Below are 65,268 nucleotides of genomic sequence, written 5' to 3'. Positions count from 1 at the left end.
TGTTGATTGTGGAGCCAAGCAAACTAATGCTGTTAACAATCTCAATCTCTTCACCATCCATCATGATGCTGCCAATCAGCCCAGTGGTGAGAATCTTTGTTTTCTTGATGTTGAGCTTCAATCCATATTGAAGGCTGCAGTCCTTGATCTTCTGCAGCAGTGCTCCAGGTCCTCCTCAGTTTCAGAAAACAGGATTGTGTTAAAACGCAGGTGTCGACTCTTCCTCCACTTCTGATGCCACATTCCTCCTCATACAGCCTAGCGTCCCAGACAATCTGTTCTAAACAATTATACATTTTGTTTTGTGAAATTGTTTGCAATCTCCTCAATGTAACAGCAGTCTTCCTCTTTCTATCCTGGGTGTTTTGTTTCCATTCATCCATCTTCCTTGACCCTTTCTGCTCTCTGAAACTTATTTTTGAGCAAAATGCTGCTGTTTTGATCTTGCATGGTTTATTGTTCCAAGGTGCACCTACAACCACCACCAATGGCACCTAACAAAAGAATATTTTCCACAGTTTACAATCTCACTAGTTGTGTAAGAAAGTTTCAGTCTCTCTAAACTTTGCCAGCATCTGCTCCTTCCACCACCCCCATCATTTCCACTGCCAAGGTGAACTGATCTCTCATTGCTTTGATTTTCAGCTCTCTAATGGTTAAAAGTGGTTATAGGTAGCCTAGTGATAAGAAGCTGCATGGCAATACTGAAGGTATGTGGTTCGAGGCCACCAGCTGCTCTGCAGAAGGATGGACAATTAACTGCCTCTGAAAACCTGCTGGAGGGTCAGCTATTGGTCATTTCCAACTCAACGGTACACAACAACAATGGTTAAAGAGAGAACTCTGGTAGCCTAGTGGTAAGGCATGTGGTTCAAAAACACCAGCAGCTCTGTGGGAAAAGATGGGCAATTTTCTTAAGACTTACTTTGAAAACTTGCTGGAGGTTCAGCTGTGAGTTGGTTCTGACTCAATAGTACCTAACAATGGTTAAAGAAGGAGCTCTAGTGGAAGTCTGTAGAGTTGCCTTGTTAACCCAAAGGCCATGCCCTTTTGGTGGTTCAGATCCACCAGAGGTTCTAAGAGAGAAACATGGGCAATCACCTATGGAATTCAAAGCTTCAGAAATCCAACGGAGGGCAGTTAGAGAGCCCACTCAAAGGCAAGGAGTGAGTGAATAGCTAACGATAGCAAATTCCTCTCATGTATTTGTTTGACTGCATGAATATTTTCTTTGGTATTGTCTGTTCATACCCTTTGCCTATTTTAAAGTGTGACTTTTAGGATGTTATCAGTCATCTGATTTCTCTTTTGTGGTTTGTGGAGTTTTAAATGTTGTTTCTGAGGTAGTAAGGTGTCATTATATTAATGTTTGCTGTATATTGATCTTTCATTTCATTTAGTTTTAATGTGTCTGGGGAGGAGAGGTGTACGTGCTACCCTGGCTACACTAGAGCACTCACCATCTCTCCAGGTGGCTGGGGTGGCGCCGGCTCTGAGTGAGAGTTTCCATTTGTTGGTCATGGAGGGAAGTTAAGTGTGTTGGCTGCTGGCTGATGTAGGCCCTGAGGCACAGCAGCAGGCGGCTGCACTGAGGGTAGCTGTGACCAGTGGCCATCTCTGGCTCCCACCAGATGAATGCAGTTAGGTGTGAGCAGGTGCACTGCTGTGGTCTCTTGCACTGTTGTTGCGTGTGTGTGTGGCAAGCCAGGGTGTGTGCAGTTATGTTCGCTGTCCCAGACTGGCAGGAGAGGGGAGGGGCAAGGACAGAGTGGCAGGTAGGTGTGTATGGGGTCATGCTGTGCCAACTCCAATGGGGGTATGTGAGAGGGAGTGGGAGGTGAGCTGGGTCAGGGGGCAGGGGTGGGGTGCGTGGCCAGCATTGCACCAAAGTGGCCAACTTTGAAAGAGTGATACAGGTCAGGGCAAGGCCAGAGGGAAAAGAGGTCTGTACCTTGTTTCCTGGAAGTCAGAGCAAAGGTGAAGGTTTACGCTGGTAATCACCAGCGGGGATGCGGCATGCCTGGTCATTAGGTGGGGGTATATAAGCTTCAGGAAGCCAGTAGAGCCTGCTTTCACTCCGAGTATGTCTACACAGTCACTGTATGTCCTGCTGGGAATTCTGGGACGCTATCTTCTCACTTCTGGGGAGCGCTGCTGTCTCTGTCTCTAGATGGCCCTGTGACAGCGTCCCTCTTTTCTCCATGTCTCATTTGTGGTTTCAAGGCTGCTTATTTTTCTTCTTTTTTTTTTCTCTATATTTTATTAATTTTCATAAACATTTACAGAGATTTTGGGCTTCCACTCATTCATTGTTGCACTATTCTCTCTACCCTCCTCCCAGTTTGTTCTTGTCCAAATGCCACAGTGCTTGTCAAAGCCAGTTCTGATTAATCTTCTTTGTCAGTGTATCCTTTGCCATTCCCTATCACTCCTCCCTGAGAGAGACTTCACCCTGAGTCATAAGGAAAAGGGGACGGCGTATTCTCTTAGCTACTTCCTGCTGAAAAGGGACGCTGTGGGTTTCAGGGTGAAGATCTTCTCTCACTACTCTGAAGTGCCCCTTTGGCAGTAGGAAACACATAGACTGTTATGGAGATTGATTTTGGAATTCAGATGCACTCTTATTGATTGTGCTTGGCTGTACATGTACATATCCTTCAAGATGTATCATGGGGGTGTTGCAACCTAGAAGACACAAATTTGACTAACAAGTTATAAGTACATGAGTCCAAAAATTATGGAAAAGTAAAAGAAAAGATTCTTTCATTGTTTTACAAACCCTCCCCCAGGTCCCCTCCACCATGCAGCCCTCGCTCTAGTCTCCTGTGATGACAGAAATACCCAGTTACATCTCTCTTTTAGACGGTTCTCTCCCTCCTCTGCTTCAGTGCAGTATACATTATTGAACCCATCTTACTCAGTGTCTCCCTAACCCCAAGGACAATCCCATTCTACAACAGTGGCATCATGTAATATTTGTCCTTTTGTGACTGGGATATTTCACTCAGCATAATGTTCTCCAGAGTCAACCATTTTGAATAATATTGCATGAGTTCCTTGTTTTTTAATGCAGCATAGTATTCCATTGTGCGAATATACCACAGCTTCTCTAGCCATTCGTTTGTTGATGGGCACTTAGGTTGTTTCCAACTCCTTGCTATTGTGAACAAAGCTGCAATGAACATGGGTATGCATTGCTTATTTTTCTAATCAATATTTAATCTAATTCTTTCCCCATTCATTAGATAACCAGGGCTCGATGGATGCCTTCTATATCTATTTCACTTAGTTTCTCAGGTCTTTGCTGTAGTGTTAGCATGACATGTCTGACTAGAGTGTCCATGACGGCTGTGTGTCCTGCAGACGCCTGTCCTTCACAGGGCTTTGGCTGATCTTTACAAGTCCTTAGTAGGTCTTTCCCCCTCATCCCACAAGGGAGGGACCCACCCTCCTCTCGGACAATGTCTTTCTCTTTCACACCTTTAACTGTCTTTCTGCCATAATCACTGCTAACCAGGCATGGGAACCTCTTAGACGGGCGCTCTTTGCTTAAATGTCTTTCCCCTGCTGACTTAAAAAAAAGTTTATAATAAACACGATCGTCATATCAAGTTAGGTTAAAATAAATTTTTATTCATGTTAGAAGATATTTATACACAATTAGCAAATTATTTATAAAACAACTGCCAATCTTTGTTCAATTTCATATTTTTATATAAGCTTGAAATTTATTGTGAAAGGATTTATGAAATACTCGTTTTTATAAAGTATCATAATTTAGGCAAAATAATGCTTAAAACAGAAGTCTGCATGCAAATGAGTGAACTCACACTCTCACCCTACACTTGGTTGAGAAAAATTGACTTAATGAGGAACTTAAACATATATTTCAGAAAGTTCTCAAACTCACTTAAAATGTATGCTTTCCAGAAGTTGTGCTCAATAACCATGCAATGTACTCAAATAAATGGTAACCAAGCTAATACACGCTGGCAATGGGTCACTTTGCTGTAGGATATAAAGAAAGTCTTACTACACTGAAGGCTTATGATGTTGTTGTTGTTATGTGCCATCAAGTTGCTTGTGACTCATCGCCACCTTATGTACAACAGCCTGAAACCTGCTCTATCCTGTGCCAACTTTACTGACAGGTCATAAACCTGATGGCAGAGTCTCTTCACACAGAAAAATAATTTCATAATTGAGTAACATTCCTGTAATAGACTTGTTGGTATTAAAACATGCAAACAAAAAACCCCAACAGGTTGGAAGTCTGATGGTAATACACAAAAGTCGTCATTATTTTTGGTCTCTATCAAAGAGCACATCCTACAATTTAATAAAGACTAGTTTTGTCTCTTCAGCTCAAAGGTAAACTTGTTTTCCCAAAGGCTGACTGACAGCTGGTGCCTTCTCTTGTGAGCAGAGCCCCACTCATCAACTTGAAAGGGCGGTGGCTAAATGAAGAACACAGTATGATTTGCCTTGGAGATAAGGAAGGAAAATCAATGAGAAAGTACTTTAAATTAAAAGGAATTTTAAAATTCAATGTTTTGGAATTTTGCCCCTGAGCTATGGATGCTTTTAATATAGTCTCTAGTAAAATAGTGCATTTCATCATTCCAGGTTGTACTTATAAATGCAATGGTTATTGGTGCTGAAAATAGATAAATTATAACTCCAAATAGCATTAAGTGGTAGCAATTACATGGTTTGTAGAAATCTTTGGTGAGATGCAGTCCTACAGAAGCCTCTTCACTTTGTTTTCCACCACCAACACTGCTAGAATCTTCATGTTATTTTAAGAGGAGAAACCACAAGACCATAATGGAGGACAAGCAGACCATCCTGAAGAGAAAAGAGAAGGGGGTGGGGAAAGGCATTTTGTAGCTACTTGAAAACCAGTTATATAAATAATAAAGTATGCTTATTTTTTCATAACCCAATACTGAAGCAAAATTTCACTTAAAGAGAATGAAGAATCTGAGATAAATATAGTTTATTTACTTACCTCATCACCAAACATTTTCCTTGTCAAAGTTATCTTTTTAATGATTTTCAAAAACCAATGAAGAAGCTACCAGTTAGGATTGTTTTGCAATTCTCCAAAAAGAACGAAAGAGATACATCTTCCTTTTTTTCACACACTTCTGAATAGATACAAATGGAGATGCAAAACCAGTCTTTGTTAAATTCTAGGATGTTCTCTTGACTACCAACACACCGGACTCCTCTAAACAAGATTCAAAAATCATAAATCAAAAATCTATTTGTCAAGAAATGTTCATCTCCAGGTTAAGGTAACTCACTACCTGAAGTTAATCCCTTCAGTGCAGTTTGGACTTCTTCCTTCATTACTATTGGTTCTCATTTATATGCTACTATTTGCTGAAATAGTTCTCTGTCAGCAAATTCTTTCTGGTACAGTGACTGTGTATTCCTTCCATCTTCCTTTGATGCTTCCAGCACCATTCAAGATTTTGCTACAGAATTCTTCAGTGTTGCAATTCAAAGTTTAAATTTGTACTTCAGTTCTTTCACCTTGACAAATGCTGAGCATTCTCTTCCTTTTTTGTTTTCTAACTCCAGCTTCTTGAACATTTCATTCTTATACTCTGCTTTATCTTCTCAAGTTACCCTTTGAAATCTTCTGTTCAGCTCTCTAACCTCAACATTTCTTCCTCTTGTTTTAGCTCCTTTTTGCTCCAGTGCAAGTTTTAGAGTCTCTTCTGACATACATTTTGGTCTTTATTTCTTCTTCCCCGTTTTTTGTAATGACCTTTTGCTTTCTTCATGGATGATGTCCTTATCTGGTCTTCAGCCATTAATGTTCAATGTGCCAAATCTATTCTTAAGATGGTTTAGAAACTCAATTGGGATACACTCAAGGTGAGGTGATATTTTGGCTCTCATGGATTTGTTTTAATTTTCTTCATCTTCAATTTGAACTGGTTTTGAATGTTGATATTGAGCTTCTCCAACATCTCTTTCCACAGTGTAAAATGTAGTCAATCTGATTCCTATGTAGTCTATCAGGTGAAGTTCACGTATATAATCACCACTTATGGGTTTGTGTTGTGTGCGTGTGTTTTAAAAAGTACTTGCAAAGGGAGCTCTTGTGGCCTAGTGGCAAGAAACTGTGCTGCAATCCCAAAGGCACATGGTTCGAATTCACCAGATGCTCCGCTGGAGAAGGGGGGCAATCTCCTCTTGTGCCAGTCAGATTCAATTTTATGGTACACAACAAGAAAAAAAAAAGTACTTGCAATGAACATATTATTCATTGTACAAAATCCTATCATTTTATCTCCAGCTTCATTTCTTTCACCAAGGTCATATTTCCCAACTACATGTCCTTGTTGGTTTCCAACTTCCGCATTCTAGTCCTCAATTATTATTAAGGCATCTTGATTGCATGTTCAATCCATTTCAGATTTTAAAAGTTGGTAGAAATTCTCAACTTCTTCATCTGTGACCTTCATAGTTTGTGCGTGTATTTGAATACCATTTGTATTAACAGGATTTCCTAATATCCGTATGAATAGTATTCATATTCTATCACTCACAGAATTGTACTTAGGATAACCTTGGTTATTTTCAATGCAGCTTAAAATTGGGCAACTAATAAGGAAGACCAAATAAGAAGTGATGTCACTGACTGTGGGGTTGGTGAAGAGCACTGAATGTCCCATGGACTGCCAAAAGAACAAACAACACTTCCTTGAAGGAGGTGCAGCCACAATGCTCCTTGGGAGATGCAAGCATGATGAAACTTGGCTTCACTTACTTCGGGCATTATTTTCAGAAGGAAAATCAATCCTTAGAGAGACACTGAGAAAGACAGAGTGTTGGTGAAAGAGAGGGAGACTCTTAACAAGATAGACTGACATGGTGATGACCACAATAGATTTGAGCATAACAGAGATCATGAGGATGGTCAAGGTTCACATGGGTCACTCATGAAATTGTTATGAGTCGTGGCCGACTTGATAAGTACCTAACAACAGTAATACAATTATAAGTGATGAGATGTGAAGCCCCGACTTAATAATCAATGTCTAAAATATATCACAGTACATATTATTGCTGTTAGACACCATTGAGTGAGAAATGACTCATAGATGATCCTCAAGTGGGTTTTCAGAGTCAATAACTGCATAGGAGACAGTCCATCTTGATGGGTTCAAACCATTTGCCTTTGGGTTGGTAGCACAGCTCTATGTAGATCATAATAAATTATGATGACTTTATGTATAGATCATAATAAACTATGGATAATATTGAGAAGATTGGGAATCTCAGACCACCTGTGTGCATGTGAAACCTTTACATTGACCATGTATTTCCAACTGACTTCCACAAGAACAAACAAGGCTGTCTTGGAGGAAATGCAAGTGGGGTGATCTTCAAGGCAGACACGGCAACTTCGTCCCCCACACTTTGTGTGTGTTGTCATGAAGGGACAGTCTTTGGAAAAAGAGATCATGCTGGGAAAGGTAGATGGTCAGAGGCCTAGAGGAAGACCCTCCACAAGATGGGCTGACACGGTGAGCGGAGCAATGGGCTGGAGCCAGGTGGAGCTTGAGCAGTCAGTGCCGGACAGGACAAGGCTCAGAGCCGCTGCTCTTAGGGTCACTATGACCATAGCCGACTAAGCAGCACCTAACAGCAGCACAACAAATGAAAGAAGCTCAGGTGGTGGAGTTTGGACCATGTTATGCTGCTAACCAAAAGGCCAAGCATCTTCAGTAGTTCGAATCCACCAGCGGGAAAAAGATGGGCAGACTCCTCCCATTAAGATTTATAGCCTCAGAAATCCAATAAACAATCGCTGTGAGTCAGAACTGACTCAATGGCAGTGTCCTCCTGTGCAATTTACAGCTGAGGCAAACCTGCTAAAGAGTCAGCCACAAGGCAGTTCTAACATGATGGCAGTTCAGATCAAGGAGGCCATCCACAAGTTATCAAAACTTCTCTTATCAATACAGTATCTTTTCAAAAGCACTATCCTGTCTCCTTTTTCTTGCTACAAGTGAAAAATAAATGCTGCTCATTCACACACCTCTTCTAAGGATTTTTTAGTAGACAGAAGGCAAGAACCCTTAGAGGCCAATTGGGACAATGGGAATATTGTTATACCCTCTTAATAGCAGGTCTTGAATCTCTGTGCTTTTTGCCAATGTTGTATCTAGCAAGAAGTCTACCTTTTTAAAGTGTGGTTTTTAATTTCTGATGGAAAGGAAAACCTTGGTAAGAGTCATTGGGCAAGTGTAAAAACAAGCAATGGTCTTGCCGTGGGAATTTGACATTTCTAATCTAGCTCTATCTATTCCCTATCTTTTTCTTTTTTGTTAAGCTTTTGGTGGTTCCATTTCTTCATTTCTCATTCTCTACATAACTCAATGAACTTTAGCTTCTGTTGCTTATTCCTGACAACTCCAATGAAAACACGCCAAGATTCTAGAAAACAGTTCACAAATTTTAAATGCTTACAGATGCCAAAAAAGTAATATAAATGAATACATGAGTTAAATTTATAAGCCAACAGGAAATGTTAGTGTCTAGTGAGAAATGAAAAGCAAAAGCTGCCTTTCTAAATTAAAATGTATTTTAGAAATATTTGAAACACAGAATAAGCCAAGAAGAACACAATTCTATGGCACATTTGACTTACAGACCATGAGATCTGTTTCTAGATTAACTGGACTAATCAAAGCAAATTTTTATAACCAAATAGGAAAAAAATGCCATTAACTGTTTACAAGCACAGAGACTCTATTTTGCATGTTAATTTTCACATATGTTCCAGAAATTAAAAATACCATTTCCAAAATAGTATGTTGTTATGCAGATATAGAGTAGAAAGTACATCTCACAAGCTGTTTCACGAACTCAAAACTACCTTAATGGAAAATCATTATTTTATGAAATGAGATGATTATTTATAAATTTATACTTAAATGCCTACTATATTTACTCATATAAACAATACGTATTATTATATATACACACACAGACCCATGTGCATATTCCCTTTGCCTCCTTCATTCATCATGTCCTTTATTTGAAATATCTAGCCTAAGTGAGATCACATCACTCAGTCCTTTAGTTCCCTACCTTACTCAATTAAAATCAACACTTTTTGCCCCAGCCGGCATTGTGTGTCTAGATCTCAGCTCTCACCATTCATTCTTTCCCTCTCTCACTATTGCCTAGTTTTCTCAGGGAGAAAGTCAAATACTCATCGAGTATGATTTCGGGAGATGTCACGAAACTTGGGTTATCAACCAGGACTTTGCTTATATGACAGGCTTTTTAGGTTCCAGAACTTACTCATCTCTGAAACTGTGTAGTAGTTGTCAGATGTCATCAAGTCAGTTCTGACTCAGGGACTCTACCTAAAGTCTCTCCCCCATTGCCATCAAGTTGGCCAGAGAGTAGATCTCCCTCAGAACCACTAGCGGCTATGGTATTGCCAAATACCTTTGCTACTATGACAAACTAATTATTACTAAGTAACACAGGTGTAGCTATAAGAAAAAGAGAATATAAGGGGAGCTCTGGTGACCTAGTGGCAAGGAACTGCAACTACAATCCCAGAGGCGCATGGTTCAAATCCACCAGATGCTCTGCCGGGGAAGGAGGGACAATCTCCTCCTGTACCAGTCAGATCTGATTTGACAGTACACTCACACAAAAATAATAATTTAAAAAAAAAGAAAAAGAGAATACAATTTAATAATCTCACAGTGCAGAATAAAAATTAAGCCTGGAGCAATGTATAGCCTTCCAGTGTTCGATTAGATATGATTTACAAAAAAGTTATAGAAATTTGTGATCTTTAACAAATCTGTTTCATACTATTAGAAAAAAGTTATGAAACCTTATTTTTACAGTAATTTATTAATCTCTTCCTGTGTGACTTACAGCCTCTAAAAATCCACCGGAGGGTCATATATGAGTCAATTCAGACTGTGTGGCAAGGAGAGTGGAACTACAGTGGTGGTGGCAATATTCCGAGCCTTACAAGTCCGTTACATTGAAAACGAGCTAAAACCAAATCAAACACACAGCCACTGAGTCCATCCCAACCCATCCATTGGGTTTCTGAGGTTATAAATCTTTACAAGAGGAGATGGCCCATGTTTCTCCCTGAGAGCAGCTGGTGGATTCAAATTGCTAACCTTTCAGTTAACAGACCTGGTATATTACACACTATGTCACCAAGGATCCTTGAGCTACTTAAAGAGATGAAGAATTATCAGTATACAATTTTAGAAAAGCATTTTTCACTGACATACAACAAAACGTATGAATTTTGACAAATGGATATATCTGCTTAACTTCAACCTCTTACCAAGATTGAATATTCCCAGTAACTAGTAATAACTACCAGTAAGCAGTCCCCCTGTAAATTCCCTCATTCCCATCCCCAAGTTAATCTCTGTTCCCAACACCAAAGCAACCACTGATTTTCCTCCCAAAACAGATTTGTACCCATTTTTTTAAAATTTTTTTCTTGTACCCATTTTAAAGTATAAAATTCAATCTAGCCCTTCAGTCGTTGGAACTGCAGCCCCCCCATCTTTTACATTCTGTTTTACCTCATTCCTGGTTGTCTGTCTCATTATTAATAATTATAAAAATACTTTACTCTCGGTCTGAAAAAAAAAAAACTCAGTTCAGAGTTGCAGAACCACCACCATAATCAATTTAAGAACATTTTCATCACCTCAAAGAGAAAAGCCATTTCCATTAGCAGTGCTCTGCCATTTATCCCCTAGCTCCAGCCCTATTCAAGTAACCCATAAAAACTTAGACCTACCTGCATTGCTGCATCACCTATTGCACGTCGGATTTCCCTTAGAGTCTGATACTGCTCAAGCAGGTGATCACCACAGATGATATCTACCTATGGGCAAATACAAAAGTCAGATTGCTTCCCTGCCTCAAAATTCATCTGGAAAAAAACAACGTAAGTATTCACAGACCAGACAGTGCTGTGTCGAGACTGATTAAATAATCAAGAGAGGTTTCTAAAAACTTTTTTTTTAATTATACTAGTTTATTTACAAAAATCCAAATACATTGTCTTCCAAAAGAGATTCTTCCAATTTCCCTCACTAGCACCACCCCTGCAATAAGGTAAAGTGGAAAAAGCACTAAGGACGTAGCACTGTAAGAACACATAGTGTGACTGATGTTTTTTTAAAGTCTCATGATAAAATGAATTTTAAAAAGCTTTTAAGTCACACTTTAAAAGGACAATACAATAATTTAAAACAATTCTCATCCTTGTCCCATCATGCTATGTAAATCAGTCTTAAGTAGAACATTGCCTTAAAGCTGTCACTGAGGGAAGTGTTTTATAGATGACACAATTTCAAAAGCTTTTTGAAGCCTTTATAAATGTCAAAGCACTAAGATACAGCTATTTTTATGTAAAATTATCTAGAAAGAAGAAAACTGCTGTGTAGCTGCTTATTATAAGATTCTAGTGTACTTATTTGCTAAGATAGAAATGCAACTCTCTCTCACTATGTGGTCTTCTCCTAACGCCTTACAATGGGGCCAGGTTCATAACATCTTATTAATAACATTTTATTTACTCCATCTCCTAGTGTCCCTATTTAGCATAGCAAATCAATTGTCATCAAATTGATTCAAACTCCAGTGACCCTGTAAGGACAAAGCAGAGTTACCCCACAGTGTTCCCAAGGCTCTAAGTCTTTATAAAAGCAGACTGCCACATCTTTCTCATGGACAGTGGCTGATGGGATTGAACTTTAACCCCTACACCATCAGTGTTCCTTCTGTTTATATGGTATGAAATGACTCCACCTTCTTAACTAGACTGTAACATTTTTCTTTCTTCTCACATGGAATCAGTATGCAAAGTCCTATTGTTTCTTCCTTTATAATATTTGAGTCTGCATCCCCCTTTTAATCGCTGCCTTAGGCACAAACACTGAAATCATCTAACCAGACTTCTTGTCTTCAAATTCTGCTTGCTTTTACCAGGTTTAAAATAAGCAGAATAACATTTGTTTGCAAAATGGTTCTACTATAAGGCTATAACATAATGTATGTATCCATTCCTCTGATGTTAAGCTCTTTTCAATTATACATGTCCATTTTTAAAAACGATCTGATTATAAATATCTCCTAAACAAATTACATCATTCACAGCAAGGTTCCATCTGCTGTGGAGGTTTCCAAGGTGAAAGGGAGCAGAGGACATAATAGCTAAGCTTTTACAGTGACATATAGGCAGAGTCTGGAGAGATCCATGCATAGGTTTACTACACTCTCCTTTTTTACCCCAGAGGAGACACACACAGCATATTCAATATGATAGTTATTTATGGATCTCAGAACAGAAATAAGATGATAAAAGCAGTCTTATGAAAGATGGAAAACTTTTCTTTATAAAAAGCAAGATCACACTACAGTTTCAAGATAAAAGATTTCACTGAATGTGCTGTACAAAACAGACTGGTTCGTTCCACTCTTGTAAAAAATATATGTAATTTGGGGGTTTTTTTAGATTTTAATGAACGTTTATAAGGAACTTGGATTTCTATTCATTCATTGTTGTCCATTTTCCTCCCTGTCCCCTCTCCCCCCGAGTTTACTTTTTTCTTTGGAAAAAAAGTTCTTTCATTGTTCTATAGCTCCCCCCCACCACCACCACCACTTTAAAAACTCTTATTCTGGACTCTTGTCATGCCAATAATACCTAATAATATGTTCCTTTTATACAGTTCTCTCCCTCATCTGTTTCAATGCCGTGTACATTATTTATTGTCTTCTCTTAGTTTCCTCCCAACCCCCTTAACAGTCCTGTTCTATAACAGTGTCATTATACAGTATTTGTCTTTTTGTGACTGAAATATTTCACTCAGCACGTCCTCCAGGGTCACCTATTTTGTATATTTCATGAGTTCTTTGTTTTTCAGTGCTGCTTAAGATTCAATTGTGTAAATATACCACAGCTTCTCTAGCCATTCATTTGTTGATGGGCACTTAGGCTGTTTCCAACTCTTTGCTATTGTGAACAAAGCAGCAACAAAAATGTATATTCTCAAGGGGAGCTCTGGTGGCCTAGTGGCAAGAAGCTGCACTGCAATCCCAGAGGCGCACGGTTCAAATCCACCAGATGCTCTGCCGGGAAAAGGAGGGACAATCTCCTCCTGTACCAGTCAGATCCGATTTGATGGTATACACACACACACACACACTAATAAAATAATAATAAAAAAATGTATATTCTCAGTAGTGCAACTGATGGGTCAAATGGTATTTCCATTTCAAACTCACACACACACACACACACTAATAAAATAATAATAAAAAAATGTATATTCTCAGTAGTGCAACTGATGGGTCAAATGGTATTTCCATTTCAAACTTTTTGAGAAAGCAGCATACTGCCTTCCACAGTGGATGCACCATTTTATTTATTTATTTATTTTCTTTTTTGTGTGTGTGGAGATCTGACTGGTACAGGAGGAGATTTTCCCTCCTTCTCCAGCAGAGCAACTGGTGGATTTGAATCACATACGTCTGGTATTGCAGTACAGCATCTTGCCACTAGGCCACCAGAGCTCCCTTTGGTTGCACCATTTTACATATCCACCAACAGTGAATAAGGGTTCCAGTTTCTCCCCAACCTCGCCAGCATTTGTGGCTTGCTGTTCTGTTAAATTTTGCTCTTTTTACGGGGGTGAGATGATACCTCATAGTAGTTTTGATTTGCATCTCTCTTAGAGCTAGGGATTTTGAACATTTCTTCATATGCTTGTTGGCCATCTGAATGTCTTTGGTGAAGTGTCTGTTCATATCCTGTGTCCATTTTTCAATTGGACTATTTACCTTTATCTTGTAGTGGTTAAAGTATCTTTTGTAAACCATGCAACTCCCTTGCATATTAGCTTCCTGTATGTGCTATAAGTGTTTTTTCTTTGGCTATATTGTTACATGTGGAAAATGCAGAACAGTATGCCTATAATGTGATAGATTAAATAATTTCCAGTTTTCAATTACCATGAAATATAACATTCTATGCAATACAACCAAGAGAAGTCATATTTTATTGATTTACTATATATCTATTTAGGGAGCTCTGATGGCCTATTGGTAAGAAGCTGTTCTGCAATGCTAAAGGAAGCAGTTCGAATCCACAATCTGTTCCACAGAAGGATGTGCAGTCTCCTTCTGTGTGATTTACCATCTCTGAAAATCTGCTGGAGGGTCAGCTATAGGTTGGTTCCGACTCGACGGCACAAATAATAGCCTAGTGAGGAGATCTCCTGGCCTAGAAATCTCACACACACACACACACACCCCTAAAACTATGCATATAATTATACTTTATGTTCATTAACACATGAAGTAAAGTATGCCTTAGAACAAGAAGAAAACATTATATATCTGGAATGCTGTGGTTGCTATTATGTCCCGTTGAGCAACAACTTTGAATCTTGCCTTTCCTGAGCCAACTTCATCATCTCTGACACATCTGACCTCATTACCACAGGGTTTTTCCCTCTTGCTGGGACCATCTATCCTCCCAAACATGATGTTCTTCTCCAAGTATGTAAGACGAAGCTTCATAATCCTTGTCTCCAAGGAGCAACCTAGGTTTATCCTCCTCAAGACAGACTTGTTTGTTCTCTCGGCAGTCCTTGGTATGTTCTAATCTCTTTGGCAGTGCCATAGTTCAAAGTTATCAATTCTTCTGTCATCCTTAGTAATTATGCAGCTATTCAGCTATTATCCATCTCTCTGATGCATAGCAAGCAATGGAGACCATGGCTTAGGGTAGATACACCTTAGTCTCTAGACTGACATCACTGCTCTTTAGCACTCTTGAAAGGTGCTTGAAAGCAGATTTTCCCAGTGCAACTCATCTTCTGATTTCCTGACTGCTGGTGGCAAGAGGGCTGATTGTGGATCCAAGCAAGATGAAATTTTTAACAACTTTAATCTTTTCTCCATCTATCATGATGCTATCTATTGGCCTGGTGGTGAGGATTTTTATTTTCTTGATGTTGAAATGCAATCCATATTGAAGGCTACAATCCTTGATCTTCTGCAGCAAGCATGTCAAGTTTCCACAGTTTCAGCGAGCAAGGTTATGTCATTTGAATAATGCAGGTTGTTGATAAATCTTCCTCTTACCCTGATTCCTGAGTCAAAGTCCAGACTCTTGAATGATATGCTCAATATAGATTGAAAAAGGTATGGAGAAAGGATAACATCCCTGATGCACTCCTTTTTTTGGATTCAAACCATGTAGTTTTCCTTTGCTCTGTTTAGACAGTAGCTTCTTAGGTACAGGTTTCGCATGAGCACAAACAAGTGTTCTGGGACTCAGGAAGATATCTACACTAGGAGCTCTTTTTTCTTGCTTAAAAATCAAATCATGATCATCTCATTGGCACCAAGGCAGAACCAACTCACAGCCAGCCTTCCAGTGAGTTTTCAGAAGCTATGGATCCCAGAGGAGGAGACTGCTTATCTTTTCCCATAAAGTCACTGATAGACTGGAATCAACAGAGTGACACCTGTTTTTGGGTCAGCAGTGCAACTCCCTATGGACTTTGCACCAGAGGTCCCTTAAAACGAACTTTACAAAAACTACCAAAACCCAATCAAACAATCTAATACTGTATAGATTGGATAGGTAAAGAAGAACATTTATAGGGATGATCTTTTACTCTCAACTTTTATCATCAAAATGGAAATATAAAAAGATGAGCATTTTGATCCTTGAAACTATTCTCACATCCTTATCTTTTCTGACTTTAATGAAATTAAATGGTCATCAGTGGTAGTGAGAAATATCCAACAGGACAAATGTGGGTAAGTTGGGATTTAGGATCACTGTATGCCCTATTCAATTCCTAACAGCAATCTTACAACTCTATCCTGCCTTTTATACATACACACTATACCTGACAAGCTGGATCGAGACCCATTTTCCTTCTGAGAAATTTTTCTACATGTCCTATAGTTGCTTCTCCTGAAACTCGAACAAACTTCTTTTCCAATGGCTATAAAAATAAATAGAAAAGTTATTTTCAGATTAAGTATATATTTAAAATTTACAAAAGATAAGGCACATTTTATAGCAAAGATGATCCATTAAGAAAAGTTACTATAAAATCCTAATTCATTTATTTAGCAAAGAAAAATGAAATTCTGCTTAGCGTCCACAGTTCGAAAAGTATACTGACAGTGGGGTTTGTTGTTTTTTTAAAATATTTTTATTCTGTGTGTGTGTGTGTATCATCAAATTGGATCTGACAGGTACAAGAGGAGATTGTCCCTCCTTCTTCAGCAGAGCATCTGGTGGATTCGAATGGCTCATCTCTGGGATTGTAGTGCAGCTTCTTGCCACTAGGCCACCAGAGCTCCCTATGACATTATGTTGTTTTTTTAAAAAGGATGGGATTGCTGATATTTTTTTAATACTTCATTAAAAACAAAATAAAACTTGGAGTTAAATTTATTCTTCATCCTAAAAAGTGAATTTACATTTGTAAAAAAGAGAAAACATCCAAGATTAAATGTCAAAACCAACCTGTTTTCTTTAACAAATTGGATTTAAAAACAGATACTAGTGCTCATCTAATTTCTGTCCCAAGGCAACTCATGACACTACCATATGATGCTAATAAAAAGCTGAAGTAATCTGGATATCTTTTAGGAAAATGATTTGGGGTTTTTTTCCCTAGCACTAGCAGTCAGAATTGACTTGACAGCAACTAACAACAGAGCACCCGTAATGGCTACCAATTTTTAATTCATAAAGCACTCAGCTTTTCTATTTGTAGTTTGGTTAAAATCTTTCCTATTTATACAGATCTATCCCATTTTTCCTATAATGTAGTAGATAGCATAGGTATTATGTACAGGTACTCTGAAGACAAACTGCCTGGATTCAAATGTTGATTCTGCCCTTTTCAAGCTCCCACGTCTTTGGGCAAGTTGTTAAGCCTTTGTTTTTCAATTTGTAAAATATATATAATATTTTCATATTATGATAATTTAGATAATACATAGCACCTATCCCATAGAATTACCAAGAGCATAAATGACTAGACATATGTAAATAACTAAGACCTACGCCTGGCACATAAAAACTTTGGATAGTTATTGCTGTTGTATTGTAAGCCAGTTTACCTAAGATGATTTGCATCATTTAGCTTTTTATGTGACAAATATCAACTTTTATAGGGAACCCAACTGCCACTATGGGACAGTGATAGGATTCCAGACAAAAATGTCACAAAGTTCTCACGTTTCACCCCCAAATATGGAAGCAGTCCGAGGAACAGAGTAGTATTCCAAGTGGAATGTCCTCACTGAAGGTGACACTATCTGACTAGTATGAGAAGCCTATCAAATGCCTTGAGAAGCTCCAGTTTATTGATAATCTAGCTAAATGCCTGCTGGTCAACCAGTCAATATCCAGAACTTGTCATCTCAATAGGAGGCTCCTAAGAGGAGGGGCAATCCAATTTCTAAATTCTTGATGGGCATCTCAACCTTGTATCAAGTGTTTGTTAAAACTCATCTAATTTAGTTTAAACTGTTATTCCTAGATAACCTAGAACTGAATTTTTAGATATGCTAGTACTTAGGTTGGGGGAGTGTGGGGAGCTGTATCTTGCATATGGTTATCTTAGTTTTCACAAGGTAACAGAAGCACTTCCTCTTATTTAACGTGAACCTAGCTTTTTCAGAAGACATTTTTTAAAAAAGATAAACTGGAGGTTACAGTTCTCAACTGTCTTCCTCTCTATCTTCCCAGCATCTGCAAATAAACAGGGATAAAGATCCCACAAAAGAATTAAACTTCTTTGAAATCAAGTATGCCAATCTTTCCTGCCATTTATAATACAGAAGATTTACTTGATAAGAAAGTTGAAATAATATGCTAGACTTTGTCCTGTATGTCACTAAAAAGGTTTTTATTAAAAAAAACACAACAGTATCAATCCCTGATTTTACCTTGCAGAAAAATCTGTCAACTGAGAAATAATTAACCTAGTAGAAATGTGAACTATAGGACCAGACTGTGATTTTGAAAAATCAATAAAAACCAAAAGAAATTAGGATTTGATGAAAAGACTGACTCTAAGTCTGGGACAAGGGATGTACAAGTTCAGCAGGAACATTTTGCCATATCATAAAGCAAGGAAATTATCAAAGAATAGTTTCTAGAATAATTGGAAGATGACTAAGGATAACAAATGAAAAGTATTAAACCAAAATACTTTCAAATCTGTGTGTTCATAACAAACTAAAACCGTAATCTAATCAGTCACAAGTATACTATGCTCCCATTGGCACCGAGTCAGCTCTGACTTCTAGAGACCGTCTACTGGGTTTCCAACGCTGTAAATCTCTACAGGAACAGATTGCTCATCCTTCTCCAGAGGAGCCACTGGTGGATTAGAATCTCAAACCTAGGGGAGCTCTGGTGGCCTAGTGGCAAGACACTGCACTGCAATCCCAGAGGTACACGGTTCAAATCCACCAGATGCTCTGCTGGAAAAGGAGGGGACAATCTCCTCCTGTACCAATCAGATCTGATTTGACGGTACACGTAAAAATAATACAATAAAATTAAAAAAAATTTAAAAAAAAAAGAATCTCAAACCTATCAGATGTGCAACAGAACAAACTACACTACACTGTTGTTGTTGTTGTTGTTGTTGTTGTTGTGTAGTGTAGGTTCGGAACCAACCCATAGCTGACTCTCCAGCAGGTTTTCAGAGGTAGTTAACTGCACAGGAAGAGATTGCCCATCCTTCTCCTGAGAAGCAGCTTGTGGCCTCAAACTGTGTGCCTTTGGGATCGTAGCGTAGGTTCTTACCACTAGGCCACCAGAGCTCCCTCACAGAGCTTCATGCAGAGGGTGTTAAACTGCTAAATATCTTCATGTTTCCAGCGGTTTAAAGCCGCCAGCAACTCTGAGGGAGAAAAATAGATAGGCAATTTCTTCCCTTTAGGATTTACATCCTTCCAGCTTCAGAATATCTGAGGCTCACTGTTAGAACTGACTCAGGAGCAATAGGTATAGAATGCTAGGGAACCGTTATTTTGAAAGATGACATATAACAAAAACAAACATTTTGGCTGTCTTTCCTATATGAATTATACATTACTGGGCAACTAAATAAATGAAGGGATATTTCTCTTTATAGAAATATTTTTAAAAAGAAAAAAAGAATAATAGCATCACTTCTCAGCCTCCAGTAAATCAATTAATTTGGACATCACCAGTGACCTCTAACAAGCAATCAGACATTCTTAGATGCTTCCTGAAAGAAGCAGCTCGATGACTTGTAGTCAAGAGCTCAGATGCCACCATCAGAAATTGGAATTCACAGCTGGAGGCCTGCTTCTGTAAAGATTTACAGCTTTGGAAATGCTGTGGGGCAGTTCTACTCTGTCCTGGAGAATCAGAAGTGATAGTGGTTTTAAAAAAGTGATAGTGGGTGATGGGGGTGGGGGGGAAGCACCACCTATGCACCTATGGAGAATTGTTTTTTTCTTTTCTTTTTTTCTTAAACCCCGCCCCAGAGAATTGTTTTTTCTTATAAATCAAACCTGAATCTCATAAAAATTCAGATTTAAGTGCCAGTTTATAGGGAACACAAAGGATAGAACACATGGTTTTTAAAAAAAATTCAGAGACATAACAACAAAATGCACTACATACAGAACACATAATTCAGATTAAGAAAAAATTACAAGAAAATGAAATTAAGAACTCACAGATTTAAAGACTTATCAAGAAGTAAAACATTTGAAAGCCATGGGCTAATCGTGCCATGTTTCCCTGTGCAAGTTATTTTTCCTAATAAACCTTTCTTTACTTGCAAAAAAAAGTAAATATTTTATGTTCTTTTCTTTCATTCTTCCCTCTTAACTTTTTCGAATAATTTATAAAGTTGTAAGACTAGTATAATGAATATCCAGATAACCTTCACATAGTTCTCTGTTAATATTTTGTTATATTTGCTTTACTTCTATGTCTATGTATTTCTATATGTGTCTATTTAACAGACATTAAGATTTGTGTTTGTGGTGCTCAAAAACATTGTTTCAGAATACAGGTATTTGCTTATGTAATTCTGATTATCTAAAAATATTTAAAACTTACTGAGGCATTCAGGAGTTTAAAAATTAATAAAAATATTTGTTGTTATATGCAGTTAATTTGGAACCAACCCGTAGCTGAGGCTCCAGTGGGCTTTCAGAGACTGTGAATCACAGGGAAGGATACAGTCCATTTTCTCCAGCAGTTGGTGGATTCAACACAAGCCACTGGGATGGCAACACAGTTTCTTACCTCTATGCCACTACAGCTCCCTAAAATGATCTAATTTAGTTAACAATCTAATGAAGAATCACATATTGCATTTAGTTATTATGTTCCTTTAAACTCTTTCCCCCATGAATTTATAATTTTTATTTTTATTTTATACTTTCACTGTGGTAAAATACATATAACATTTTTAGTCCATTAACATTTTAACATTTGCATACTCAGTGAAGTGACATTAATTTCAGTCATCATACTGTACCAGCACCACAACTATTTATTTCCGAAGTTTTTTTATCACTCAAAACCAAAGTTTATTATACATTAAGTAGTAACTCCTCATTCTTTCTTCCCTCCAGACCCTGTGGGCTCTAGGCATTGTTCTAGAGGTATTTCCTAAAAGTGAGATCATACAATATTTATTCTTTTGCATTTAACCCATTTCACTTAGTATCATGCTTTCAAAGTTTAAGCACACTGTAACATGTATTAGAGTGTCAATGCTTTCTTCCCTATTCAAATAATTTACTTTCTAATTTGTTGTTGGGACTAAAGAGCAGGAAATACACCAGTTCAACAATTTCTACGTGACACTGATTATATTCAAGTTGTGCAACCATCTTCATTCTTCTTTTCCAGATTACTCCTCCCTCATTAACATTAATACACTGTCCCTTAAGATGTCTATCTAATCTAGAAAGTTGTCATTGTCAATTTGATCCCTTACATGGGGGCTCTTTAAAAAGAGCTCAGTGCTCAAGGCAGATATGGCTTACTAATTAAGCTAACCCAGTGTTTAGAGAAGACTTGGGGGGGGGGAGGTGGAGCACGGGGCTTAAAATAAAGAAATATAGCCTAGTACTTTTCCCATACAGAAATTTATCTGTCACTTTTCCACCCACCACACTGCTATTCCTAAAGTTTGTCACCATTAGTTTGATATGATATAATTTAGAAGAGATTCTAATAAGTTCACAGAGGTTCTAAACACAGGAGGACTTAATATTGTCTTCCCTCTACTGCACTGATGTCTAAAAGACATCTATAATGTACTTCATCCAGAGAAGTGTCTATCTGTATGTATTCATTAATGCACATCTGTAAGCAAGCATATTTATAAAGCAAAACCCTGTGTGAAGTCAGTAAGATTTCTTAAACTTTTTTCAAAGCCACTGAAAATTTAAACAGATCAAAGTTATCTGCTTTCTTATATATTTATAACCTAAAGTAACTCCCTGACTCACTTCCTTTAAAAGTTACTTTTTCTCAAATAATTCATAGTGCAGTAGCAATGCCGTATACAATGGCATCTGATTTTAGAACCTTTTTAGACAATTCTGAACTTACATTGGTTACAAAGAAACTCATTATTACCTCTAAACTCTCAGCAAATTATTGAAGTAACAAGTTAGGGCAAGTTAACTTGAGGCAAGCATATTACATGTAAAATAGAATTTTAAAGCTCATATTAACTCTAAGCGCCAACTATGTAAAAAATGCTTCAAGACTTTTTATCACCAAATTAACATAGCATTTGACTTTAGAGTTTCAAAAATTATTTATTTTCCTTAGATTATTTTTCTGAATTAATAACAAATCCCTACTTATGTCTTTTCTTATAAACCTATTATAAAAGCATTAATGACTACATTTCATATTTTAATATCTTTTATGTACAAAGTATTATTTATCGTACTGAAGACAATCCCTTCATGGTTGCTAATTTGACTCTGAAATCTGTGTGACAGTCCTCTTGGGAAATGAATGAAAACGAAAAACAAAATACCTTAAATTGTCCTGTACCTTCATTAGCACTGAAAAATGAGAACAAAGTAATCAATATTTAATATTTTTTAAACTATATTTACTTATATAACATAAACAAATAACAAATATAAATATTTTAGGAACACCAATTTATTTTAAAATTTCAGACACCGTCACTAATTCTTTATGAACTAAAATTTAATTATTTGCCATTTCTGCCACCTAGTGGTAAAACAAAAGTGGAATTTGCCAGTGTTTTACACTACTTTCAATATGTAGGCATAAAAGTATATTCTTAATATTGAATAAAGAACCAATATGCTTTGTAACCTTTCATTCAAGTCAGAATTAAAAAAGAGAGAAACAAATACTCTTAACATTTAGACTTTCTGTTTAGGTTTTCTAACATTTTCCAGCTTAAAAAAAATCTAACATATTTTTAAAATATCATGATGAAAAAAAAATCATGATAAGTTCTTACTCCATCTACTTTCACAGAAATGATCCATCTTGCTGTCTGGGAAGTATCATTTTAAGTAATACTTTCACCTCAAAAAAACAAAATCATGATAACTATGACTTTTTCTCCACAATGACATTTACAAGCTATCAAAACCCCATTGTTAGGAAAAAAAAACACCACAAAACCCTCCTTTGTTCTCAAATTGACCCCAATTCACAGTAATCCATGTAAGGTTTCTGGCTGTCAACCTTAATTTGAGGGGAACACCTGAGGGCAGCTTTGTTAGCATTATATTTATGTTTTATTACTCTTGTGAATTAAAGCTATTTTTTTCTTTTATGTTTTTTTCTTTACAAATTAGGAATGAATTTGAGGAGTTTATGATGTCCTTCTGTTTTCCAAACTGCACATCTTTTCTTCCTTCCAGTAACACATATGACATAATTTTCTGATAATTTTATTATTCTGGTGACATCTCAGCTGACCACATCCTCCAGGGCTGTGGTATCCAGACTTGGACCCAGTACTCTAGTTGGATGAAAACAAAACAGAGAGGCTATTACCTCCCCGGTTTACTAAATATCACTGAACTGAAGACTGCATTCATTTGTTGGCGGCTACCTTTGCTCCTACCTCAGGTGAGACAATTTTCTTCAAATAACTATTTAACTTGTATTTCAGAATGACTTTGCAACATTTCATTATTTATATATTATTAAAAAGCTTGGTTTTGTTACAATACTGTATGTTAATACTTTTCTCATACTGCACAACAAACTGAAACTTTGTATTTAACTTTTTATATTGAGTCTTAAAACAATCTTGTAGTTACTATTATAACTTTCATTTTAGAAATACTGAAACCAATAATCAGAAAGGTTAAGTTACATCCCAAAGTTACTTATCATGTATTGGACTCCTTGAAAGTCTATGTTCTTTCTACACACTATACTGCTTCCTGATGTTATTTCTCCTTATAATCCTCTACATGGAGAAACTGAAGAACAAAAAGAAACTAAGATAACAAAGCATGGATATCCAATTGATGGGAAATTTAACTTCATATTCCTGAGGCTGAAAAAAATAACTCTACAAGGCTGAATATACTTAAGTTTTGAGTTGTGCTTTGGGTTTTCTTCATCTCTACTCCAATTCATGCAGAATTATGAGCTGGACCAAATTTGCCACATCAGGTTGAAACTCATCTACCACTTTTCTTGCCATGAACAAACTTCCTCCCACAGTTAGTCCCAATAGTCTGACTTGTGTGGTTACACTTAAGCTTCTCCGTGTAGTGACAACATGGAGACTTGTCTGTAGAACTGGTGCCTTCAAAAAGACTCTTTGCCACTGGAATTTTTTCCCCTTTAATTCTTTGAATTGAGATAATGAACAATATTACATGGTAAACAGAGTACTTACAATCAAACATGTAAGGTTTCATTTTTTTTAAGATGCTGTTGTTGTTGTGAGCTATCAAGTTGGAACCAACCCAGCTGACCCTCCAGCAGGTTTTCAGAGGCAGCAAATCACATAAAAAGATACTGCTCTTCTTTCTCTCATTGGTGGAGTCTAACTGTTTGCCTTTGGGTTGGCAGTTCAACTCCTTACTGCTAGACCAGATAGGAAAGCTAAAGTTCTGAGAAGTTAAAACTGAAAGTGCCATCAGAGCAAAGAACATGACTGACATATTAAACCTAGAGTCATAGTACCTAGCATAGAGCTGGTATATAGCAGAACCTTAATAAACACCTTACGAATAAATTAAAAGTGATTTGTTCAAAGTTGCAAAACTAGAAAATCTAGATCTCTTTATTTCAAGTCTGGGCTCTTTGCCTACAGCAAAGACTATGTTAATAATGTAACAACTTTGTAACTGATAATAACTGCCTTGATCATTGTGGTCAAATCTCACACATTAGGAAAGCTAGTAGTGATAAAGTATTGGTTTCTGCTGTGGGCAAACAATGAGCTAACAGTGGTACCAAAACAAAATTCCCTGCCATAGAGTTAAGTTTGATTGGACAGGAAAAAGGAAAACTGCCCACAGCGTTTCTAAGGCTGTAAAGCTTTACAGCAGCAGACTGTCACATCTTTCTCCCACAGAGCATCTCACTCACACATCCACACTGAGTTGGAAACAACTCAGCTTACCTCCCTCCCACACAGTTTCTGAGACTGTAAATTGCATGGGAGGAGACAGTCCATCTTTTCTCTCCCAGATCCCTTGGTGGATTTGAACCAGAGAGGTGAGACCTTTGGGTTAGGAACTTCCCACAAATTATGCTACCATGGCTCCCCCGTGGAGCATCTGGTGGGTTCAACTGCCAATTTTGCTGTTAACAGGTAAGCCCTTAACTGTTGTGCCACGAAGGTTCCTTAATGTTGGCATAATCGTATGTCACTTTTTAATCAAAGTATGAAAAAACTGAGTTGCCAGGTCATGCTGCACATTAATAGAAAAGGTCACATTCCTCTTCTGCCCTATTCTTTAGGATATAATAATTGCTTTATATTTTACATTAAACACCTTTATTAAAGATTAATGAGTCATGGTAATTAATATTCAAACAACAAAAAGCAAGTTTTTCTTCTCATCTAAAATGAGACTCCATTTGCCAAATGCCCTTTCCTAGTGGTAATCAGCATTAACATTTTCTCAAATATCTTTTCAGGAACGATCCATTATATAAAGAAACATATATATGAACACATTTTCTTCTAACAACATCCCCCTAGTAACACTCACAAACAGGCATGCTATCGATTCCCTTTTGCACTTTGGGGGTGGGGGTGGCGGCTATTATTATATCTTAGATTAATCTGTATTAACACATAATTAAGGAATCTTAGTGGTGAAATGGTTAGCACCTGTATGCTAACCAAAAGATCTCTAGTTCTAATCCATGAGCCTCCGAGGAGCAAGAAGTGGCAGTCTGCTTCTGTAACAATTACAGCCTTGGAAAGGGCAGCTGTTCTCTGTTCTATAGGGTTCCTATGAGTCAGAATAAACTCAATGCCAATGAGGCTTTGCTGTTGCTAATACACAATTAAGACAGAGCTCTGGTGGCATAATGTGAAGCTAGCTGATAGTGCTGATAACAAAAAAGTATCCCGTTTCTGGTGGTTCAAATCCACTAGTTGCTCTGTAGGAGAAAAATAGGCAGCTTTCTCCTGTGAAGATTTACAGCCGCTGAAATCCAATGAAAGGTCACTATGAGTCAGAATCTACATGAAGGCAGTGAGTTTTACATAATTAAGATCAATATACTAATATAATTAGAGTTTTTTTAGTATTGATTCATAATAGCACACATAGGTCTATCTTATTTAGGTATGCATATATTATTTTTGGGAGCTCTGATGGCCTAGTGGTAAGAAGCTGTGCTGCAAATCTCGAAGGTACGCAGTTCGAATTCACCAGCTGCTCCATGGGAGAAGGATGGGCGATCTCCTCTCAGGTGATTAACTGCCTCTGAAAACCCACTGGAGGGTCAGCTATGTGTCAGTTCCAACTCCACAGTACATAACACACAGAGACTATTATTTAACCAGTTAAATTATTTGGACATCAGATTGAAGCACATTCTTTAGTAATAGAAATTGATGATTTAAATTTTGGAATGATACAAATCTTAAAGAGACCTTTATTTGACTGTCATCACCTACTACTGTGTTAAGTCTGGGGCTCAATAAAAGCATAAGGAAGGTTTCCTCTTTCTTTAAACAAATAAACACCCCTCAAACTCTTGGCCACTAAGGAGCTTTCATGAGGCTCCCAAGGAGTCTGAAGCTCTTAATGGGGAAAGAGTGCCCACCATTCTTCTGTAAAGCAACTCATAGACTACAACAGCCAGAAACACAAAGTCTTCTGGGTCTCAGTACAATATGCTAGGGACTTGGCCACCAGAACTCCTGCCTCTTAGGGTTTTCTTGGTATTATAAGGAATACGAGATAAAAAGGTGCTATAGTTAATGAGTCCATCATACGATGGCATGTTTAGAATAGGAAATTTATTTTCATAAGAAGATATCCAATTACTTTGGGAAATAATTTTGTAAAATCAAAAAAAGGTACGGATAAAAGTATGTTGAGATACAGCAAATGTGAACTCTAGAGAAACTATACTACATATGCATGAGAAGATATGCACACAAATGTTTACAGCAACACTGCTTATAATAATCAAAAAGAACATAAATGTCCAACACTATGAGATAAATTATAGTATATTCATTTAATTATTATACAATAGTGATAATGAATGAACTAGAGTTACATATTCCAACATTAATGAATCAACACACTGAGAAAAATTCAAGTTGTAAAGCATACATTATGATACCCATTTAAATATTAAATAGGCAGAATCAATTCTACACGTTATTTAGGATACATAAGGATTAATAAACTTACAAAGACATTTTTAAAAAATTACAAATACTCCTTTTGAGAGCTGCTGTTGTTTCGTACTGAGTCAAAAGTGACTCACAGTTGACCCTCCAGCAGTTTTCAGAGGCTGCACATCACCCAGGAGATTGCCCATCTCTCTCCTACAAAGCAGATGGGAGATTCAAAGACCGAGCCTTCAGGGTGGCAGTGCAGTTCCTTACCTCTAGGCCACCAGAGCTCCCTCATTTTAGGAGTGGTTATTAGCCTCTGAGGGAAGGCATAGTAGAAGAAAAGGGACCCAAAGTACTTTAGCTACAATTAAAACAAGCAAAAAAACCCCTCAAACTCATTGCCACTGAGACCCTGTTGGACCAAGAAGAACAGGCCCATAGGATTTCCAAGGTTAGAAATCATGACGGAAGCAGACAGCAGCATCACCTTTCTCCCAAGGAGCACCTGGAGGGTTCACTCTGTGGGTTTTGGGATTAGCAATCATTTTACCCACGGTGCCATCAGGGCCCCTTTTCAATTATACTTGCAATGGCTTATGTCTTAAACCAGATGGAGGGTACACGTTCACCGTTTTATCCTTTATACTATTTTCTATGTCTTAAATATTAAATAATTTTTAAAGAGATGTCAGAAAAATTCAGTTTTACTTGTGTTCAGGAAGATTTCATATCTTTTGGGACTTAAAATACTACATATATGAAAAAAAAATAAAAAAAAATACTACATATATGAAGGATAAGAGGTAGATCTTTGGTACTCACCCAATGAACTCCAGTAATAAAGACATGTCAAGCTCAGGTGGAATACGAAACACTGACTCTAGGGCTTTCTTAGATCTTCCTTTGCTTGAAGAGACTGGCTGGGGAACAGCTATTTGACAGACACAATTAAAAGTTGTATAAGAACAAAAATGTCCTAATTTGAGATCTCTGAAAAAATCATTACACAGGTATCATTACTACGCCAACGATTCAAAAGAGCATAAAGCACTCAAGCCTCCTTTCATTAATAACATTAGCTGATTAATCAAAGACAGTAAAATGGAAAATAGACAGATGTGGGTGTCATAAGAAAGCCATAGATAAGGAGAGCTTGTCGTAACCCTTAGCAAGTATCATTATGTGTGTGCCAGAGCTCATGCCCAGTACTTTATGTGTACCCCTTCATAAAATTCTCACTATAATCCTGATATTGGGGGGGGGGAGTGTTAGTTGCTACCAAGTCCATTCTGATTCATAATAAACTATGTGTGCAGAATTTTCAAACTTGACCTTTCAGGAACAGATTACTTCTGAGGCACCTGAGTGGGTTCAAATAGCTCACTCTTCAGCTACAGGCTATGCTACCTATGGGCCCTCGAGAAACCCCTCAGAACTCATTTGCTGTCCAGTTGGAACCAACTAGTAGCTGAACCTCCGGCAGGTTTTCAGAGGCTGTAAATCACGTAGGAGTAGATCACCCACCATTCTCCCACAGAGTAGTGGTGGATTTGAATTGGCAGATAACTCCCTGCCCACTAGAGCTCACAGTAGGGGCCCTAGAACTCCACATAAGCGTGACTACTAATCTTTTTCTTCTTAAGTGGAAAAAAAAACCCAAGCCTTTGTGAAACTGGGTGATTTGTTTAAAAAGACACTCACGTGTTAAGTCGAATAGCCAGAATTTACCCAAATCTGATTAAATACTGTGGCATCATCATCATCTTAAACACTAACGTTTGAACAGTTACTATGTTCAAAGCATTGTTTAAAATTACTCAGTGTATCCATATGACAGTTTTATGAAGTAACTATAATTATCTCTGTTATCGATGAAGAATAAAAGATACTGAAGTAATCCACCAAGTCACACAGCTAGTGTGGCAGAGCTGAGATCACATTCAGGCCATCTAGCCCCAGAGTCTAACTCTTTAATTCTCATAAACAGCTAACTAAATGTATACCATAACATTATAATTTCTCTTCTCTTTTTGATAATACTATAGCTATCATCAAACAGAACCTCAAAGGGACTAAGTTCTCCTTGTTACCCTGTAGTCTCTAACTATACTATGCTAGCTATCTATCTATCTATCTATCTATCTATCTATCTATCTATCTATCTAAACTTACCAGGTTTGGGCACTTCTAGACCTCTTTCTTTATAGAAATCATGCATTTGCTTTTTTTCACCTGAAAAGTGAAAAAACACAAACTAAATTACACTTAAAATGTAAGTAGTGAAATCAGTGGAGATTTTGGGATTCATAACTATGAACAAAAGAAACTTACTTTCCTCTAGATTGATGACTAATTTGTACACTATGTCTTGTAACTGTCGGTCCAACCTAATAAGAAGAAAGGACGAAGAACACCTCAGAATGTAGAAAACAGGATTAGGGTACAGAATGCATGATACTCTGTAATTAACAAGTTCTTCTTTCTCTGAGACTAGTCACTTTTAGATAGCAGACCTGATGCCCAAGATATAGCTCACCTGAGAAAATTTTAAGTCATTACAAATTAGCAAGTAATCACAGACCATCCTGAATACTTTAGGTCAAAGAATTGCTCCTGCACCTGCTACCTTTACTGCTTCCCACCCTCCCAATAAGATTATGTGCTTGGAGGTAAAAAGAGTTTCTTAAGCTTCTTAGTTAACATATGAAAAGCATTTAATAAAATGAAAAAAAAAAAAATCCCAACAAAAACACAACCCCTTTTGCTGGAGAAGGAGGAACAATCTCCTCCTGTACCAGTCAAATCTGATTTGATGGTACACATACACACACAAATAATAAAAAAAAACAAAAACAAACACAACCCCTCAGATTCATTGTTGTTGAGTTGGAACTGACTCATCGCAGAGCCTTCTCCAGCAGGTGTCTGAGGCCATAAATCGTTCAGAAGAAGACTACACATCCTTCAGAGCTGCTAGTGGATTCTAATCATGAATGAAGCCTGGCTTTTGAGTTAGCCACACAATTCCCTACGCGCTGTGTCTCTAGAGCTCCCTTATTTTCCTACAAAGACAGCAAATGAAAATTTACTTGTAGGACTTTCCCCCTTCCTTAGAATAAAAAAAAAAAGAAAAAATAAATATGAGCATTTGATGCTTAAAGCCAAACCATGTCCACCATTCTAGATTCAATTCTGACTTTTTTTAAAATTTATTTTATTATTTTTTGTGTGTACCGTCAAATCAGATCTGATGGGTACAGGAGGAGATTGTTCCTCCTTCTCCAGCAGAGCATCTGGTGGATTTGAAGCCTGCACCTCTGAAACTGTAGTTACAGCTTCTTGCCACTAGGCCACTAGAGCTCACCTCAATTCTGACTCTTAAGAATCCTCCATCATGCATGCAGGACAATAAATCTTCACAAGAGCAGACTGACTCATCATTCTTTCATGGATTTAAACTACCAATGTTTTCATTACGTCCCAACTCTTAGTCACTTTTTTTATTTAATGCTTGTTGTTGCTGTTATGTACCTTCAATTGAAAACCAATCCATAGCTCCCCTCTCCAACATGTTTTTTCAGGGGTAGTAAATATCATGGGAGGGATTGCCCAGCTTTCTCACACAGAGCAGCTTTGAACCACATACTTTGGGTAACACATTTCCTTACCACTAAGCCACCAGACTAATCTATTTAATGCTTAGGAGCTGCAAATGTTATTAGTAAGCCACAAGGGCCCATAATATACTGGTTGATTTGTTTGTTTGTTTCCTAAAGAGAAACTAGTTGCTTCAGCCATTACTTTAAAACAAAGAAAGCCCAAAAAACTTTAATATGGTGAAATAAGCCTAAACTGGAATCATTATCTTGAACGATGGAAGGCAAACATTCAAGGAAAGAGATCTGTAGCTCATTAAAAAAAAGAAAAAGGCCCCCAGCAGACAGTACAGTGTCTGGTACCCAGAAAGTGCTCTATACCTATTCCTTAAAATGAAGCAGTAGTGGTACCATCTGTCCTCTAATTTTAAGCTAAATCAAGAATTTATTCACAACTACACAAACGTAAGCTTTCAGAAAGCGTAAGCTTAAGACACAAATTTTACATAGATACTCTTCTTACCTTATGTTATAAAGAGGTTGTGTCTGATGTACTACGATGTTGCATTTTGGACATCTGTTGCTGTAGTAAAAATGTCTTACAATGCAGCTTTTACAAACTGTTGAAAAACAACAAATAAGAGGCGTTTCTTACATTGAAAAATACAGAAATGTATGACAACAATCTAGAACAAGAGGTGCATTGCAAAGTGGACTGGAGGAGGGGGAAGGGAAGGGAAGGGAGGAGGAAAATGTGCAACAATGAATGAATGAAAAGCCCATCCCTCTGTAAACTTTCGTTTAAATCACAATTTTTTTTAAAAAATACAGAAATGTGAACTGTATGCTTACAGGTATGAAGGCATTCTGTAATGGTAGTTGCATCTATTAAGTAACCTTTGCAAATGGAACACAGGATATACGGGGTCAGCTCAGAGAGGTTAATCAGGCGCTGCAAATGCAATGGAAGGAAGTCAAGTTTTAAAATACAAGCTCCGGGCTTCTCAAAATCTTAAATGTCACTCAAATGCTATTATAAACAATGTGTCACTTAATATGCAACAAGGAAACATATTACGCTACCTACAACTTTTTCCAATACTGCTAAAAAGTTACAATGATACAACAATATACCCCAATGCTTCAAAGGGATCCTAAGCGCTTTGGAGAGAATGAATATTAACTCTGGCTAGATGTACTGCTTGACTTGATGAAGCATGAACTACATATCTAAAAAAAATCCTTTATGGACTGAATAGACTGGGGAGGGGTTTCTCATATTCTGAACACCCTGCAGAAACGGGCCCCTTTGATCATCTCTGTAAGATCAAGGAGGGCACAGGCACAATGTCCATGGAGGCAGCCCTCCCTCCTGGCACTGTTGCTGTTTGTGTTGTAGCTGGGTGTCGATCCCCACTCAAGAACTATCTGCAGGATGAGCGAGCAGGATCCGAGGCGCCAGCGGCTGCAGGACCCAAGGCGGCGGGGAGCCACGCCGCGCCCCACGCCGGCCGGGGGCGGAGGGCGCAAACAGCCGAGTGGTAGCGGAGGGCGGAGGGACCCAAGACGCTCCCCAGGCCCGCCAGGCCAGGCGGGGGCTCCAAATACCTCCTCCTCATCCTCTGAGTCCGGCCGGCCACCCTCCAACCTCAGGGAGAAGTCGCGCATCTCTTCTTCCTCCTCCTCCTCTTCCTCCTCCATCTCCTCATCCTCCTCCAACTCCTCGTCGTCGTCCTCGAAGCTGCCTCTCAAGCGACCCAGGCCGCGCTGCAGCTCCAGCTCGGGGGGCCGGGAGCCCGAGCAGCCGGGAGTCATGCCCGCCTCGGGCAAAGGCAGCGGGTCGTCTTCGTCCGCGGCAGGCGCCGGGGTGAGGGCTGGCGGGGAGGCGGGTGGCGGGGTGGGCGTTGCCTCGGCCCCCTCAGACTTGGCGGCGCTGGGACTCCCAGCCGAGACTACCTCCATGTCCCAGGTTGGAGCGAGGTGAACCGAGGTTAGGTGGAGGGGTAGCGCGCGAGTTCGGCGGGCCGCCCTTCGCTGCCAGTTCGCAGGCGCGGAGGCCTGCAAGGCCCGCTGGGAAATGTAGTTCAAGGTCCCTCACCTTAATCCGTGGCGTAGTTCAAGTACCCTGGGCGGGGCGCGCGGGCCTCACCTTCTTAAAGGAACCTCACCTCCTTAAAGGAACTTCACTTCTTTTTCCCATTGAGTCTTTTAAGAAAATTATTACCTTTGCAGCCAACATTTCGTCTGCACGAATCTTTTTGCAGTAGCACTGAACTAGGTGCTACAGTGATGCTGCATTATGAATAACACTGATTTCAATTTGAGTATCAATTTTGCACTTCTGTGGGAAAATCACTTTCATCTAAGATCATTCTCATTAGGAAATATGAAGTGTCTATTTTGAAAAAGCTAAAGTTATTTTGGGGATTTATATCTTGTATTAGGGAACTTTGTTAGCTCAGTGGTAAGGAGTTGCCTTGACAACCCAAAGGCGTAAAGTTCCAATCCACCAGCCGCACCCAGGAGAGAGAAGGGCAATCTCTTCCCATCAAAGGCAATTAACTGCCTCTGAAAACCTAGAGAATCAGATCGTATTGCCACAAGATGGAAATCGGATCTTCGTAGATTTTCCATGATTCCGTTACATAGGAAAAACAGTTATTTACACTTAACATTTATTGAGAATCTACTGTGGCAGGAGGGTAGCTCTGGTGACAGTAGTCTGTAGGGAGTTACGCTGATCACCCAGTAACCACACTTCTTTATCGGGTTTCAATACACCTGTGTGGCTCTCAATCTCTTCTCGTGCTGTTTCCTCATCAGCTTCGAGTGGATTCTAACTTCTTCGTGGTAATGAGTGGGAAAGTGAGTGAAGGAGTGATTGTAGCAGGAACTGAAATCCTCTCACACCTTCCTCCTCCCCAGTTTTATTAAGTGAAAGATTTGGAGTGGGTAAGTTTATTCTTGCTTAATTACCTTGTTATGTACTATCAAGTAGGAGCCGACCCTTAACTGACCTCTGGTGGGTTTTCAAAGGCGGTTATAAGCAGGGGAGGAGATTGCTCAGAGTGCCTTGGGGATTGCAGCGCAGCTTCTTGCCACTAGGCCACTAGAGCTCTCTTGCTACTTACCTAATGCCTGGCTAATGTTGTGATTCCTACAATTGAGAGTTCAGTGCTCTTCACCACTAGAAAATGTTGAATGCAAAAAGAGCATTAAAAATTATGTTTAAGACAAGCACATGTTGTCATTGAGTAAAATGAGTTCTAATGTGGAGATGATGTACTTATTCCTCAAATGGTTCGTGAGTGGTGCAGTGTGTATTTGATTACTAACCTAAAAGTTGGCAATCTGAACCCCTGTAGTAGAACTGCGGAAGAAAACACTGGCAATCACCTTTTGTAAAGATTACAGTCCAGAAAACCAGAGGGAGCTTCTACTCTGACACCTGGGATCAGCATGAATTGAAATCAACTCTAACGCGATGGGTTTAGTTTTGAGGCTTGTGCTTATTTCCTAGGGAACTGGTTAGGAAACCAAATCCCTCAAATCAAATATTCACTCAGTGACTAATTCAGTCCATTCTTGTTTGCAGAAAATGAAGCTAGATTTGGTACATCTACTACTCCTTGTACCTCTTGGTATATATCTAATGCATGTTGCTAGGAGAGACTATTCTTTGGAGAAGGACATCATATTTGAAAAGGTGGAGGGCAGCAAAGGGGAGGAAGACCTTCAACCAGGTAGATTGACATGATGACTGCAGCAATGGGCTCCAGTATGTCAGAGATTGTGACGATGGCACAGGATAGGACAAAGTTCAGATCTGTTCACAGCGTCGCTGCGAATTGTACTTGATTTATTGGCACCTAACAACAACATCAGAGAGTTGGACAATGACTAGGGAGGATAGAAGGAGAATGGACGCCTTTGAGCTGTGGTGCTGGAGAAGAGTATTGAATGTACCATGGACTGCCAAGAAAACAAACAGATTCATCCTAGAGAGGGTTAAACCAGGTTGCTCCTTGGAGGCAAGGATTCTGGGGCTTTGTCTGACATACTTTGGACATGTTGTAAGGAGAGACAGGTCTTTAGAGAGGGACATCATGCTGGGTGGAGTAGAGGGACAGCGCAGGAGGGGAAGACCCTCTATGAGGTGGATTGATTCAGTGACTGGGGTAATCGGGGTGGGTGTGTCAGAGGCAATGAGATTGGCACAGGATAGAACACGGTTTAGGGCTGTTGTACATGGGGTCGCTATGAGTCGCAAATGACTCTACGGCACATAACAACAACAACAACAACACTGCTCCTTGGGAGATCTGGTGAACTAGTGGTAAGAACTTGTGCTGCAATCTGAATGGCATATTGTACAAACCCACCAGCCACTCCAAGGTTAGTTTCTTCCCTTATAATTTGCTGCTTCTGAAAACTTGCTGGAAGGCCAGCTCTGAATAGGTTCTCAACAGCACATAACAACTACAACAACTGCTCCTTGACCAAAGCCTACTTCTCTATTCTACAGTCCACAGAGTCTGATCAAGCCTGAGACATTGATATTTGCAAGACTCAAGAAGCAATGGACAGAGAACCTCTCCTTCTACATGGGGTGGTGTAGGTACCTCAGGGGAGAGGATGGAAAGTGGACCAGGTTGTTTAAAGAGTGGTGGATGAGAATGTGTCTTAGTTATCTAGCATTTTAGTTACCCTGTGGTACAGTACAGATTACCACAAATAGATGGCTTTAACAAATAGAAATTTATTTCCTCACACTTTAGGAGGCTAGAAGACCAACGTCAAAGTGGAGGCTTTCTCTCTACTGTCTCTGATGGAAGGACCTCATCTCCTTTCAATATCCCATGTCCCCTGTAGTTTTCCATGCATATAAGCATCAGTTTTCCTCTATATATGGGATGTTCTCAGCCCAGGAACCCTGGGTTTCAAAGTATGCGTTCTGCTCCCAGCTCTTCTTGATGATACTAAGGTCTCTCCTCTTTTGCTTACTTCTCTCTCCTTCTGTCTCTTGTAAGATTAAAAAATTCCCCCACCCCAGGGAAAGCCCTTTTACCTAGGATCAGGGCATTAACCCGAGTCAGAGTGTTGCAAACCACCTTAAACCACTAACAACTGACTTACTGGTCACATCAGATCACATGGTGGGAGATGATTACATCTTTACATAATTACCAAACCACTTGGCTCAGTAAACATAACCATAGTTGAGTAAAGATAACCACAATTAAGATTACCATAACTACAATTCAATGATGTTAGAAACATTGAAAGAGAGATATAGAGGTGTAGGATACACATGGCTAGACCTTTGTAAGGACCTCCTTATAACTACTTAGAGGTCATAGCTTTTAACTTTTCATCATTGTAAGAACTACCTGACAGAAGTATGTTTATAGTGCATCGTATTTGCATAATTTTGAAGTGTACAACATTAGAACTATTCCTTATTCAGTAATTTATTTTTCAGTCATTTTTTGTGTAACTCTCACCGCAAGACTGAGTTGTTGTTAAGTACTGTTGAGTCAGAACTGACCATAGGAGTAAATCACATGGGAAGAGAGTTCCCTAGGTAAGACTATGCAGATGTGACTATGCAGTTCAAGGCCACCAGCTCCTATGAAGGATGAACAGTCTCCTCTTGTGTATTTGACTGCCTCTGAAAACCCACCAGGGGGGTCAGCTATGAGTTAGTTCCAACTCTACGGTACAGAACAACAAGAACATTAGTTAGTTTGCTAATGTTACAAACATTTTAGACGCAGGAGTGGCATCCACTTCCTAAACAACATGCCTCTGGAAACTATGAACTTTGATAAGTGATAATAGTTATAGAGAGGCTTCAGGCCTTTTATTCATACAGTCACTATGAGTCGATCTCGACTCAATGACAATCATCAACAACAACAATGTTACAAATAAGGTAAATGGCACCTTTTGGATGTAAACATGCAAATGAGATGAAGAGAACACTGATGTAAGTATTGATTGGTTTGTCATCAGGCCAGGCTTGAGTTGAGCAGGCTTAGAGGTAGAACATAGCGATCCCTCCAGTATCAAGAGGAAAGAGCCAGAGAGAGTAGCATGTCCTTGAGGCTTGAGATCTCTGTATGAACCAGGAGGGGACGGCTGTGGCACTGGAGAAACAGACATGGCAGTGGTGCAGACAGAACCACAGATAATGTGGGACAGAGTTAGGGGCTCCTGGCTCACAGATCCATAACACTGAGTACTTGCTAGTGAAAAGGGTGCCTTTGGGCACTTTCCAAGGGAGCTAAGTCTGCCAACCCCTGGGCCTAGACCTACACTCCTTTAGGCCGAGGCTCACAGGCACCCAATCGGCAGAACAAAAAAAAAAAAGAACTTTGTTACCCTTACCCAAGCAGGGCAGAGGCCAAGCCTGAAAGGTCTGCTTTTGAGCAGACCTGAGAAGAGACTGTTCTGATTGAAGAATCATAGCCTTAGTGTTTCAGATCTAAATTGTGACCTATTACTTCCCCCAAAACCAAAATACAGTAACAGCATATGATCCTGAATATTGTCTGTGGGGCACTGCAATCAACTATCAAAAACAATAGTATTGTGAGAGGGAGCGCTAGTGCTGGAATTATAGGAAGGTGTGGCAAGTGGGACATACGTGATCCAGTAAGAATTGTCTTTGTTCTGTCTGTGCTAAGGGTTAGGGCGTAGGGGGACAGGACACTTCCTTCTTGTGATGTTACCAGAGATCAGTACTGTCATATGCATGCTCACCACTCTATTTTTGTAAGACTCATTTTATGTAGCAAATGTGAGATCTTGAAAATCCCCTTTTAAAAAAAAAGCCTGTAACTCTAATCAAGAATTGCATCTGTAAAAAAAAAAAAAAAAAAAAAAAAAGAATTGCATCTGTGCGAAACTGGCAAACTGAGTAAACACTAATTTTTTGCTGCTGCCACTGACTGAAGTAGTGACAGTGTAGTTGCTAGAGAGAGTATTTGCAGGCTCTGTAAGTCTTATAGTGTGATAGTTTCCTAGGTTAGCTCGGCTAGGCTATAAAACCCAAAGCCCAAGCTTGTTCCCATCAAGTTGGTCCTCAGTCATGGCAATCACACACACGCCCTACAGAGGGCGCTTTACTCCTCCACAGGGGTTTCTTAACTGTACTCTGTGCCATTGCTGTGCCTTTTTTTTCCCTAGGCTGCTGCAGCTTTTAGGTTAATAGTAAAGCACAAAGATTTGCTCCACCCAGGGACCAGAGCTGACTCCAACTCGTGGTTATCCTGCAAACTAAATCTTTACAGGACGAGACAACCTATCTTTCTTCCATGGAGCAGCTGGTAGATTTGAACCAGCAGCCTTTTAACATCATCAACTATGTATTCATTACAAGCTGCACTGCTATCCAAAAGGCTAACTGAATGCAGAGGGACTAGGCTGCTAGGCTGTGTTATTTATTAGGTGCCTCTGAGTTAATGACTTTGAGTCTTAGCAACCCTGTGAACAGCGGATGGAAACCTTGTCCTATCTGGGAGCATTCTCACAATCTCTGCAGTGTCCAATCCCATTGTTGCAATCACTGTGACATTGAGGATCTTCCTCCCTTTTACTGACCCTCTACTGTTCCCAGCAGGTCTTTTTTTCCCCCTAAGACTAGTGCCTTCTGGCAACAGACTCAAAGTAGGCATTGAAGTGAAGGTACTTTGCAGTTGTAAATTTAGTCAGTGGATTTTAAGTAAGGGAGATAATTTGTGATTGTATAAGTGGACCTCATTCAATCCATTGAAAGGCCTTAGAGCAAAACTGAGGTTACTTTGAGGAAGAAGAAATTCTTCCTGTGCTGAAGTATCAGCTCCTGCTTAGACAGTGGTTTAGGAGAGAGATGTTGGGTAGAGATGAAAGTATGACAGTCACTGGCATTTTAAAAAGCCATAGACGGGGAGGGTTGGGAGGGGAGAAAAGTGCAACACTGAATGAATGGAAATCCAAAGTCTCTGTAAATTTTCATTGAAATTAATAATAAAAAATGGGGGGGGGAAGCCCATAGACATTGTGTGGCATGGATTAAAATTCAGAGTGAGGACAGTATCCTGGATCTAGCTTTTAAGAACTCCCATGTTTAAAAGCCAGGGAGAAGAAAAGCTTTGTTTTATACAATTGACAAATTGATACCTAAATCTATAATAAAAATAAACCACCCCAAAACAAAACAGTCTAGGATAACCAGTATACGCTTCAAAAGAAAAGCTATGGGAAGAGATTGCACATCCTTTTCCCACAGAGCAGTTGGTAGATTAGAAGCTTCTTGCCACTAGGCCACCATTGCTCCCCTACTAGACATAAAATATAAAGCTTGTTGGTGTAAAACAAACCAGAAATATAAGAGAAAAATCCAAAAATAAGTGTGAGTACATATGTTGTAGTAGTACAGAGTTGGAACTAACCCATAGCTGACCCTCTGAGGGTTTTCAGAGGCAGCGAATAGTGATAAGAAACTGTGCTGCAATGTCAAAGGCATGCAGTTCGAATCCACCAGTTGCTCTGTGGGAGAATGACGGAAAATTTCTTCCCTTGCAATTAAATGTCTCTGGCAACAAACTGCATGGGAAGAAATTGCCTATATTTCTCTCACGAAGCAGCTGGGAGATTAAAATAACATCCCTTTGGATTGATAGCACAATTCCTTACCACTAAGAGGCATTTCAAATCACTGGGGTAAAAGTGGACTTTTCATTAAAGTTTCCAGGGTGAAATGGTTAGTTAACATAGCAGCTGTGGCTAGTTGTTCCTTGCCATCTCCCAGGGAATCTTAAACCATGACTAACCCTTGGAACTACAGCCTTTGGAATGTTTTTTATGTCAGTGATCGATGATTTTGTTGTGTAGACCTGAAGCAATGGACCATGCTGTCCCGGACTGTCAGGTTACTTTGCAAAAACATTAAGATTGATGGTGTGTATGTACCTATTTTCACAGCTGGGGCCCCAAGTTTTAGTTGCCATGGCTGCTTGGTTAATAAGAGGCACACTTCTCCCAAAATTAAAAACCAGGTGCTGTTGAGTGGTTCTGACACATAGCGACCCCATATATGTCAGAGTGGAATTGTGCTCTATAGAGTTTTCAGTGGGGGCTGATTCCTGCCCCCCAGATATAAATTGCCAATATTTATTAGAAAGCAAATATCACTACATTATATACACACACAAAAAAGTGTGGTGGTTCTATTGTGTTGTGGACAAGGCCCTGGACTTGTGAACCACTACTTGTTGTTGTGTGCCACTCATAGCAACCTTATGGACAAGGGCTCTGAACCCTGCTCTATCTTGAGCTAACCTCATTGTTTCTGACACACCTACCCCCAATGCCCAAATCACTGAGTCAATCCATCTCATCCGGGGTCTTCCTCTCTTGTGCTCTCTCTCCACCCTTCTAAGCCTGATGTCCCTCTCCAATGACTGGTCCCTCCTTGCAACATGCCCAAAGTGAGTCAGACCAAGTTTTAAAATCCTTGCTTAAAAGAGAAACCTGGTTTCATGCTCTCTTGGACGAGCCTGTTCTCCTAGCAGTCCATGGTACATTCAATACTCTTCTCCAGCACCACTACTCAATCTTTTTCTTGACCACCTCTCTTTAAACTTTATCTTATATAGTCTTAAGACATCAGTTTCAAGGGAGCTCTGGTGGCCTAGTAGCAAGAAGTTGCATTGAAATCCCAGAGGTATGCTGTTTGAATCCACCAGATGCTCTGCTGGAGAAGGAGGGGCAATCTCCTCCTGTACCAGTCAGAGCCAATTTGACAGGATACACGAAAAGTAATAAAATTATAAAGAAAAAAAAAGACACCAGTGTCATATTTCAGTCTTGTGATCACACCCTGTAGTTTAGCATTTAATTTCCTTGATTAAACATTTGTAAGACCCTTTTTTTTTTGGCCTGGTTTCTTATTCCTTTATTTTTATTGAGATTTTTATGAAAGTTTTTAGAGAACTTGGATTTCCAGTCATTCGTTGTTGCATAATTTCCCTCTGTGCCTACCCCTCTCCCCAGTTTGCTTTTCTCTTTGTTGTTGTTAAGTGCCATCGAGTCAGGCGACTCATAGCGACCCTTTGAAGGAAAGTCCTCAACACTTGTGTGTCTTTCATCCTATCTCCAGGTCCATAGGGTTTCCGGAGGCAAGCTATTATGGAAGGGGATGCCACTCCTCCTTCCAAGATTGTTTTAATTGGGGAGCTCCAACCAACACTATCCGTGATGGGTAACCAGCCATTAACGCATTTGACACATCATTGTCACAGTGTTCAGCCTCATAGCGACCACAAGTTACCTCTGTATGGCAAGTGGACACACCAGGGCTATACGACCTAGAGGAATGTTTGAACAAAAACAATGAAAGACAGGCCCGCCTTTGGCTTGGTAGCATCACTTTCTGTCCACTGGGCCAAAGGGAAAAAAAAACCCAAACCTTTCATTGTTATATAATCCTCCCTCCAGACCACTTCACTATGCAGCTCTTATTCTGGACTCTTGTTTACGCAAATAATACCTAATCATATGTCCTTTTAAAACGGTTCTAAAAAAAAACAAAACAAAACAACGGTTCTCTCCCTCATCTATTTCAATGCAGTGTACATTATTTATCCCCACTTTTCTTAGTTCCCCCCTAAACCTGATGTCAGTCCTGTTTTAGAACAGTGGCATTATGCAGTATTTGTCCTTTTGTGACTGAGATATTTCACTCAGCATAATGTCCTCCATGGTCACCTATTTTGTGTAATATTTCATGAGTTCCTTGTTTTTCAATGCTGCATGATATTCCATTATACATAGTATTCCATTGTGTGAATATACCAGAGCTTCTCTATTTGTTTTTTGATGGGCACTTGGGTTGTTTCCAACTCTTGGCTATTGTGAACAAAGCAGCAATAAACATAGGTGTGCATTGCAAGACATTTTCTAAGTGGAAATAAAAATAACCAAGGACTATTTATTGTCACAGAATTGGGGGTCGGGAGTCCTGTCAGTGATCTTGGGTGTGAGCATTTGTGAACAGGCCCATAGCCTCATCAGGAGAAAGACATTAACAGGTTTCTTCAAGGAGGGATCAGGCCTGGGGGCAACTGTGGCATTCTTCCTCCGTTTATGATGTAGGGAGCTCTAGCACCTTTGTAGGAAGGATATGCACCCTGCCAACACAGCACAAAGGTACTGGTTTGAATCCACCAGCTGTTCTGCAGGGAAAGATGGGCAATCTCCTTCATCACTATTCACTGCCTCTGGAAATTTGCTAGAGGGTCAGCTATGGGTCAGTTCCAACTCAGTTGTTTCTGCTAACAGCATTTATGATGTAGGAGTTCTGTTGGTCCAGTGGTTTAAGCACTCAGCTGCTAACCAAAAGGCCACGGGTTTGAACTCACCAGCTGCTTTGAAGGAGAAAAGCATGGCAGTCCACTTGGGTACAGATGTCACTTTGGAAACCCTATGGGCATCACTATGAGTTGGAGTTGACTCAGTGACAGTGGGTTTATTTATATGTTCTGGATATCACATAGAATTCCTGAGTGGCACAAGTGCTCGGTAACTAGAAAGCTACAAGTTCAAGTCCATTCAAAGGTGCCTTAGCGGAGAGGCCTGAAGATCAGCTTCTGAAAACTCACAATCTTGACAATGGCATGGAGCACAGTTCTCCCCTGACATGCATGGGATTATCATGATTGTAATCAACTTGAGGGCAACAAATGACAACAGGCATCATAGACATGGTCCATTTAATCTTTAAAATTAGATCAAATAGAAAACATTAACTGTAGCTCAGAAGCCTTCCTCTGGCAAATGCCAAAATGTCTCTGACTTGAATAGCTGGACTTGCATCCTGGCACTTTAACTTGTTACGTGATTTTTCCAAATTACTCCAACTCTTTGGGGCTTGATGGAATCATGTGCAATGTAGAGAAAATAGTACTTATTTTGAATTTAATACATTTGGTTTCCCGGTTTCTTCGATAAGAGAGACTTTTTCATATGGGTAGCAATCTCATGTCTTCATCTTATACAAGACCAGAATACTCAGGATATTCGCATAACACAGATCCGGGTGAAGTCATCTGGCCCAGGTTAGTAGGGGCATAGAAATGTAAATGAAGTAGGCCCAAAACTTTATGGTTAACTGTGTTGCCAACCCAAAAAAATTACCAGCAACTCCTCAGGAGATGGACAATCTCCTCTCCCCTGACCTTTGAAAACCCTATGGAGGGTCAGCTATGGGTCATTTCTCAACAGTACCAGACAACATCTTTGCTTTTAACGTGTTAATGCTATATGTGCATAAGAAAGGAGCTCTGCCAGCAAGATGGTTAAACCCAGAACCCACAGATTGGAGGTTTTGGAAAATTGGTTAAGATTTCAGAATCAGCTCAATATTCAACAGCTATTTCTGCTGGGCTCATGCATGGCTCCTTTACAATAAAATACTTGCAATAAAGGGTAGTTAATATTGGGCAGAGCCCTGGTGGTGCAATGGATTGGGTTGGACTGCTAACTGAAAAGTCAGCGGTTGGTACACACACCTATGAGTTCTGGAATTCATTCTTTACAATGTTACTTATTTTTTTTATGATGCATGCTAAAAATTCCTTTGTATAAATCAATAAAACAGAGGTAAATAACTCTCTGATGGCCTTTGCTTTCAGACAAGACCCATCTAATATCACCGATGATGCCCTGCTTTCCACTTTTTCCTTCTGAATCTGAATTGAATTCCTGGGAAACTCTTTTCAGTGTAGAGCTGTAACTGTTTTTAAAATTATATTAATTAAAGTTTTGCATGCAAGTGAAAAAAAAAAGTCAGCGGTTGGAATTTATTAATCCGTGGGAGAGAAATCTGTAACACGGTTCACGTCAAGATTTACACCCACAGAAACCCTGAGGCAGGTCTACTGTCTTAGAGGCTCGCTATGAATTGGAATTGGCTTGATGGCAGTGAATTTGGAGTTTTTATTTTATTATTAAGCAAATGTAACACGCAGCAGCCAAACCAGACCTCCTGCCTTTCTTGCCACTTTTGAAAGTTGCTCTTCACTCCTATTCCTTTTCTCTTGCTCCTCCCACTGCCGTAAGTTGCCCCCCAGGGTTGTCGTGAAATGCTCCTTCCCCGCCCTCCATGTGGCGAAAACGCAGTCACGCTTGACGGCGCGAAGTGGCTCAGCCGCAAGATGGCGGCGCTGGCGGAGGAGCAGACGGAGGTGGCGGCCAAGCTAGAGCCGGAGGGACCGCCGACGCTGCTACCTCCACAGGCAGGAGACGGGGCTGGCGAGGGCGGCGGCGGCACTACCAACAACGGGCCCAACGGTGGCGGCGGGAACGTCGCGGCGGCGTCCACGGCCGGCGGGGATGGTGGGACCCCAAAGCCCGCGGTGGCTGTCTCCACCGCTGCTCCGGCGGGGGCGGCCCCAGTGCCCGCCGCAGCCACGGAGACCGACGCTCCCCACGATCGGCAGACGCTGCTGGCTGTGCTGCAGTTCCTCCGGCAGAGCAACCTCCGCGAGGCCGAAGAGGCGCTGCGCCGCGAGGCCCGACTACTGGAGGAGGCAGTGGCGGGCTCCGGAGCTCCAGGAGAAGCGGACGGCATCGGGGCCGAGGCGGCCAGCACGCTTCTCAGCCGTGTCACCGCCTCGGTGCCTGGCCCGGCGGCCCCCGACCCTCCGGGCACCAGCGCGCCCGGAGCCGCCAGTGTCTCGGGCTCAGCGTCCGTGCCTGCGGCTCCGGGAAAAGGTAGGGCGCGCAGTCCCGGGGAGGCAGGGACGGCTGGAAGGGAGCAGAGCCGGGGAGGCAGCGCTGGCAGGCCTGCACCTCTGCGGGCTTGTTTTGAATTTCCTGGGCCCGCCTCTAGGGCCACACGCCCGCCCCTTTCTCTGGTGCGCCGGCTGCGCAGTCAAACCCTCTCCAGAGCTGTCAGTCTGAGCTGGAGGATGGAGGAGAGAGCGGAGGGCTGTGTGGGAAGCGGGGCGCAGAGGGGGCGAGTGCCTGCCTCTAGGGCTTTGCTCCTCTGTTCTCATTTGAGCTCTTTGAGTTTGCACCTACACTAACAATATTTGTGTAGTTCCAAACTAATGTGATTATAAAAAAACCGAAACACACCCAAAACTTCAAATGACCTGTCTTAATGCTCAGAATACCACTGTGAAGTAGCCATTGCCTCTGTATTCGAGATGAGAAAACAGACTGATTAAAGTCAAAGGGACTTTTCCGTAGACCACTCGGGGTGATGGAACATGGGTAGGCAGTGTTTCTCATACATACAATAAAAAGATTTCATACATATAATATCATACAGGTAATATCTCAAAGGTGATCCTGAGCCAACAGTTAGTGTTAATTGAATTGTCTCTTGCAGAGGCCTTCAACCTCTGGTTCAAATCCACCAGATGCCCTGCTGGAGAAGGAGGGGCAATCTCCTCCTGTACCAGTCAAATCTGATTTGATGGTACACACACACGAAATAATAAAAAAAAAAGATGAGTTATGCAGTTGGTTTCTTGCTATATCATCTCTTGAACTTGGCCTGTTATTTATTTATTTTTGAAAGTTGGCCTATTTTTAGATCATAACAGAAAAACTAAAAATAGGCTATCAGAGTAACAAAAAAAAGAGATAACATTTGTGGAGTAAAGAATATATCAGCAGTATAATTGAAATGTACAAAATTTTTCAACAACTAATATCTCTGATTAGAGTAATAAAATGCATCATTATTAGGAAGCCTGGTGGCCTACTGCTGAGGAGTTGTGATGCCAACCCAGGGTACTCAGTTCAAGCCCACCAGTTCCTCTATAAGAAACAGATGGGCAGTCTCCTCCCATGCAATTTACTGGGTTTGAAAACCCTTTGGAGAGTCAACTGTGAGTTCCTTCTGACTTGATGGTATATAACAATATGCTGCAAGTTGTTTTGTTTTTAATATAGCTTTAGTTAGGTTTTTCTGCTTTGAAATCATGATTATTTAAATTTGTTTAATGATTTTAAGAGGAAGTCAGGTCCTTCCCATCCTTAAAATGTTAAAAGTTTTGGAAGGGATGATGAATGTGCATAGCAGTGGGAAAGGATGTGTTACAGGAAAGTTACAAAGTTATTAGACGGCTTTGAGAGCTGGGAATGTTATTTCAAGGCCTGTCTTCATGGTAGTAGTAAATTAAATGGTGTTCTGTGTGCAGAGACCTGAGAGAATATTAATATAGATGATAATCTTTTATAAAATTTATCCTGAAAATAAGGTAATTATCCACTTTCTAAACAACATGCCTCCTGAAATACACCAGATGCTATGCTGGAGAAGGAGGGGCTATCTCCTCCTGTGCTAGTTGGAGCCAATTTGATGGTAGACAATAAGAAAAGAAAAAAAAAAGTTAAAAAAAAACCATGCCTCTGGAAACTTTATGAACTTTGGTAAATGACAATCGTTATAGAAAGGCTTCAGGTCTTTTATTCATAAGATTGCTATGAGTCTTGCTCGACTCTATGGCAATCAACAACAACAATAGGAAAAATATTGAATCTTTTTGTTGTTGATTTGCAAATTTTATTTTAAGATATACATAAGTTAACAAGATTTGGCCAAGGTGAATGAGAAAAAGTAAAAAAAAAAATCCATAAAAGGTCCATGTGATTATATGGGGCAAGAGAGATTGAGAGGAGAAAGACAGACATATTTGAACATCATTTTAATGCTGAACCTTAGTAGACTAGCTTGTCCTGACACAAGTCATTTGCTTGAAAGTTGTTTTGCCTTTTTTAAACAGTTGCAAGTGTAGCTGTGGAGGACCAGCCGGATGTTAGTGCTGTGCTGTCAGCTTATAACCAGCAAGGAGATCCTGCAATGTATGAAGAATACTACAGTGGACTTAAACATTTCATTGAATGTTCTCTGGATTGCCATCGGGCAGAACTGTCACAACTCTTTTATCCGCTATTTGTGCATATGTACTTGGAGCTAGTCTACAATCAACATGAGAATGAAGCAAAATCATTTTTTGAGAAGTAAGTGAATTTATATATCTATATAGCAAAATCGTTTGAGAAGTATGTGAATTTATATATCTATATAAATTCAGTCTATCTGATTATGTGTGTGTGTAGTCACACCAAATAAGAAGGGGCTTTTTGACTGAGAGGTACCTGGTGCTATGAGAGCCTAAAAGAGAGAGTTTGATCTGGTTGGAGAAAACAGGGAAGGCTCCCAGAGAAAGGGGTGTTTGAGGTAAGACCTGAAGACTGGATAGAAGTTAACTGGATATGCAAAACAGGGGAATAGGTATCTGTACAAGTTCTAGTGAGCGGGAGTATGATGAAGAAAAAGGCCTAAAGAAAGCCAGACTGTCTGGAACAGAGAATGGGGATGGGAGTGTGCTACAGCAGGAACCTGGAGAGCTGTTAGAACAAGCCATCTCTTAGACCATCTGAGGAGCTTTGTTTATTACAAAAAAAACACAACAACAAAACAAGCAGGATATTGTATTACATAGGAGCTCTGGTGGCCAGAACCTGCACAACTCCAAGTGCACAGGGTTCGAATCTGCCAGCTACTCCATGGGAGAAGGAAGGGCAGTCATGCGGTGAACTGCTTCTGAAAACCTGCTGGAGGGGCAGCTATTCCTACTCGACAGTACTCAACAATAGGATTAGATTTGATTAAGAATGATTGACAACTCAGTAGTATGTGAAATACAGTTATTTCACTTTTTGTCATAAAGTAAGCAGTCCAGCACTGATAACGGACGACCCTTGATTCTCAGGGACCCAGACTCGCTCTGCTTTGCTGCTCTACCGTCCTCCTCATGCAGCTCTCATCTTGGGGCATAAAGTGACTGCTAGCTCTCAACCCCCACGTCAGCATTCCAGTCAGCAGAGGGGGCACACACACCTCCCTCCTGGAATTGAACATAATTTTTCATTTTATATTTCATCAGTTAGGAGGCCCTGCATAGCTGCAAGGGAGATAGGAACTGAGGTCCTTTTGTATTTGTCTGTGAGCCCAGTTAATATTCAGAAGTTTGCTCTTAGTGTCCTTTTCTGCTGACAGCATACTGTAAGGTCTGGTATCACCCCTGTCTTTCCAGGTTTTTTTCCCCTTCTTTCTTTTTCACTTTAACACTTTTCCATGGCCCATCTTACACTAAGTCTTGTTGCCGTAATAAACCTTTTTTATCTGTTTTGCTAAAATAAAATAAAAATTGAGAGGTTTTATCATGGAGGAAGAAAGGGAAAAACATTGGATATTTGGGTTGAGGTGCCTCTGCTACGGAGGTCATTGAAAGATTTGCACTTCGAAAGATCGCAGTTTGAAAAATTAATGTTTAGGGGACAGAAAGGCTCTATCATTTTAGGGACTATTGCAGAGAATTTTAAGTGGGGTGCTACTCTTCCTTCCCTTGGGTTATTTGAAAATGGAGATACAGATTGTCATAATGACTAAGGAGGAGGTGCATGTGACTTAGAGGTACCAAGTGTTCTAATGTGTGCAGGTAGTGTCATTTAGCAAAGCTTTTCCTACTCCAAGTGACAGTAGCACCTTTTTTGAGTTATGGTGGATGGAGAGAAATATACAGATTGAGATATCTAGGAGAGACCTGATGATAGATTAGAAAGGGCATAGCTGACCTAAGAAGCTGAGGTGCAATCCCGAAGGCACTGGGTTTGAATATATCAGCTGCTGTGGTAGAGAACTTGGGCAGTCTCCTCCTATGTGCTTAACTGCCTCTGTAAGCTTGCTGAAGGGTAAGCTATGGGTTGGTTCTGACTCGGTGATACCCAGCAACAAGAAGAGAGATAGAGATGTCAATGTTAACCTCTTAGGCTTAATGCTCTCTTATCTGGACAAGAGTGTCTTTCACTTAGATTTAAAAAATCCTGGAAGAAGGCTTGGTTTGTCAGGTTATAGAATAATTTTGAGTTCAGGTGTGAATATGCCTTTGATTCATATGGAGTCATGATATGGGAGGCTCTTGAGCTCAGAAAAAGAAGTGAGGACTGAATCCAAATTTGGAATATTCCATATTGATGCCCATGGATGATATAGTCAAGGGGGATCAAAACCCACTTCATTGCTGTTGGGTAAGAACCGACTCATAGCTGACCCTTGAGTTGGTTTTCCGAGACTGGAAATCTCACAGGAGGAGATTATCTGTTTTTCTCCCTGGTGGATTTGAGTTTCCAGAGAGGCACCACCTTTGGGCTCCCTGCACAACTCCCTGTGAACTATGCCATCAGAATTCTTCAGCCAAGGAGAGAGGTATGAGGTAAGTCAATAGAAGGGCATGATCTGGATCTTGAGAAACTCCTCACATTTAGTGGCCAAGCAGCAAACAATAAAAGAAGGCACAGAAGTATGAAGAAAACCAAGAAAATGTTAAGAAGCCAGTAAGTGTTTAAGAAGGATTCAGTCCTTAACAAAAAGCTCTTTAGTACAAGCAATAGAGGCAGAGTCAGAATTTGTCAGATAACACAGATAAAAGCAATAGTGAAAGGACACAATTGGGTGTCCTGGCTCCTGTGTCATTGTTCTTTTTGCCTAGTTGGAAGTATGTAAAGTACAATGTTCCGTAGCTCAGTAAATTTGGAAGAGAAAAAACAATGAGTAATATACAACTATACTAGACACTAATTTTTCTTAGAATATTGTAATAAATGACCCCTGTGCTCTTCAGATTTCCTGGTATAGAAGTCTCTCCATTTGGGAGAAGCTTAGGAAAATTCTATTTCCCTGTCTCTTCAGTCTCTGCCCTGGCCAGGGACCTAGGGGGAATGGGCAGTGACTGACATATAAACACCAAGAAGCTAAGAATTCTGCTTTCATTTAAAACTTAGAGACTCTTAGCTCATGTATTAATGAACTGTAATAGGGAAATACAGGGATCAGTTTAAGAGTCTGTTGTCTCTATCTGTCAGCACTAGAGGCTTAATAGATTATGTCATTGTTTTTTTAAGTGTTTTTGTTTTGATTCTTTCTCTTAGTGAATGCTAAGATAGATATAATGTATGTTGTTATATAATATATATTTATATATAATAAATAATCTCTAATAAAACTTAATGAGGAAAACTAAGATTTGTAGAAACAAGTTCATTTAAATTTTCTAATTGTCATCATAGCTGAAGGTTGACTCAAGTAGTGATTTAATAGAAATACTTTGATCCTTATCAACATTTATTTGCTCTTTAGACATAGTATTAATATTTAATGCCTATTTCTGTTACTAAGGACATAAGAAAGCATTAAAAATGGTGCTTTGTAAGAATGCCGTATGTTGATGATCATAAGACAGTTACACTGAGTTTCTAATTCTGTTTTCTACTTTTGTATATGTTTGAATTTTCCATAAGCTCTAAAAGTCATGCATTTTGAAGACTCATAAAATGTTAGTAAAGCACAAGTTCTGACATTTTCAATTGACTAATGATATTTAAAACAAACTGCCTATAAGGGAGCTCTAGTGGCTTAGTGGCAAGAAGCTGTGCTGCAATCCCAAAGGTGCGCAGTTCAAGTCCACCAGATGCTAAGCTGTTGCTGTGCCAGGCAGATTGGATTTGATGATATATACACACACACACACATACACACACACACAAACACACACACACGCGCACGCACGCACGTTTAAAACAAACTGCCTATCAATGATAGGTATCTTATATTTCTTTTATTTATGGTATTTATTGAAGTTCCTCTCTTGAAATGCTTCATACATTGCGTTAGAGAATCAAGTTGATCATTGTAAGGGTGACTTCAGAAATGGAATCGGAATAATTTTGAATAAGTTAGTTTTGTACTTAAAGCTTAGTCCAGAATTATTCAGACTAATACTTTGAAAATATTCTAGAATTTATTTATAAATAAATGATGAAAGGCAGATCCTTTAGTGATTCATTAAAAAAATGACTTTTTAAAATCTCTGAAACAGATTCCATGGAGATCAGGAATGTTATTACCAAGATGATCTGCGAGTATTATCTAGTCTTACCAAAAAGGAACATATGAAAGGGAATGAGACCATGCTGGATTTTCGAACAAGTAAATTTGTTCTGCGTATTTCCCGTGACTCATACCAACTCTTGAAGAGGCATCTTCAGGAGAAACAGAACAATCAGATATGGAACATAGTTCAGGAGCACCTGTACATTGACATCTTCGATGGCATGCCGCGTAGTAAGCAGCAGATAGATGCGATGGTGGGAAGTCTGGCAGGGGAGGCGAAACGAGAGGCAAACAAATCAAAGGTATGTGCATAAACCTGGGAGCTTTATAATGCAAATTATGAGAAAGTTGTAGCATTTCTTTCTTATTGTTAGTTACTGTGTAACGGTGGTGGCAAGATTGAATGTTATGTCCTAAGGACCAAGTATATGTTAGAATTGAGGATGGTTGCATTTTACAGAACCCTGACACAGTGGCTAAGACACCAAGTTGTTTTTCCCCCCTGCCACATAAAAACAAGGCCAGAGGAAGGCCCTCTGGGGTTGGCATACGGGCCCCAAAATGCCATCCAGGACCTGGCTCCTTCTCTGTTTCTATTCTGCCTCTTTAGAATGTGAATTTCTTTGTTCTCACAGTTAGTTGTTGCAGCTACAGTAGAGCAGCTGCATTTCAGGAAATAAGAAAGACAAAAGATATAACCCTGCTGGATCTTATCCTTTCTATCAGGAAAATGGCACTTTCCTCTTAAACCTTATCCAGTATATTTTTGTGTACTGTTGGTCAGAATTATGTGGCTGTTCCTAGCTGCAAGGGAGCCTTGGAACAGAAACTAAGAGAGAACAGGAGCCCGGGAGCAGAAGTGATTTACTTAGTACGTTGTTGCTCCCAGCAAAACCATAGTTCTGTTAATAGGAAAAAAGGGGAGAATGCAATTGGAACAAAATCTGTCACAGGGTGTAAATTAGTATGTTTTAATTGGGACTCATCCTATCAGGATGTGAGCACTATGTATTAGAGAAAAAATTAATTGAAAAATATGGGCTCTTTTGACTTGTAGGTATTTTTTGGTTTATTAAAAGAACCAGAAATTGAGGTACCCTTGGATGATGAAGATGAAGAGGGAGAAAATGAAGAAGGGAAACCTAAAAAGAAAAAGCCTAAAAGAGATAGTATTGGATCCAAAAGCAAAAAACAAGATCCCAATGCCCCACCTCAGAACAGGTGAGAATACTTACCTTGGGCCACTAAGTTGTATGGAGGTGTAAGATAATCTGTTATAGAAAGTTCAAGGGTATTAATATCTAAAGGGTAATTTCCAGCCTGTCTGTGTTTTCCCACAGAATCCCTCTTCCTGAGTTGAAAGATTCAGATAAGCTGGATAAGATAATGAATATGAAAGAAACCACCAAACGCGTACGCCTTGGTCCAGACTGCTTACCCTCCATCTGTTTCTATACATTCCTTAATGCTTATCAGGTTGGTAAAATAACGGGAAATTTCTGCCTGGAGAATAATGAAAAATAGTGATTTATTACTATTAAAAGAAACTTAGTATGCTAACTGAAAGGTACTTTTTAAACTTAATATAAACATAAAATTTAGGAAAAAAGACTAGATACTGCTCTGAATAGATGAAGGCAGTGTTTGAGAGGCCTTTAGCTACTTGCAGATACTAGAATCTTACTTAAATTTGACCTTTGTTCCATTGAGCAGAATTCTAGCCTTTGAGAAATAGGAGATGATATGAGTCATCTCTGTTTAACTTGTTTAAGTACTCCAATAAACCTATAATAGTTTTTTAATAAATAATTTTTTATTGTGATTTTAACAAAAGTTTACAGAAAACTTGGATTTCCATTCATTCATTCATTCATTGTTGCAAATAAACCTATTAAAATTTTTATGAGCTCTGGTGGCATAAATCATTTTTTATATTAAGAATTTTATGTGTACTTTTTTTTTTACTGTGTGTATCATAACAAATTATGACTAACATTGAGAAGAATAGGAATCCCAGAACACTTATTTGTACTCCAGTGAAAACTATACATAGGCCAAGAGGCTATTGTGTGAACAGAGCATGGTAACAATACATGGTTTAAAATTAATAAAGGTAAAAAAAAAAACAAAACCAAAAAATTAATAAAGGTGTGTATCAGGATTGTATCTTTTCCCCATATCTACTCAGTCTGTATGCTGAACAAATCATTTGAGAAGCTGGACTGTATGAGGAAAGTGGCATTAGGATTCCCAATGTCAAGAAAACAAGTATTCTCAGCACTGGACCAGTAGGCAACATCATGATAGATGGAGAAACTGTCAACAATTTCATCTTAGTTGGATCCACAATAAGCACCTTCGTACCAGCAGTTAGGAGAGCAAGAGACATATTGCACTGCAAAGTCAATAGTCAGGAACTTTTCTAAATTACTGAAGAATATTGATACAAATTAGAAAACAAAGGTGCTCCTGATTCAGGCCACGGTCTTTTCAGTCACTTGCTATGCATTTGAGAACTGGACAAGGAAGAAGGGTGACAGAAGAAGAATTGATACTTTTGAGCTGTGGAGTTGGAGAAGAGTATTGGACATCCCATGGACTGCCAAAAGTACTATCAGATATATCTTGGGAAAAGTGTCGCCAGAATGCTCCTTGGAGGCAAGGATGACAAAGCTTAGGCTCACACATTTTGGGCATGTTCACCAGAGATGCTCTTCCTTGGAAAGGGACATCATACTTGGAAAGAGGATCAGCAAAAGAGAGGAAACCCTCAACCAGATGGGTTATATAGTGATTGCAGCAGTGAACTCAATGTCAGAAGTGATGAGGATGACACAGTCTAGGACAGGGTGCAGATCAGTTGTTCATGGGGTTGTCGGTTATACTCAACTAGATACACTTAACAAGAACGCTAGACGGTTCATAATAGACTCTGACAATATATTTAGTCAAGTGTAAAAATACACTTCCTAACATGCTGTAAATTTGGAAAGCAAAAAAGGAGTGAAAGATGTTTTTTTTTAAAAAAAGATGGTTTCCAGAATAAGTGTTTTCACCCAGTGGGTCTAGGAAATCCACAGACTCGTTGCTGTCAAGTTGATTCCAACCTATAGTGACTCGTTATTAGGTTTCCACAGCTGGAAATAACAATGGGAAGGAGAGTACTCATCTCTCCCGCAGAGCTGCCAGTGTATCCGAACTAGTGAGAGGCTGCAGCCTTTGGGTTAGCAAAGCTCTCTGTGAACCGTGCCACCAGGGTGCTCTAAGAAGTCCAGAGAAGGATAAGTTCCAGATGATTGCGGGGAGGGGCATCTTTTTGTCTTTTTTTAAAAAAACTTTTGTTTTGATGGGAAAGTCTGCATTTAGGGATCTTTCCAAAGTTCTGAAGAGCAATGGTATCTCTCTGGAGACTGTGGTGCGTCTGATACAGGCCATGGTCTGTGCAATCACTTGTTATGCATCAGGGAGTTGGACAATGACTAGGAAGGATAGAAGGAGAATTGATGCCTTTGAGCTGTGGTGCTGGAGAAGAGTATTGAGGGTACCATGGACTGCAAGAAAAACAGATTCATCCTGGAGAGGGTTAAATTGGGCGGCTCCTTGGAGGCAAGGATTCTGAGGCTTCGTCTGTTATATTTTGGACATGTTGGAAAGAGGGGACCGGTCCTTGAAGAGAGACATAATGCTTGGGAGGGTGGAGGGACGGCGCAGGAGGGGAAGACCCTCTATGAGGTGGATTGATTCAGTAACTGGGATAATCGGGATGGGTGTATTGGAGACAGTGTGATTGGTACAGGACAGAGCAGAGTTTAGGGCTGTTGTACATAGGGTCGCTATGAGTCGCAAGCGACTTGACAGCACATAACAACAACATTTTGTTTTGGTAAAAATTTTATACAGCAAATTATGTTTCCATTCAACAATTTCTATGCAAATTGTTAGGTTGACATTCCATTCTGGTTGTTCCATTTCCAGTAGTTTATTTTATTTTAAAGATAGTTAGTTGCTGACCATTCCGTCGCATATAGATGATTTTTTTAAAGAAGCACAATACTTATGGGTGATATTCTTTATTTTGTGAACTACTATGTTATTTAGCTAAAAGATGACCTTGGAATAGGTACTGTTCATTGTTTAAAGAGTGTCCCATGGCATTAGTCTCAAGATCAAAATCCTTTTCAATTTCATATATTTTTTTTATTTGAAAGTTTGTAAATTATACTAGTTTTTCTTTCAATCATTCCCAATTAGGTTCTTATATAAGAAGAATAGTGATGATATCATCTCTAAACTGTGATTGTCATATTTATTTTTCTCCAAACAGTATTATGATATTTTTTTTTCCTTGTTCTTTGCCTTGTTTTTTTTTTCTATAATTATATTTTATTAATTTTCATAAACATTTACAGAGATTTTGGGCTTCCACTCATTCATTGTTGCACTATTCTCTCTACCCTCCTCCCAGTTTGTTCTTGTCCAAATGCCACAGTGCTTGTCAAAGCCAGTTCTGATTAATCTTCTTTGTCAGTGTATCCTTTGCCATTCCCTATCACTCCTCCCTGAGAGAGACTTTACCCTGAGTCATAAGGAAAAGGGGACGGCGTATTCTCTTAGCTACTTCCTGCTGAAAAGGGACGCTGTGGGTTTCAGGGTGAAGATCTTCTCTCACTACTCTAAAGGGCCCCTTTGGCAGTAGGAAACACATAGACTATTATGGAGATTGATTTTGGAATTCAGATGCACTCTTATTGATTGTGCTTGGCTGTACATGTACATATCCTTCAAGATGTATCATGGGGTTGTTGCAACCTATTATGATATTTTCATTTCTTGAAACAATGATAAACAATATTGTCTAATATGAAATGTTTTTTTATTGGCAGGGCCTCACCGCAGTGGATGTCACTGATGATTCTAGTCTGATTGCTGGAGGTTTTGCAGATTCAACTGTCAGAGTGTGGTCTGTGACACCCAAGAAGCTTCGCAGTGTGAAACAAGCTGCAGGTAACTGCGAGGACCTAGCTGTCAGGATGTCAACATCTCATTTTTCATTCATTTCTTTTTACCGGTTTTGATTCCATACAACATACCCAAGAGCTTATGATCATAATAGAAAACTCACCTGACTTCTCTTTACTCAAGATGCTATCATTCTAAAGGAAAGCCATTTTTGGAACAGCCTTAGCAATGGCAATTTCTAGACCAGTGAATGTCTAGTCTAGACTAGGGTGCTGTTGTATGTGTGCCATTGATTTGGAACCCACTCAAAGCTGACCCTCTATCAGGTATTCAAAGGCTGTGAATTGCATGGGAGAAGGAGGTTGCCCAATTTCCTCCTGCAGAGCAGCTGGTGAATTTGAACTGTGTGTCTTTGTATTAGAGTGTGCAGTACCTTAACACTAAGCCACCAGAGCTCCCAAGACTGGGGTGCCAGGCTAGCTTAGTTTCTGTGATCCTCTGTTCTCTCATCTAAAGAATAATAGAATAGACTATAAAGATCTTTATAATTAAATATCTTAACATTTTATAATTGCTCTGAGAGTTTTAAAAATCCTTTAGTAGTGGAAAAGTATTCTCTATTTTAACTGTTCTTGGTATTTAAAAAAACTAAAAAACTCCCTATATTAGTCAAATAAAATAATACATTTAACAAAAATTTATTATTTTCATTGTCCCATTTTTGTGAAATACTGTAAAGGAGAAAAATTGAATTTCAATTGTAGTTTCATCTTTGAGGAGCTGTGTTCCCCTTGCAAATGATATTAACTGTTCTGAACTTCCCATTCCTCGCCTTTATAACCAGGATAATACTGTCTCATTTGGAGGATTCAGAACTTGTCAGATACCAAAAGTTCCTAAAATGTGATGTAAACTGCCTGCCTTAGATTGTTTTGATGAATGTACCTTAAAAAAAATATTATTTCTGGATCATTCCAGATCTTAGCCTCATAGACAAAGAATCTGATGATGTCTTAGAGAGAATCATGGATGAGAAGACGGCAAGTGAGTTGAAGATTTTGTATGGTCACAGTGGTCCTGTCTATGGAGCCAGCTTCAGTCCAGATAGGTAAAACACAATGAAAATGAATTACTACTGCTACAGTGAAACCATAGAAACATCATGCAAATACTAAGAAAAAAATCTGCTAGAAGAAAATTTCATGTTTACCTGTCATTCATTGAATCTGGCCACTTTCCAGTTCATCTTGGGATACTGGGATACAAAATGGCAATTTAAATGTATACCTGAGTTTATGGATCACGTGTACAACTTCAGGGTTTACTAGTTTAATAAATTAGTTTTGGTTGTGCATAACTACGATTACTTATTACCCCCTACATTTCTCCCTCTTAGACCACATTTTTTATAATCAACCTCATTTAGTAGCTATAGACTGGCAGGGCTAAAATGAATCTGATTAGTGCATTCAGCTCTTTTTTTAAATTTTATTGTGGTCTTTTATTTTTTTTTTTAGTTAGAAGCTTCCATAGCAAGTTAGGAGTCCTGTCAATTCTTGATTTCTACTGTGAATTCCTTGTATTTATTAAAAGTGAGATTTTTTAAAAAGTGAGATGTAGCATGTAAACTATCTTTAATAGATTCAGATATATAGAGCAACTAGGAGGATAACCAAAAGATATCCTGGGAATGAGATATATCCTCTTCTCTTCTCTTAGGAACTACCTGCTTTCTTCTTCAGAAGATGGAACTGTGAGATTATGGAGTCTTCAAACATTCACCTGCTTAGTGGGATACAAAGGACACAACTATCCAGTCTGGGACACGCAATTTTCTCCATATGGCTATTATTTTGTGTCAGGAGGTCATGATAGAGTAGCTCGGTAAGAACACTTTAATCTTATAGCCAAGTCTATTCAGTGAACAGAATGTTTTTTTACTGGCAATTATAAACTCTATTAAACTCATTTTATTTAGAGATCAACTTTTGTGAATGTTTGTCACGGTTACATAAGTTAAGGATGTTGATTTCTTGATTTTCTTCTTTCCCAAGTTAGAGCCCATATTTTAAAATGAGTTGGGCAGGAATATGAAAATGTCTACAGTTCGATGTCTGTGCCAAGAATCCTTTTCTTTCTCATGCTATTATTTTATTTTTATGTATGTATGTATGTATATGTGTGTGTGTACCATCAAATCAGATCTGACTGGTACAGGAGGAGATTGTCCCTCCTTATCCAGCAGAGCATCTGGTAGATTCTCATGCTATTTATTACCACGTACTTCCCCTTCCATCCTTAACCTTTCTCTCTTTTATCACCTTTGTTTTCCTGACATTTCGTTAGCTCAGGTTAGAAACAAATTATAGGGTGGCCAATACTAAGAGAAAATTCTGTGTTTTAGGCAAGGAGCTGGATTTGTTTTTGTTAGGTGCAGCCAAGTCGGCTACCACACATAAAGACCCAAGAACAGATCTGAACCTTGCTTTGTCCTGCACCGTCATCATGGTCTCCAGTATACTTGAGCTCATTGTTATAGTCATGGTGTCAGTCCCTCTTGAGGGGTCTCCAAGGACTGGCCCCTCCTGACAACATGCCCAAAGGTTATGAGATGACGTTTCACCATCTTTGCCTCTAAGGAACATCTCTGGTGTACTTCCTCCAAGATAGATTTGACAGTGCATAGTAGATTCAGTATTCTTTGCCAACAAAATTCAGAGGCATCAATTCTTCTTCAGTTATCTGCATTAATAGGGAATTTCCCTCAGTTAGTGAGGTAACGTTTGATATAGATGCTTCCGTATTTATTTTTGTATGGAACTTGTTTAAAAATTTTATTTTATATTGATTTGCTTACAAAGTTCATATACATTGTGTTTTATGCAATCATTCCTATTTTATAAAATTAATCATCATTGAACTATGCCCACCATTATCCTGTTTCTTTAGATCCCTCCTGGATCCTTCCCACCCCTCCATCTACCCACTATATTATATAACCCTATGATTTCCCCTCTGCTCATCCTTACCCTTCTGCTCCCACCCTCCCCACCTTGCATCCTCATACACATTTTACTAGTGATCTTTCTGTTGTTAATATGTCATCAAATTGCCTGTGACTCATAGCAACCCTATGTACAGCAGCTCTGAAGCCTGACCTGTCCTGAGCCAGTCTCGCTCACTCTCGTACTCTTACCCCCATTGCCCTTTTAATTTTATCAATCCATCTCATCTGGGGTTTTCCTCTCCTGCACTGTTCCTCCACTCTTTCGAGCATGATGTCCTTCTCTAGGGACCGATCCCTCCTGGTCAGTTGCCCAAAGTATGTAAGAAGGAGCTTCAAAATCCTAGCCTCTGGGGAGCTCTGGTGGCCTAGGAGCTGCAACTACAATCCCAGAGGCGCACGGTTCGAATCCACCAGATGCTCTGCCGGGGAAGGAGGGATAATCTCCTCCTGTACCAGTCAGATCTGATTTGACGGTACACACACACAAAAATAATAAAATAAATTAAAAAAAAATCCTAGCCCCTAAGGAGAAACTTTGTTTTACCCTCTCCAAGACAGAGTTAGTTGTTTTCTTGGTGGTCCATGGTATGTTCAAGACTTCTCCAGCACCACAACTCAAAGGCATCAATTCTTCTGTCATCCTCAGTCATTGTCCAGCTCTCTGATGCATAACAAGTAATTACAAGACCATGGTCTGGATTAGGCACAACTTAAGTCTCTAGACTGACATTGCTGCTTCTCTGCACTCTGGAGAGGTCTCTGACAGCAGATTTCCCCAGTGCAATTTGACTTTTGATTTTCTGACTGCTGGTGCCAAGAGTGTTATGGAGCAGCTAAAGCAAGTTGTAATTATTAACAATCTCATTCTGCAAGAATGGTCTTATGCAGTATTTTTCCTTATGAGACTGAGTTAGTTCACTCAGCATAATGCTCTCCTGTGTCTCCCAATTTATGTAGTAATTTTCAGAGTAGTTTATTCTGAGTGCTAAATAGTATTCCACCATGTGACTGTATCACAGTTTCTCAGTTCATTTGATTGTGGTTGGACATTTGGCTGTTTTTATGTTCTTGGGATGTCGAATAACATTGCTATGAACATTAGTGTACAAATCTGTTTGTGCCTCAGTTCTATTTTCTCAGGGTATATTCCTAGCAGTGGAATAGCTGAGTCATATAGAATTTCTATGTTCAGCTCTTTGAGGAATTGCCAAACTGCCTTCCAGAGTGGTTGTACCATTTTACAATCCCAGAGTTCCTACCTCTGCATCCTCTCCAACATTTATTGCTTGGTGTCCTGTTAAATTTTGCCACTGCTATAGTGTGAGATGGTATCTCATTGTGGTTTTGGTTTGCATCTCTTATTGCCAGTGATTTTGAGCATTCCTTTACGTGTCTGTTAGCCATCTGAATGTCTTCCTCTATGAAGTCTTTACATGTCTTTTGCCCATTTTGTAATTGGGTTATCAGTCTTTTTCTTCTAGAGGCCATATAGTATTTTATAAACATCTGTTATGAGACCCTTGTTGGAAATGGTATTGCCAGATGTTTTTTCCCAGTCAGTAGGCTTTCTTTTCACCCTGTTGGAAAAAGTTTCTGATGCACACAGTATTTAATCTTTAGTCCCATTCATCAGTTTTATCCTCTCCTGGTTGTGTATTTCTGGCTATGTTTGTCAGCCTTTTTTTATCATGGGCTAGGCTTTTTAAGCTTGGTTGCACTTTGTCTCTTAAGGTATTTATGGTTTTGGGCTTTACCCAAGGTCTCTGATCCACTTTGAGTTGGCTTTTTAGTATGGTGAGAGGTATGGATCCTGCTTCAGTTTTCTGCAGGTAATAGTCCAGTTTTGTAGGCACCATTTGTTGAAGTGGTTGTCATTTCCCCATTTGATTGGTTTTGTTTCATTGTCTAGTATCAGTTGACCATAGATGTTATGTGCTGTTGAGTCACTTGTAACTCACAGCTACCCTGTATGTACAAGAGCTCTGAACCCTGTTCTACCTCAGCCAACCTTATTGTCTCTGATGGTTAATTTCTATGTTCTTGATTCTGTTCCATGGTCTGTGTGCCTGTCATTGTACTAGTACCATGCTCTTTTATTACAGCTGTGTAATGGTAGGTTTTGAGATCAGGGAGTGTTATGCCTCCCACTTTATTATTTTCAATGTAACTTTACTTATTTGAGGTCTCTTTCCTCTCCAAATAAACTTGCCAGTTGTCTTTTCCCTTTGAAAAATGAATTTGCTATCTGTATTGGGATTACATTTGATAGGAAGACTTAATATAGTGAAAATGATAATTCTCTCCATGAACAGGGAACATTTCCCCCCACTTACACTAAGGTCTTTTATTGTTTTTCAGAGGTGTTTTCTGGTTTTCTTTGTAAAGGTCTTTTGTGTCTTTGTTGTTGTTAAGTGCCGTCGAGTCATAGACGACTCATAGTGACCCTGTGAATAAAAGACCTGGACACTTGTGTGACTTTCATCCTTTCTCCAGGTCCATAGGGTTTCCGGAGGCAAGCTATTTTGGAAGTGGATGCCACTCCTCCTTCCAAGCTTGTTTTAATCGGGGAGCTCCAACCAACATTGTCCACCATGGGTAACCATTATCGCATTTGACACATCAGTGTCACAGTACAGCAAGCGGACATGCCAGGGTTATACGACCTAGAACGTTTGACTAAAAACAATTAAAAACAGGCCTGAGGGCTGCCGATTAAAGTCACTCGCCTTTGGCTTGGAAGCATCACTTTCTGTCCACTAGACAAACTGATCTCTCTCTATGCTGTTGTTGTGTGTCTATTAGGTTTATTCCCAAGTATCTCAATTTGAATTTGCGGTTGGCTATTATAAATGGTATTTTTTACTAGAACTTTGACATTTCAGTTGCTAATTAACATCTTTTGCTTTCAAAAACATCTTAAAAAAAGGCTCTGGGCTACAGACCACTACCAACCTTTAAGGATATTTGCTGGACATCTTGCTGATGTAAATTGCACCAGATTCCATCCAAACTCTAATTATGTTGCTACGGGCTCTGCAGACAGAACTGTGCGACTTTGGGATGTCTTGAATGGGAACTGTGTAAGAATCTTCACTGGACACAAGGTAATTTTCATCATTATTCCAATACAGAACTGCTTTCAAGTTAGAACTGGTGTGTTGTTCTTTTAACTAACAGGCATGACTTACATTTTCAAATTACTAGTCATGCCACTAAGTTTTTAAATTGTCTCTTTTAATATATTTGGCCTTACACTAATTATTGCCATCAACTTTTTTCCTAGGGACCAATTCATTCCTTGACATTTTCTCCCAATGGGAGATTCCTGGCTACAGGAGCAACAGATGGCCGAGTACTCCTTTGGGATATTGGACATGGTTTGATGGTTGGAGAACTCAAAGGCCACACGGACACTGTCTGTTCACTTAGGTTTAGCAGAGATGGTGAAATTTTAGCATCAGGTAAATGACTAGAAATGGATTTGTGGTAACTGTTATAAGGAAACATAGGATTATATTATTATATTGCATTATAAAGGTGGGCGTTGTGTTGGCTGAGGTTTAAGGGGCCCTGGTAAGCATAGTTGAAAAGATAGTGGTTCAAGTTCTTTAGGGTCTCCAGAGATTACAGATTACAGTCTTGGAAACCTATGGAGCTGTTCTACTCTGACATATAGTCAGTCCCTCACTTGGAGTCAAAGGTAACAGGTTATTTTAGATTTTGTGTCATTATTTAGATTTAGGTGTATAGTAGTGAGCGTACATGCATACTGACTTCTCAGGTTAAACTTACAGTACTCCTTTAGAAGCAATAGTTGATTAATCAAGTTTAGATATTCTCATATATCTATACAGTAAACTTAAAGTATATTTCCTAAAACATCAACATCTAACTGTGATGAATGCTAACTGATTTCCCTTGTCTGCCCCATAGGTTCGATGGATAATACAGTCCGGTTGTGGGATGCCATCAAAGCATTTGAAGATTTAGAAACTGATGACTTTACTACAGCCACTGGGCATATAAATTTACCTGAGAATTCGCAGGAGTTACTGTTGGGAACATATATGACCAAATCAACACCAGTCGTACACCTCCATTTTACTCGAAGAAACTTGGTTCTAGCCGCAGGAGCTTATAGTCCACAATAAACCATCGGTACTAAAGACTTTTTGGAAGCTACTGTTTGAAAAGGGTAGACTAAAAGCAAATACCTCAGTGATTAATATTTAAGCTACAAAGAATGTTTTGTCTCTGTGGATCTGGAAGTATGCTGCTTGGAACATCTGAACAGGACAGTTCCACGTTTCTATAGCCACCGCATCTAACTGATTTCCGTTAGCTGAATAGGAGGTATTATGTCGTGGAAGGGACATTATGGTGCTTTGGATTGTGTGGAAACTATGCATATTCTGTTCAAATGCTACTTTAATTTATTATGTTTGGGGGAAAAAAGTCAATTGATTTCAATTCATCCTGTTTGAAAAGATTCAAATTGAGTAATATAATACCATCTTAAATTTTAGCTGAAGAATTCTATGAGCATGTATGTTTCTGTTGTAAAAACGTAGTTACTGTAGGACACCGAAGTATGATGTTAGGTAGATCAACTAACATTTTGGATTGGCCCCAGATGTAACTGGGTAGAGTGAACTACATTTCCTTTTTTAAGAGCTAGATAAAGGACAAACATCTACTGACATCTAAATTCACACCTGTTGGTACTGAGTGCACTTAAAAATGCTTGATCAACCAGGTTTCCATGTTCTACTTCAGCTAACAGATCTTCAGCCTCGTACACTTGAAGTCAGACAGACATTTCAGTTGCTTACCTCTAGTACTGAGCCTTGCTTTGGTGAACTAAAAGATTTAGACCAAGTCACTGCCAGTTTTTTGCCTTTGTTTCATTTTGTACAGTTTTTATATTTTTGATATATTGTAAATAAAGACAACCAGCTTTTCCAGGTTCATAATTTATTGTACAAATTAAGCATCATTTGATGATTTGACATTCCAGGTAAGACAAATTAGCAGAGAAGGTGCAGTTTAGAATCCCTGTAAAAACAAAAACAAAATGGTTCTGACACAAATGTATTCAACTCAATACTTAACTACAAAGGGACTGTTGGTGAACCTTCTAAAATTGATTACAAAATTTGTGCTGTGTAACTGCATTTTTATCACACCCTGCTAGGAATCAATAACCCGAAAAAAATTAAGCTGTCATGCAGGTCAGTGAAATTTAATGTTCCATCTTTAAAAAATAGCTGCCAACAATATAATAGGTTCTTAAATGCATACTACTGGACTTCTATAAACAGCAGAAAACATGTATCAGTTATCTAATATTTGAGACACAATTTCTCCATTTTTTTACAAGGGGAATACAATGACTTTCTAAAAGCTAGGAATCATTTACCACGGACAAGGCAAAATACTTGTTCATCAGATATAGACCATGAACTGCTATATTTTGGCAGATAAAGTCCTCCAAAGTGAATAGTTTTGGGGACTAGAAAAACTTAAGTGCCAAAGAAAAATGTTCGAGTCCATGAAGGAGATGCACATTAAACTGATGTATATGGGAGCTCTGGTGGCTTAGTGGCAAGAAGCTGCTCTGCAGGAGAAAGAAAGGCAGTCACTTTCTGTGTTCCTGAAAACCAGTGGAGGATCAGTTATCAGTTGATTCTGACTCGATGGCACATAACACACTGGGTGGAAGAAGAGACACCCTTTTATACCACTGGATATACCACCATAATCCTTGGGGAAAAGACTATGAATGATTTTTTTTTTCTAAAAAACATCCAAGTCCAAATGTTCAAATATTACCAGGATGATGGGCCTTGGCAACATTTTTCTTAAAATGTTTCTTTTTATGGAAGAGGGTATAGTAAAATGGACTGCTTTTATATGGCATTTCTAGCCATGATCTTGTAACGCCACTAAATGAGGCACTGCTTGATGATAGAACCTTAGGGGGGAAAAAAGGATTGGTCAGCTTCATCAAACCGCTAGGCTTACGGGAGCCAATCTGAGAAAAGAGGGGAAGACTTTATGCCCAATAAGAGCCAGGAGTGGAATGTGTTCTTTTAACATGATGTCCATGTAGTGAGAGCCTCTCAGAGACTGAGTTGTAGCAGGGAACATGGAAAGCAGCAACAGAATCAGAAGCCTGGTAGAAGACAGTGTGGAGGTGCTGACCCATAGTCAGAGCTGAGCTTGGACAGGCGGCCTGCTGGCTGAGTGAGTGAGTGGGGCTCTAACTACAGAGTTAAAGAGCTCTGTTAACACCTAGCAGGGTGGAGGCTGGACCACCCAAGAGGTTCAGAGGGCCAAAGGCTGTGTAGCCAAGGGTCAGGGAAAGGCCTACATAACTGAGAAGAGGCTGTCCTAACAGAACCATATTCTGAGTCTGTCCTGATCCTGAATGGAATCTGTTCCTTTCCTACTAAAGCCCCATGATAATGAGTGCTGTCAAGAGTCCTGAATAGCCACTGCAAAGAACTACTTAACCCAGGTGTAGAAATGTGGGTGGGTGCTGTCAAAGTTGGTAAAAGGGCTGAAGTGAGGAGGGATGCCTGATTTTGTCTCACAGGAATTAGTCTCAGGCTGTTGATTGGGGATTTCCCTCCTTGCTTGTGGTCAGATGCCTCGTCATGCCATTTTAATAGGGTGGGAAGGAGGGAGGTCTTACTTAAGGTTCTTACCATTTATGTTGCTTTCACAGCTGGAGTTTTTTTAGACTTTAACTTGAAGTATAGAACAAGCAAAGCAATGCCCCCGTATGTGGCCAGTACACACTGAAAAAGAGAATGATGAGCAACAAGAGAA

At 39.5% G+C, this 65,268-nt stretch overlaps 2 protein-coding genes across 4 annotated transcripts; one reads left to right on the top strand and one right to left on the bottom strand.

The window, feature by feature from the left end:
- Positions 1-4,791: 4,791 nt before the first annotated feature.
- On the bottom strand, positions 4,792-32,476 carry PCGF6 (polycomb group ring finger 6). Of its 2 annotated transcripts, XM_006879966.1 has the most exons (10): positions 32,123-32,476; positions 31,367-31,466; positions 31,038-31,134; positions 29,250-29,305; positions 29,091-29,150; positions 27,741-27,849; positions 22,131-22,158; positions 15,960-16,058; positions 10,826-10,912; positions 4,792-4,848 (listed from the first exon to the last, which is right to left on the bottom strand). In XM_006879966.1, exons 1-10 carry the CDS (start codon positions 32,474-32,476, stop codon positions 4,792-4,794), a joined length of 1,047 nt encoding a protein of 348 aa, XP_006880028.1. The 2 variants fall into 2 exon arrangements, with proteins under 2 accessions (XP_006880028.1, XP_006880029.1); XM_006879967.1 differs by lacking the exons at positions 27,741-27,849; positions 29,091-29,150; positions 29,250-29,305.
- An 11,208-nt stretch (positions 32,477-43,684) lies between these two features.
- TAF5 (TAF5 RNA polymerase II, TATA box binding protein (TBP)-associated factor, 100kDa) lies at positions 43,685-63,407 on the top strand. Of its 2 annotated transcripts, XM_006879964.1 has the most exons (11): positions 43,685-44,272; positions 46,297-46,534; positions 50,455-50,770; positions 51,526-51,689; positions 51,809-51,944; positions 55,352-55,472; positions 56,406-56,535; positions 57,147-57,311; positions 61,361-61,538; positions 61,718-61,895; positions 62,368-63,407. In XM_006879964.1, exons 1-11 carry the CDS (start codon positions 43,714-43,716, stop codon positions 62,583-62,585), a joined length of 2,403 nt encoding a protein of 800 aa, XP_006880026.1. In that variant the 5' UTR covers positions 43,685-43,713; the 3' UTR covers positions 62,586-63,407. The 2 variants fall into 2 exon arrangements, with proteins under 2 accessions (XP_006880026.1, XP_006880027.1); XM_006879965.1 differs by lacking the exon at positions 57,147-57,311 and having other exon boundaries at positions 43,704-44,272; positions 62,368-63,338.
- The last annotated feature ends 1,861 nt before the right edge of the window (positions 63,408-65,268 follow it).

This window comes from Elephantulus edwardii, unplaced genomic scaffold (genome assembly GCF_000299155.1).
Source record: "Elephantulus edwardii isolate Elephantulus edwardi_28Jun2011 unplaced genomic scaffold, EleEdw1.0 scaffold00006, whole genome shotgun sequence".
In the NCBI taxonomy this organism is placed as follows: Eukaryota; Metazoa; Chordata; class Mammalia; order Macroscelidea; family Macroscelididae; genus Elephantulus; species Elephantulus edwardii.
The sequence above is the reverse complement of the archived record's forward strand: the minus strand, read 5'-3'. Positions and strand labels throughout refer to the sequence as shown.

Bases quoted from the DNA above. Each gene is read 5' to 3' on its own strand.
- PCGF6 (XM_006879966.1), bottom strand. From the start codon at position 32,476: ATGGAGGTAGTCTCGGCTGGGAGTCCCAGCGCCGCCAAGTCTGAGGGG. The intron at 29,306-31,037 runs GTAAGAAGAGTA...TCTTCTTATTAG, and splicing joins CAACCTCTTTATAACATAAG to GTTGGACCGACAGTTACAAG. The intron at 16,059-22,130 runs GTATTTTGTTTT...TTATTTTTATAG, and splicing joins AAGGTACAGGACAATTTAAG to CCATTGGAAAAGAAGTTTGT.
- TAF5 (XM_006879964.1), top strand. From the start codon at position 43,714: ATGGCGGCGCTGGCGGAGGAGCAGACGGAGGTGGCGGCCAAGCTAGAG. The intron at 51,690-51,808 runs GTGAGAATACTT...GTTTTCCCACAG, and splicing joins AATGCCCCACCTCAGAACAG to AATCCCTCTTCCTGAGTTGA. The intron at 55,473-56,405 runs GTAACTGCGAGG...GGATCATTCCAG, and splicing joins CAGTGTGAAACAAGCTGCAG to ATCTTAGCCTCATAGACAAA.